Below are 69,327 nucleotides of genomic sequence, written 5' to 3'. Positions count from 1 at the left end.
GATCAGATATTCAGATGCCCATGTTTGAACGTGCCAATATCTCCATCTCGCTATTTCTCTTCTCCCCTTTGCTTGCGTGGACTCCCCTCCTTTAAAATCAGCAGCATCTCTTCTTTTCCGGGAAGGAACGGAATCTCCTATTCGGTTCACACATCGTTATCTTCCTCGTGGTATTTTCAACAGCGATGCGAAAAATTGACCTTGAACAATGCATGCAAGCAACAATTAGACAGACAGTTAACCACCACAAACTGTAGTAGTAAATGAGAGTCTTTCTCATGGATGGAAGGAACAATTAGACAGTCACCGCCGGACGTTACTAGCTTCGATTTGGCTAAGCACTTAGGCCAACGTTTTGTACCAGCTTCGGTCAAATTTTAAAACTTTGACTATCAATAATTTTTGAAATATTTAGTTTTAAAACTTAAAAATTATATATATGGATTTGTGTTCAATTTTTTTATAATATCATAAATATATTTTGATTAAATGAATATTATAAACCTGCATGTGACCCACACCGTTTCCAGTGACTAGGGCACTGAAAGTGGGTCCTGCATGGAGAAGACCTGACCTGGACAATTTACCCTTTTCCTTTTTGAGTATTTTCGAAGAAACTCAGGGCCACATGGTTCGTCATTTCTGATAGGACCCACTGTTCAGTGTGCCTAGACAGTTGATATGTTGTAGGTACAGTAGTGAGCATAGCACTTCAGTGGTTGCGAGTTAACTGCCCGTGAGAATTGACGCGCCGAAAAGGGGGCCAGGTCAATAACGCCTCCGGTGCGCAGCACCATCTGCGGCCTCAGATTTGACGGCTCATTTGGCTGTACGCGTCACAGTAGCAGGACTAGATGCCGTATGTGTCGCGTTGAATGTACTGTTTATACGACAAATGCTACCAAAGACTTCCTGTCGGAGAGAGATCTGATGCTGCTGGAGCATATTTAACGGGCAGAGCTGCACATTCTTGTGGTTTTGAACTTGTCATTTAAATGAATGAAAGCTTTACAACCTGGATTTTCGAGTTTCTAGGGGAGAGGGAGAGTGAAAAAAAGCACAGAAAACTACTCGATAACTCCCCAGGCTCCGAGCCCGGTGAACCCGAGAGCATGAGATCAGCGGCTGCGTGATGCAGGATCTCCCCAGTGGGCAATAGGTCATTGCGGTTAACCGACGTTCATTAACTACAGAATGGAGCGTACTTAGACAATTGTTGTCACTAACATATCAAATGGATGCCAAATTTCTACCTTGCGTTTGTTTCTGCTCTTCTTCTGAGCTCACACCACCCTGCGAACTTGCACATAAAGGGGATCTGAAACGCAGTCTGTCCAGAGCGTGATCTCTGTGACCATCTCGGACGGGCGGGCAAGTAGTGGCAGTGGCGCCATCGCCTGGTGCTGCAGGGCTACTGGTAGAGTACCAACCACGATAGTGCCAGTAGCACTATATAGTATGCTAAGATAATCTCACCTGCCGCCGATACGAGGAAAAGGGCTTTGATCATTTCTAACTATATTTTTTTATTTTCTTTCTCTTTCTGGTTTCTATTTCTGTTATTATTTTTTTATTTTCTCTCATCTCTAACATTTTTTTAAATAGATTTGTAAAAAAAAAATCTATTTTAAAGAGAATGTTCTTAAAAATCTCTTCCTAGAAACTGTAAATAAAAGAAAGAAAACAAAAAAACCGTGAGAGAATTCCTTTGAGAAACTCTAAACTCCACCGGTTCACCGAAAAAACGCAATAAACCCACCGGTCATAAATCAGAAGTTAGAAGAATCCCTCGACGCAACCAGAGCGCGAGACGACTGCCTCGCCGAGCCCGATCTACCGGAGCCAGAGCTCAGACGCAGCCAGTGCAGCTGTAGAATGGGCATGGCCGCGCCTATGGGTGAGCTCGGATTTTACTAGCAAAACGACCGGATTTCCGTCTACGTAACCCGTCTAAGGTCATCTCCAGCAGATACTTAAAAATTCATTTTTTATAACACTATTACAATATCCCCTAACACTATTACAGCATTTCATATTTTTTCATTTCCCGCAGCTACCATATTTACTATTTTACATTACTCTCCTACTCATTTAGACCCATAGTCATACTCCATATACAGTAATACGGACGCTCTTTCCATCCGCAGATTTGCCGTCTCTCTCCTCCCCGATTCTCTGCCGCATTCCTGTAGAAGTAGAAACGGAGTCCGCTGAAGTACGTTACGGGGCGAGCGGATCAGCAAAACGCGGCTACAGGAATGCGGCCGGTATTTACCGCTACCGCTGGAGACGGCCTAACACGCTGCCGAAATTAACTCCAACCTACGCGACCCAGCCCGTCCCAGCCGCCGCTCTGGGCTCCGACCCAGACTGCGCGCGGCGTGACCGCATGGTCCAGCCGGACCCGCGCGCTGCCAGGGCCCCCTGCACTGCAGCTCGCTCGCTCGCTCGCTCACATGGCCTGTGCGGCTGTGCGCTGTGACACATGGCCGCGCGGCGCTGCTGTATTTCTACCGCCGAGGCTACTGCCTCTGCCGCCTTTTCTCTATCGTGCAAGGCACCCGCCCTAGCCTCCTGCCCGCCGGCTCGCCCGACTGACTGAGTGCTCCTTGTCGGTTGGAAGTACTAGAACTGTGGGTGGGTGTGGGTGCCGTGGCCCATGGAATGCACGACGCATCGAAATCCGCGCACTGACGCATAGCCGGCTGATTACTCGAAGTAGTTCGAGTTTTTTTTAAAAAAAAATCTGCAACCCGCGTGTGTGAAATTACTATTGGTCGCATTTGTTGAAGCCCCAGATTTGTGTAATACTACTAGGAACGATTTGCAGGAACCTAATAATTATTACAGTGATACAGCAGCAAACGATCAGGCACGACCTTGCCGGTAAAGCTCACACGGTTGCACTACACCCAAGCAAGCAGACTGTAGCGAGGAGAGAGCTGGCACGGCAAGAGCAGGGCAAAACAGGTTACTGTCGCAGTAAAGTGCTACCAAACGCAGGCCGAGAAGCGCGGTGGAGAGGGACCAGGTACGTACCATCAAACAAACACACAACTCGGATCCGTGCTAAAATCGCAACGTCTATAGATTTAGAGCAGGTTTATTTCAGTTTTAGAGTATAGTTTTTAGTATTTACAATTATGTTGATGTAAAGAATAGGAGTTTTTTGTTTTTTTCCATACTAGCAAAGGTACGCTAGCAGTAGATATTATAAAAACTAACTTTGTCACCCACGTTTGACAGAGCTTGTACGATCAAACCTCTAATTGCGAAAGGAAACCCCTGGTCACAAGATAGATATTTAACTAACCAGACTAATCTCATTTAATACTATCTACTTAAGTGATTTCTTTTCTTACACACTTTCTTTCGACGAGCGAAGTCATGGCCAACATAATGGTGTTGTGGCCCGTCGGCCCTGCAAGTGGGAGCGACGGTCTCGCAAGTGGGCGTGACAATGTGCGGCTGATAGGACAGGACAAGCAAGACGACCAGGCAAACCGAGCATGCTCACTCTACGTAATGATGGCCTCATTGTAGGTGTTTTTAATATGAATGTGACTGTTATAGTTCTAATATATACTGTTTATATATATGTCTGTCCTCCTACTATATAAAGAAAGGATGACCTGACTCGTAAAGTATGAAACCCTATCTATACCCAGTTGAACCATATCATAAGAAAATACATAGGACGTAGAGTTGTTATCCCACAGGAGGTCTGAACCCGAATAATTCTTTGTGTTCTTGATTTCATCATCACACATACTCATAGAAAATGTTGATCACGCTCCCAACGATCGGTATACCCTAGACATATCGTCAAGGATTAACCCTTTACGCGCTAAGTAGAGGGCGTGTTTTCACATTTCGGTAAGTATCGATAACCTGAGTAGGCTACTCATGGTTGGATCCACGATGACCGTTGAGTCCCAATCTGAGGACCTAGATGCCGCGAGGTGTTTGTCAAGGAATATGACCTATATAAGCCTGGTGTGCTCTGTCACATCTCAAATTTGTAATCACGTAATTAAGTTTAACTATGTGTTATTAGTGTCATGATTAATTTCGGGATAATTTATTTAGACATACTAGAGCACTTTGTTTCAAGTCAATCGGATGAGAGAACAAAATTTGGGAGAGAAAAAATAGAATTCATAGCTAAAATAAATTGTTCTCTAACACATGAGCCCACTGGGTGGGCCAACCACCTCATCTCTCAAAGAGCAGCAGCCCACCTACTTCCCTCCCCCTCAGCTCACTCTCTCACTCACCCATGCTCCAACTGGCCAAAGAGAAGGAGTTCCCTCTCTCTCAAGCTCCCTCTCTTTCTCCCTCGAATCCACACTCTAGAAGCCGAATTGAGTTACGTATGTAGTACTCACGCGATCACTAGCTCATGAGTTACACATCCATTCAATTCATTTTCATTATCCTGAAAGATTCAAACTATTTTTGACTCGTTTTGGTGTTCTTAGTTAAAGAACGAGAAGCACCACAACCATGTGGCAAAACCACCGAGTCTTCTGCATCCCTAAGGGTGCATACGACTATTATCGATGTAAAGAATAGGAGGGTCCCCTATTTTTTGGCCCACACCAGTAAAGATCCGCTAGCAATAGATATTATCAAAAGCTGACTTCGGCACGCATGTCTGGCAGGGCTTGCGCGATTAGTCCCCTGATCATGGAAAGAAAGCCCACGACTAACCCGTAATGGTCGTAGAGCAGGTATTCACCTAACCAGTCTAATCTCATTTAATGTTATTCACTTAAGTGTTTTTCTTTCTTAAGCAACTCCTTTCTGCGAGCAAAATTGTGGCCAGTCCTGTACCAATTAATGCAACGAGACGACCCTGTAGGCAGGGGTGACGGTCTCAAAAGTGGGCATGATGGTGTGCGACTGATAGGATAAGACGCGCAAGACTACCAAATAGATCGAGCATGTCTACTCTCCGTAATGATGGTCTCATAGTAGGGGTTTTCAGCATGAATGAGACTGCTATAGTTTTAACATGTGTTGTTTGTATATACGTCTCTCCTATTACCATACAAAAGAGGTAGGATGAGGCTTATAAAAGGCACAACTCTTTAGGTACCTAGTTGATCATCATCATAAGAAAATACACAGAACGTAAGACTCTTTTCACATGAAAGATCAGAACCTTGATAATCCTTTATGTTTTTAAGTTCATCATCACACACACTCGTAGGAAACGTTGATCATACTTTCGTTGACCGGTATACCCCGGATACATTGTTTGTGATTAACGCTCGATAAATCCAAAGCTGAAATAAAAAGACAGCTTTTTACCATAGCTTTTTACAGTTTGCTGTTAGATTATGGGAATTAAAAAGCTAATTTTTCTCAGTTTTTCACATATTGTGAAAGTCTATTTTAATAGACTTCTTATCAATTTTTTAATCCATAGTTTTTTTTTACAATTTAGTTTTTTAAAATTATATTCTATAAATTGTTTTTCAAAATCCCTAACCAGAAGGAACATGTCAGTATTGACAGTGGCATTGAACTTAGGTACAAAATTCATCCGGTAATCTGAAAGATTTGAAAATTGTTTGGACAATGGATAAGGGCTCCGTGATTGTAACGTCAGGGCGCGGAGACTCGAGTAATCCCAGCAATTCTCTCGCAATCCTCCCCAACCAGGTTGTTGTGGAAAAGATCCGAGCAGAGATTAATGGAAAGAAATGAAAAAAGCGAAAAGAAGAGGAGGACCCACCGCACCAACACACGCATTGACACGGACACCTCAATCCCAACTGTCCCCACACGCCTCCCGACGCAGCGCAACCCGCCCCGCCCCGCCAAAATCCCACCCAGTCAAGAAACCCCTCCTCCGAAACCGCCACCCTTCGAGAATCCTCGAATCCCAGCGGCGGCAGATAATCACCCACCCTAATCCGCCGCTAATCACATTCCCCACCAACCTTAAAACACTCCTCTTCTTCCCCGACCCCCGCGCCTCCTCTCAATCTGAAATTCTCCACCCAACCCTAGCCGTCGAGGCATCCCGCCCTCCCGCCGTCATGGCCGATTCCGGCGACTCGTCCCCGCACTCCGCCGCGGCCACCGACGAGGCGCACCACGAGGGGTCGGAGGCGGCCGCGGCGGCGGCGCCGCCGCCGGCGAAGGTGCGGCTGATGGTGAGCTACGGAGGGCGCATCCAGCCGCGGCCCCACGACAACCAGCTCGCGTACGTCAACGGGGAGACGAAAATCCTGTCGCTCGAGAGGCCGCCCCGCTTCGCCGACTTCGCCGCCCGCCTCGCCGCGCTCGCGGCGAACCCGGCGGGCGTGCGCGTCAAGTACCAGCTCCCTGGGGAGGATCTCGACGCGCTCGTCTCCGTCACCAACGACGAGGATCTGGAGCACCTAGTCCTCGAGTACGACCGCCTTCACCTGCTCCGCCCCTCGCCGGGTTCCGGTGGCGGCTCCTCCCGCGGATCCACGCTCAGGTTGAGGGTCTTCCTCTTCCCCGTCCAGTCGCCGCCGCCGCCAGCAGGACTCCTCGAACCCAAGCCGGAGCGCCACTGGTTCGTGGAGGCTCTCAACAACGTTCCGCAGCCGAAGCAAGAGACGATGCCCGTGCACCAATCGCCGCCGCAGCAGAAGCAGGAGGCGGTGTTCGCGCAGCAGCCGTCGCCGCCGCAGGCGAAGCAGGAGACGGTGTTCGTGCAGCAGCCGCCACAGCCGACGGTGGTGCAGATGCCGGCTCCTCCGCCGCCCATGGGGCTAGCGCCGACTGGCCCCGACTACCTGTTCGGCCTCGACAACGGCTTCGTGCCTCCCCCGGCGGTGAAAGTGAAGGACCCGGCGGGCGACGTCGCAGTCTCCGTCGAGATACCAGCCAGAAATGACGACCGTCATCCCAACCCCTCAGGCGACCACGTCGCTGTCTCCCCTGTCGTCTCACCCGCCGAGTTTCAGCGCCAGATCCAGGAGCTCGAGAAGCTGCAAGTCGCCGAGAACGCCACCCACCAACCACAACTAGCGCCTGCCCCGGCCGCCGCCCTCCCAAGGAACGGCAGCGACGACTCCCTGACCCACGCCCACCCTCCCGCCAACGCCACCCCGACCGCCAACACGGAGTATTACCTTCCGAAGTTCCCGGAGAAGCCCCCTGTCCCGCCGCCATCATCCGCTCCGTCTGCGACGGCCTACCTGCCGATGCCGGGCAGGTATACATCCGTCGCTCCTGGTTCCGGTGTGGACCATGCCCCACTCTTCTTCATCCCGGCGCCCCATGGTTACTTCGCCGCCACCGCCTCCCCAGGTGCGACCTCCTTCCCCGCCGTCTACGCCGTCGCACCACCCAATGCCAACGCCAACGCCAACGGTTCCAACCCTTCACCCGGCGTGTCGGATGCTACGGCCTACGCCCCAGCCCGGCAGGTTGCGTATGACAGCAATGGCCGCGCCATCTACTACACCAGCGTGCTCCCCCATTATCCTTCTGCTGTCAATGGCATGTCAGCGGCAGGTACAGTACTCGGCGCAGAGCCCACGAAGCCGGTGGCTGTAAAGCCGACCGTCTCCTGATCACCTGCTTACCTCGCCTGCCTATGGTCAAAGGAGTTTTCCAATTTTTCTTTCGTCCGTCAATATGCGTTAGTATGGATTCGTTGTTGTCTCTAGTATTTGCCTATATTCTTTTCCTTTCCTTCTTTTGTTAATTGTCTAGAGTTTTGGTTTGGCGTTCAGGGTTCATGATATGCAACTATTGCTAGTTCTATGTGTGCTTAGATGTACATAGAGAGTCAGTATGTGGACATAATGGATATTTTGTATTAGCCTATTGGAGAGTTCAGTTCTTTAACAATCTTGAGGCGTTGCTGCTATTTGTTTCTCACTTCAGTTATAAATACATGTTTTGAAAAATATTCGATTAAATTTTTAAAATTTTGACTAATAATATATTTCAAAATATTTAGTTTAGAAACCTTAAAATCATATGTATAGTTGTCTTGAAAAATAATTTTATAACATTACAAATTTAATATATTTTATAAATATATTTTAATAGAAAATAATGGTCAAAGCTATGTATTAATAATCAAATATTAGAGTAAATTCTTTTGATCGCTGTATCGATAAATGTCAGCAGTTCAATACGGCCAAATTGGCTATGAGATCTCGGTATTCTTGCATTGCGCCCTATGAGAGTGCGTATCTTGTTCCTTGCTCCCTCGTGTGCAGCTACAGTAATTTCATGTGCTGGACACGGGAGACCGGCTTGGTGCATTTATGTCAGTATGTATGAGCCGAGGCAAGTGTTGGTTATCGCTGTAAAAGTTCAGCAAGTGCGGTGACGTGGTTGTGCGTGATGCTTGTTGAACGCATCAAATCTTTCGCCCAGGCCAAGTAATTAAGAGGTCCGGTCTTAACTTGTGCTGATTCATGCTCAAATATTGTCTGGATGAATTACGGTGCACGCTTTCTCTTAAATTTGGGTGAGACGGTGATGCAGCTACTGGTTTGATATGTCATCTTCAAGTACTGATGGATGTGTTCAATCTTTGGTATTGAGTTGGTCTGCCCATCAAACCGATGCATCAAATCTGTGCTGAACTGCGATAAATGAGCTCTGCAAGAAGCCCCATACTATATGTAAATTCTGTGGCTAAAACGCTGCTCGTAGGAGTATCATTTGTCATAATGGTTAAAAAATTCTTTGCATCACTGTCTTGTACTCTTTTATGCTCATTTCCATTTGATCCCCAATGCTCGAAAAGGTGTTCCCGCTCATTTTCACCTTCAGTTCCATCGCATCCCCAGAATTGCTGTGACAGCGGTGTCGTGCTTCCTCAGGAACGCGGGAGCATGCTGCTGCATAGAAGAGCTTGGATGCCTTGCATCGCGAAGAGGATCTTTCATTCTTTCGATGCCCATCAAGGTATCATACTCATGCCCCTTTGGGGCAAAGATGGGTTAGCTTCTGCTGCGACATGGCTTTTGACCAAAGTGTTGTTTCGTGCCCTTTTTCCTGTGCTGATTATTGCCGCTTTTACCACCTGACTGCCTGGCTTGGGCCATGATATCTTATTCTTGGTCTCGGTTCAGCACTCGAGTGTTGGCAGTGGCAGGAAACGTCTTCTTGCCAGGCAGTGGTAGCAAGTTGGCAGCTTCGGGTCTGAAGCCTCACCCACATCCCCATGTGCAGTCCTGCTTGCCTTGTGGGAGCAGCAGCTGCAGTGGAAGACGAGACGAACGCTGTTCCTCTTCAGCTGTTGTTGAGCCACTGGAGCTGTTGAGCTGAGCAGCATTCAGCAGGGGCTGCACTGCACTGCATCGCACCCGGGAAGGCAGCCATGGCTCCCCATCCCCTTCGCACCGATCGATCGGCTCCGGAGTTGAAGCTAGGTAGCTTTGAATGCGCGATCGTTTGGTTGCTGCAGGTTACGGGGCATTAATCCTGTTTGGTGATGGTGTTCATGTGCTTTATGTGAAACGGCAACTGATTGTGCGCGCGCGTGTTGAGATGGGTACAGCGGCAACTGCCGAGAAGCATGGGTGACATTATTAAGGTTCGGCGGTTGGGAAGGCCTAGTTGAGTAGTTGTGCGTATCTCGTGCAGTTCAGTGAGCTCACTCGCGTCGCCTGAAAGCGACGGTGTTGCCCTGCCATGGACTCGAGTGCTTGTGTTTTCTTCAGGGCTGATGCGAGATCGAGCTCTGTTGATTGTTCAGATAGTGTGTTGCGAATGTTCTGCAGAGGCGTCGAGACGAAGAACACCGTGCGAATGTTCAGTTGATTAGGGGGGCCTGAGCCCTCGGGAAGAAAGAAAAGGCTGGCTGCTTTCGAGCTGTTCGTGGTGGCTGCCCATCGTTGGCTCCGTATGATTGTTGCTCTGCGAGCTGTCGCGAACAATGAATCTCGCTGCATGGGTGTCTGAAAGTGCAAGCATGTCTAGCCTGGATTGGATTATTCTTTTCTTTTCATCTCTGGAGTGGATTATTCGATCAGCATTTAAATCCGATGCAATGCATAAAACGGATCGCTTTGGACACCATCACACCAGTGCAAACTGGGGTTGTCACACACTTAAGGTGGAACGATTATACCTGGACCGAGAGTCCGGTAAAGACCTCACTGCACGTCTGAGGATTGCGGTGTTCAGCGTTCTCCACAGTGGACTATTGCCATGTTCATACATTGCTTTTTTTTGCGAAGGGGAAGACGCTTCATTCATATAACGTGAAAATACATCCTCATTTACATTCTTCCCCTAACAACTGAAAATTGCAACCAAAGACAACTGGAAACTTCATCCTCTTCCTAATCTTCCGTGGTAACCCCCTCCGACAAGGCGGAGCCCACGACACCGGACACCGTTCTCCCTTCACCATCACCAGAGACGATGTAAGGACCCAAACTTTTATACATTGCATTTTAATAATGAAGCAATAAGTTACACTTTCATGTAGTAGCAAAAACTAATTGGCAGTGATCTTCCGCGTACTGAGACTCTGTTCGGCAGAGATTTAGTTTTCAGCTTAATGTCAGATTTTAAGGTTGTAGACTATAATAAAAATGGTTTAAATTATTATTTTTAGTCTAAGATAGAAACAAGATGGCTTATCTACCTACCTTCAATATACTTATAACTCCAACTCCATATAAATTTCTAAGGCCAGTAATACCTAACTTTAAAAAAAATTGAAGTTAGAGCTCTGCTCAACAGACCTAAGCATGATAATATAACATGAGGTTTTTTGTTGGACACCAATACTTCAATGCATACTGGGATTGTCACTCTGTCAGGTAGTGTCTAGAAATAGAACAATGATTAAGAACCTTTGTACGTCTGAATATTGCTACTTTTCTTTTGGATAAGAGGGGTTGAGGCCTCGGTTTTTATTAAAAGAACCATTATCACAGGTCTTACAACCGAAACAGACTGACAAAGGAAAGCCTTAAAGCAACCTACATAACTGAGGCATGGCTGCCCCACCCACCCTCATACTTGCCACACTCATAACTCAATTCAGAAATTACATGTTCTCTTACCAGATCAACTACTTGGAACTTAAACTCGCCACCGCCTCCAGACCATCATCCTACTACAGAATTAAACAGACTAAGATGAAAAACAAAAAAGCCCATAGGCCATATGGTAACAAAAGTGCAGTTACCTGCGTCTTGGGCCTTGGAGGCAGGCCGGGAATTAAAATTGGGCCAGAAAGATGATAGAGTGCGCGTGCCCCTGGGGACGGTTGGCTTCGGCTACCCGTGCAGCTTTACCCACCGCCGACTTGGCGCCCACAAGAAATGGCGCGGGCCGGTTGAGCAGCCCACTGGAGCGGTCATCTCATCTGTCTCGTCACTCGCGAGGAGGAACACGAGTTGCTCCTTGCCGCCTCTGCTCTGCCCACCGTGGGAGGCACACCTACCGCCGCAGCGAGACAAGAGAGACGTCAAGATGTTTCTCTCTCTCCAGGACGCTGCGTGTTCTCAAACCTGGGGCGCATCTGTATAATATTAGGTAGTGTTTGGTTGAGTGTACGAGTTTTTATATTAGATGGGGTTGTGTGAGATAAGATCTTATATATTTGTTTGATTGGTTGAATTAGCTATAATTTAAGATGGGATCTCATATATATTTTTTAAGATGCTGAATTAATCGGTACGCTCAAATTAATCTAACGACAATCTGTTCCGGACGAGTTCGTGCGTGAACAGTACTCGTTTTTTTGCACGCTCCACTTTCTTGCTAAAAAAATCAAAACGGTAGCATTCTATTATAAAAAATTATACAACTTTTTTACATATTAAATAATTTATGTACAATTCATTTTAATTAGATTTATATAAAAAATCTGTGTAAAATTAAAATTAAAATTCTCTAAAAAGTCTATTTTTATAACTTCTAACTTTCGTTAGGGACTCAAATAAATTATCAATAATCTGAAAAAATTATAAATATTCTTCTTATCTTATGAACTCATTTTTAAAATTATTTTTAATCCTAATATATATGTTGAAAAAGTAAGTTACTTTGTAATATTTTATTTTTATGTATTTTTATCATACTATACAGATCATCTAACATCAACTCATTCAGACAACTAAACAAAATATTATACCAAATCATCACATTCTATATAATCAACCAAACATATTTTCATATCATCTCATATATGCAATTAAATAAACTACGTGTAATACCATTTAAAACTACAACTCATTCAACTTCCTTCGACCAATTAAATTCCACCTAAAATACTACGCACGACCAGGTGACTTTAACTGGTCGTCGGCTCTACCCAGCCAGCCATGCCGCTTCCGTAATTTAATATATTGTCAGTACGCTGCAACTAGTTCACTTGTTTCAACAGCCGGGACTGGAGTCGTAGCGAATATTCTCCACGTTTTGGACTCCACGACGTGCCAGAGTTGAGTTCCTCTGCTGGCTCTGTTTGTTTGCTGCATTCGAGCATATATATATAGAGAGAGAGAGAGAAATTACATTAGCTTATATATTTATGTATAAAAATCTATCAATTGTCTGTATAATAGATATAACCTGTTTGAGTTATCATAATTATACGATATATTCAAATCGAACACCACTTATATTCATGTTAGAAGGATATAAGCTATACAAGCTAAGTATCAGTAGAACTTATTTGTATGTTAAAGTACGGCCAAGCCGTACAAGTTCTACAACCTGTTTGAGTTCTTGATATATTCAAACTAAATTTTACTTATATCTATGTTAAAGGAAGCACGCTATACAAGCTAGTATCAGTAGAATCTACTTATTATTATCAGGTTATAGAATTATTGCATCCACTAATATAAGCAATCAAATATCTTCACATATTCACTATATTTATCACTATATCCGCTTATACAGTTAAATAAACATTCTTCTTTAAAACTATACGGATTCAGCAACCTAGTTCCACTCGAATAGCCTATACAATACAATTTTTTTTTTCAACCTAACACGCTTGGTGATCCTTTCTCAACCAAACACACTTGGTGATCCTCTCTCCAGAGAACGGAATCTACGCATCTGCGCGCACTCACGCGGCTACGCCCCCGAATTGCCAAACCCGTCGGCTGCCCCCGCCGCAGAAGGAAAAGCAATGCTGTGTTTCGCCTCCCGAGGGAAGTTCAGTTGCGCCTCCCCCAAGCACGACCTCACTGCAGCGCGTAGCAGTGCTCCACGCCGGCTGTATAAATACCGTGCAAATCATACAGACCGAGAACACACAAGCTAAACTTGCTCGAGGAGTGACAAGAGCAGAGACAGACACCGGTCCATTCCATACACACTCCACTAGCGATTTGGCGTCGATACATCATCGCCATGTCGTCCTATCCCAAGGCCAAGGCCAACAACGGAGAGCAGCAGCAGCGCCTGGTCTGCGTGACCGGAGCAGGCGGTTTCATCGGGTCGTGGGTGGTGCGGGGGCTCCTCCTGCGCGGCTACCGTGTCAGGGGAACTGCAAGAGACCCTGGTGAGTGCATGATTTGCTCGCAGATTTGCACGTATCCCTGCATAAATAATGTTCTGAATTTTATCCGTGCGTACGTGCATGTATGCATGTATGTGAAGCGGACAGCAAGAACGCGCACTTGCTCGCGCTGGAGGGGGCCGAGGAGAGGCTCTCCCTGTGCCGCGCCGATGTCCTGGACTACGAGTCGCTCCGTGCCGCGTTCACCGGCTGCCACGGCGTCTTCCACATCGCCTCCCCGGTGTCCAACGCCCCTGTCAGTTTTCACAAACCTCTACTGCCAGCTCCGGCACATTTGCTGCTCATGTGCTAACTCAAATGAAGAAGCTATATGCTTACGCTGCTGCGTGTGATTAAATGCAGGAGCTCGTGCCGGTGGCTGTGGAGGGCACCAGGAACGTGATCAGCGCCGCGGCGGCCGAGGGCGTGCGCCGGGTGGTGTTCACCTCTTCGTACGGCGCGGTGCACATGGACCCCAACCGGAGCCCCGACGCCGTCCTGGACGAGACCTGCTGGAGCGACTACGAATTCTGCAAGCAAACAGATGTAAGATGTCAGCCTGTCCTATCTGACCCGCCATCTTGCTCACGAGTGCACACATCTCCATTCGTGCATGTACCTGACCTGAGTTTGTGTCCCCAAAAAATCTCGCGCGCAGAACTTGTACTGCTGTGCCAAGATGATGGCCGAGATCACGGCGACGGAGGAGGCGGCGAAGCGGGGGCTGCAGCTGGCGGTGGTGGTGCCGTGCGTGACCATGGGCCCGATGCTGCAGACGACGCTCAACTTCAGCAGCAAACACGTCGCCCGCTACCTCATGGGCACCAAGAAGTCCTACCCCAACGCCGTCGCCGCGTACGTCGACGTCCGCGACGTCGCGCGCGCGCACGTGCTGGCCTACGAGAGCCCCGACGCGCGCGGCCGCTACCTCTGCATCGGCACCGTGATGCACCGCGCGCAACTCATCGGCATGCTCAGGGAACTCTTCCCGCAGTACCCCATCACGGCCAAGTGAGCAGCGCAGCGCTGAATCTCTCTCTCTCTCGTCATCACCATGACACCAAGAACTCGATCCTGTTTGTTCCGATGTGTTGCTTGCTGACTCGTGAAGGTCTCGCGGTGTTCTTGACAGGTGTGAAGACGACGGCAAGCCAATGGCCAAGCCGTACAAGTTCTCCAGCCAGAGGGTCAAGGACTTGGGCTTGGAGTTCACTCCCTTGAGGAGAAGTTTGTACGAAGCAGTGACATGCATGCAACAGAAGGGGCACCTTCCTGTCATCGCACAACAGCGGCGTGCATACTTGTAAATCAAAGATACACAGCGGCCATCTCTTCTTCGAAAAAACATCGGATTCCCGAGACAGAATAAACAGAGATGACAGGAAAATAAGATGGCATATGGAGTTTGGAAATTCAGTGCGTAATGTTCCATCAAGTGCATGAAGCATCTTATTTTATATTATATGTACATGTAATACACTTATCTGATGAATAATAAAGTTCTTGCAAATCAATGGGAAAAAAAGACTGAAAATCTTAATTCCAAGGGCATATTGAAATTCAGGTGTTTCTATTGCTCGGAACGAAACTTCAGTGTATGCGTAAGGAATGTTCCAGAGGAGTGAAGAGTGCTAGAAATTCCCTCCTTGACCAGCAAAAAGAAAAAGAAAAAAAAAAGTCATAGACATCCTTCCATTGATCAGGTGAAAAATTGAAGATGCAAGGCAGCTTATTTTGGTGGGACCAATTAATATTGTATGATGAATAAAACATTATTCAGTCATTAAATTGGACCACAAATATTTTTTCGAGGACGCGCCTGAGCACTTTTTTTTATCAAGAGCAAGAAGCGCAAACGACCGTTCCACCGCGCCTAGGCCAGGAGGAGCATTGAGACAAAATGAAAGGATTACACGGTCACTACAAGACGCAACCCGAAGCTAGCTAGAAGAGTTGAGATCAACAACCGGCCTAAGGAGGCTGGAGAAGCAACAGAATCCAGACTGAATACAGCAGCATCCTTTATTCATAATTCTCTTGCTGAGAGCACCTGCCAAGGTAGAAGTACGATTAAAGACTTGTTCATTCCTCTCCCTCCAGATGAACCAGCAACCTAGCACAACAAGGGAATCGAAGCCACGCCTCAGATCCTTTGGGAGTTGCTTATGCGACGGAAGCCACCAGTCTACAAGTTCCATGTCCGCACATGGAGTCAGGCGATCGAGACCTGCCGGTCTTAGAAGATGGAACCAAACCTCTCGGCTATAGGCACAACCCAGGAGCAAGTGGTGAATAGTTTTTGAAGCCTAGGCACAAAGGGAGCACATACCATCATTTCTCAAATTGTGCCTTTGAAGCCGATCATTCGTCCAGCAACGACCATAGAGCGCCAACTAGAAGAAGAATTTGCACTTTGTCGGTGCCTTAGTCTTCTAGAGCTGTCTCGCACCAGGGAGCTCTGTCTGTCCATGAAAGAATGCCCTGTATGCCGATGAAGCGGAGTATTGTTGGTTTGCCGACCATCTCCAAATGAACTTGTCCGAGTCCTCTAATAGAGCAACCTACTCCATGGCGTCCCAGACGCGAAGGTAATCAATCAGGACCGCAACAGTGAGGGAACCCGTGATGTCGCGCATCCACAGACGGTTACACAGTGCGTGCTCGATCATTCTTGAACGTGAGATGCGTTTGCTGACCGCCTGGAAGAGATGTGATGCCATCTGTTGAATCGAATGGCCGACCAACCAATTGTCCGTCCAGAACAAGGTATTGGCACCATTACCGACCTCTACCCTAAAGGAAGCTTCGAATATGGAGCGGATGATGGACTCAGAAGATGATGGCAAGGAAGTCCAAGTTCTTGAGTCATCGACCCGACTGAGCCACTCCTAATGCAGGCGTAGGGCAAAACCAAAGTATGAGAGATTAAGAATGCCTAAACCGCCCATGGTGAGCGGTCGACAGACGCGCGGCCAAGCCACCAAGCAATGACCACCAGACACCATGTCTATTCCACGCAAAAGAAACGCACGGCAAAGTTTATCGATGGCCTCCAACGCCAAGGTGGCAAGCAGGTTGCAATGGACATGTAGATTGGGATCGCTGACAGGGTCACCTTGGTAAGGACAGTGCGACCGACGGTGATGAGCAGGTCTCGCAGCCACTGCATCCACGAGCGGTTAGACATCACACTTCCAGAGTTTCTTTAGAGATAAAGGAACCCCAAGGTATTTGACAGGAAAGACGGCCTCCAGGAAGGGAAAGAATTGTTGCATGGCTATCAAGTTGTCCCCCTCGCAACGAAACGAAGAGAAATGACACTTGTTTACATTAGTGCTGAGGCTGAATGCAGTAGCAAATGCATCGAGGATCACCTTAGCCAGCACCACATCCTGTTGACATGGTGAGATAAAAATGACCATGTCATTGGTAAAGAGTGAAGCTCTGTGTTTGAACCTGGCCACACCGAGGTCCCTAAATAACCGAAGCCTATCTGCACACAAGAACGAGGCGTTCAAAGCTTCCATCACAAGCACAAACAGCAACAACGACAATGGATTCCCTTGGCGAAGTCCGTGACCATGGCAGATCCGGCGACCAGCACATCCATTGAGAAGGATCTTTGTGCTTGTGGTGGACAGTAGAATAGCGATCCAGCTGATCCACCGACGCGAGAAGCTAAGGTGACGAAGCATATCAATGAGGAAAATCCAGGAGACAGAGTCAAAAGCCCGTGCAATGTCCACATTTAACAGGACGCTCGGTCTCTTTCTTTGGTGTAGGAGTCTCGCCCCCAACTGGACCGTTCAGAAGTTGTCATGAATATGTCGACCTTTGATGAAGGCAGATTGGTTCGGTTGTACAAGTTGGTGCATAAATGGAGCAAGACGAATGACAAGCGTTTTGGCGAGCAGCTTGCAGACACTGTGAGTTAAGCTGATAGGGCAGAAGTCCTTGATCTCTTGCGCCTCTCTCTTCTTCCACAGCAGGATCATTAGGGACTCATTAACTAGCTGAAAGCTCCTGCCATCAAGCGCCCAAAAAACATTGAAAGCACGTAAAATGTCCTGCTTGATCACTTGCCACGCCGTTTTGTAAAACGTTCCACTGAAGCTGTCAGGTCCTGGCGCTTTCTCCATCGAAATCGCCTGGATAGTGTTCTAAATCTCTTATTCAGAGAAGCAAACATCAAGCCTGGTGAGACCAAGAGATGGAATGCCCAACGAGCTTAATTCAGAGCTAGCGACCTTGACTCATGCGACCCGAGTACACCACTAAAATAACTCCCGCCTTCTATTCTTCAATCACAAGAGATAAGCCCTGAACTTGCAGCGATCTAATGAAGTTTTTTTTTGTCGATGGTTGTAAGACCCCAGATTACCGGGATCTCCTGTGCCTCCTGTATCAGTCCCTGGATTAAGTAGCTGATACATATAGTACAATAGTTGTAATATCATAGTCAAAACTTCGTATATAAATAACAAGATTCTGGGTACAAAAGACTTACAAACCATACTAAATATTACACACTTGGCTTAGAGGCCAGCAGAATACACAACGGAAGCAAAAACCCAAGCCACAAGCAGCGAGGGAGCGAACGCGACTTTAGAGACTATTCTTCATCCCCGGCTTCACCTCCAGCGAAGTCAGCATTGAGTTCGTCATCTGGATGATAGCAAGAGTGAGTACGGAAGTTACTCAGCAAGCCCTATACTACTTCAAGAAGGTTGATAGATGCATAATGGATTTATCCAAGGATAGGCTCTATGGTTTAGATTTAGGCGTAAACCAGTTTTATGCAGATTATCTATTGTATCGACTATGATTGACTTCTAGATATTTTAAATATTCCAAAAACGAGTGACGGGCAATGTCTGGGGTTTCTCGGTCCTGGGAGGGGCTACACCTCGCTCCGCAGTCCCTTTTTATCATTTCTGGTGTACCTCTAGTATCACACAGCTTCTGGTGGATTGAGCCAGGAACCTCATCATACGGACATCTAGTCCACACACTCATTCAAAACGCACGCACCCGAAGTCTAGTAAAAAATATTCTGCATTCGAATAGGTTTATACTCTGCAGAGGTTGTACAGCTTTACCCATACGATATGCTCAGCCTCTAACCGTTGCAAGCGAAGCAGCGAATCATACCGAGACTCTCCAAACACCTTTCCTGCCGGGCTTTTCCACGAGACACGCCAAGTTACAGAGCTGCATGTTCCGAAGGCCAGCCTCCCTTTTTAAGCCTAAGCAGGTCTCTGAAACCTCCAAGCAGCAGGACAGATAGACCCTTGGCTGCTCGTTGCTCTCAGCCTCCTGGTATGATGCCCAATTCAGTCTGGTGAAGGAAAAGTCAAGTCCTGCCAATTCAGGACCTATGGTTGCACGGGGGCGTTAAGGCATGTCGGCGAAATGACTTGGTCCTTAAGTGGTCAGGCTAGGCATCTTCATAGGCAATGGATACCATCATGTAACTCAAGCTCCCAAGAGCATCCTCCCCGGAGGACTACTCTACCTGCCCGCGCCAAAATAATTTTCACCTATTTTTACACATCACCAGCCAAGTCCCACATGGCATCAAGGATTTCACAACCATCACGGAATTCACAACCATCAAGGAGGCATGGTATATGAGTTATCATTGATAACAGTAAATCTTATCTCTGAGGAGAAGTGTTTTTAAAAGCGACGTCTCCAAGGAGACGTATTCCATCCTAAGCATACTAGATATCAAGGTGTCGTATATCGTTAATATATTTAACAATAAGTATTCATAGGGTGATATGTATTCTGAATGATGATATGTAAGGCACGACAGTGTTGATAGGTTTAGCTACTACAAGTAGTTTGAAGAAAACACAATATATAGCACATGCGATAATAAGTCCGGTTTTAGTTGATTATGTATATTATTCGAAAACATAGGTTCAATATGATCAAGAAAATAAGACTTGCCTTCTTCAGAATTTTCTTCGAAGTCTTGATTGTAATCGAAATCCTCCTCACTCTGGATACTTCCGGCGTAGCACTCGCAGAACTCGGGTTGTCCTGAAATCGCGACTACGATCAATAACGGCGATATTAAAGAAGAATCAATTAAACACCAAATGGAAAGCTAGATGAGTCCTAATGCACACTACAACATAAAAGATGAGTAGATCTCGATTTTAGATGAATTTCGGCGGAAGAATCGCCGAAATCGGAGTAAGGACGTAGAAGTTACTGCTCTCGGAAGTTTTAATCCAATTTTAAATCGAGGAATTAATAAATAGTATTGTTCACAAGTTGGACCAACATGAACAGTATGATTTGGGGCCAAATGGGCTTCGATGGGCTGGATACGGGCCTGGGCCGAGTTGCACAGTGTTGGGCTGTTTGGGTTTGGGATGCCTGGCTAACGGGCCGCGGAGGCAGGCCAACCTACCAAGCGGCCCATCTAGCGGCTGGGTCGGTGAGGCCGGCAGCTGGGCCGAGCCAGACGGAGCCACGACCCGTGGCTACTTTCCCCCGCGCGAGCGATGGCTCGTCTTTGCGCGTGCGTGAGCACGCGGCAGAGTAAGGGGGGAGTTTGGCCACCGGAAGGGTCGTCGGCACCGGTTTTCCGCCATAGCTTCACGATGACTTGCCGACGCCGGGCTTCTACACGGTATGGGGAACGCGAAGGAAGGCTTGCCGACAGCGGCCAGCGACGGAAGCAGTGCCAGATCACGGCCGAAGTAAGGGCAACGGCACGGAAAGAGTCGGGCAGCCTCCCTCTCACTGGGAGGTGCCAATTCGCTTTGAAGAAAGGCCCTACGGCTTCTAAACATCATGGTACGACGCCCGGTGACATGAATGGGGTTCTAACACACCGGTGGTGAGCTAAACGCGGTGGCTAAAGTCATATCGAAGGCGGCACACGGCTGTCGGAGGATTAGCTCCTGTCGCAGGGATCCCGAGAGACCCCTTTTAGAGATTCGGCCGGGGGGATGATCCTGAATAAGTTCGTCGGAGAAATAAATGGGAATGAACGCAACGGTCGGTGAGGGGGGGTGTCGACCTAGTGCAAGAAGAAGTAAATGCACCGGAATTTAGACAGGTTCGGGCCGCACGGGGGCATAATACCCTACTCCTGTATGGATGCTATAACTATCCTGAGGAAGTCCCTCAAGGATGTTGCTGGTTACAAAGATGTTGGCCTAACTATGAGCTTGAAGCTCCTTGTTCTTCGGCTTAAACTGTGCTCAACCTTGCTCACAGTGTCTCTCTTGCGCAGTGTTCTTCGTGTCTACTCCCGAACTCTTGTTGTTGATTTTCAGGATGGCTCTCCCTTTGCTTATGTGCCGCCGGCTGTTTTAAGTACCCGTCGGCCGAGACATGCCCCGAACGGGAAGGAGGGGGCACGAGTTCCAAGACGCCATAAATGAAAAGGGCGTCATCATTTCTTCCGGGTGAGGTGACCGGGGGTGAAAAATGCGTCGCACGCCCGGTCGCCCGTCACCATAAATGCCCTGGCAACGGGCGTTGTGGAGAGGGCCCACCGGGCAGCCGCAGAGCAACCCGGTGTGCCCGCCCTGTCTTATTCCCCTGCCACAGCAGTGCGGCAGACGGAACGCCTTGATCCTCACGACGTTATCCCGAGGCAAGCCGGATGGCACGGGACGGGACCTGTGCAATTAATGACCCCACGCCTCTCTGCCAAAATGTGGCAGGAACTGACGCTGAGCGCGGCGGGAGCAGTTAGAGGTGTCAGGCCATGCACGCTCATTAAATGCGGCCTCGGACCTCAGGCTGGTTGACACCTCATCGGCAGGCCCCTCAGGGGCCTTTCTGAGTCGTCGGGGTACCGAGTGCTCGAAGGTACTGTTCACCTCCCCGAGCACTCTCTCCCGAGCACTCTTGCACGAACCCTCGGGGAACCGAGTGCTCGGGGGCTACCACGTGCAGCCCCGAGCACTCTCTCCCGAGCACTCTTGTACGGATCTTCGGGGAACCGAGCGCTCAGGAGCTGCCGCACGCAGCCCCGAGCACTCTCTCTCAGAACTTAGCTCTTCTGATCGTCGGGGGACTAGGGTGCTCGGGGGTGACCGGGCACCTCCTCGAGCACTTTCTTTCCGGTACTCGGATTCCGTTGATCATCGGGGAACTGGGGTGCTCGGGGACCACTGACTGTGGCCCCGAGCACCTTCTCTCGGGACTTGAGCTTTTCTCATCCTATAGGAGAAACCTCGCGGGATGGCGCCATGTGGCGGATGGCTGGCCTGGCCTCGGGATTCGGGGACCCCTGGTTCCTGATACACCGAGAACGGTGATGAGCAAAAAGAGGGCTCAGGAGACGCCTACATCCTATGTAGGGGGGTGTTAGGGGGACTGAGAGGCTCACCGAGCTCAAGGACGACGAGAAGCGAGTTGGCAGCCGGCGATTTGTCGAAGAGGTGATGGCGGCGACGCTCAGCTATTGGCATAGACGAGCTCCTGTCGGGCTTTTGGTGAACAGGCAGCGGCACAGAGACGGTGAGGGTCCCCCGGTACCTCTTAGCAGCATGTTGCCGGTGAATGGGCGACGGCGAGGTCGCAGCGGCGGAAATGGCAGCGGCGGCAGAGCGGTCGCGCGGCGAATGAAGAAGAAGAGCGAGAGAAGGACTGGTCGTGCTATTTATAGACGGTGAGGGAGCACAGGGAGGCGGAGAGCGCGCGCTAGCGTCATGAGGACGTCGGTGGCAAGGTTGCAGCGGCGCCCACCTTTTTCCCCGGGGCATGGGTGTGCTCTGCGCCGGCCAAGCATGGGCGGTTGCAAAAGTCACGCGTGCAGGGCATAGGGGGAGAGAGGGTGCACCTGAGAGAGAAGAGAGAGAGCGGAGAAGCGAAGGCCAGTCGGGCGCGCGCAGAATATTTCCCCGGAGAGATGAGCCGGCGATCGGCGACGAGTGCGCGCTGGAGGGAAGAGAAAGGAGAAGGGCGCGACGCGCCGATTGACGACATGTGGATTTTGGACGGCCAAGCGGCGCACGGGGCGGGCGAGCGAGCTGGGCCATCAGTGTTGTTACGGGCCGATCGCGGCGCGCGCGGGAGGGAAGAAAAGGAGACGGCTGAACGGGCCACCGGCTGGACTGCGCGAGGAAAAAGAAAAGGGAAGGAGCTGGGTCGAAACAGAGAAGAGGGAGGAATTCGGCTCGTGAGAGGGAAAAAGAATAATTGGGAAAAGAGTAAAGTTTAAATTCAATTTGAGGTATTTGAATTTGGATTTGATTTTGAAATCAGATCAACTTTATTCATAATATTTGATATTTGGATCTCGAGACTTTTTGGGAGATGATTTGAATCCAAGAATTTGAATTTGAAATGGATTCGGGCTGAACAGAATCTATTAGTACGTTTGAATTTGAGAGACATTCAAGTTCAAACCTCCACATAAGAATAAAAAATCTCAAACTAATGCATATAAATCAACTTAAAGCAGAGACTATTTTAGAATTGACTCTAGAGCACTTCTAATCACCTAAGCAACTTATAGACATGATGTACATGTATACTAGTATATATACATCTAAGTACCTAATCTCTTAACCCATAGTTAGCCTAATTAACCCTAAAATTTTTTAATTTGGAGACAATTTTGTAACTTGTTAACATGCTCAAGTCAGGATGTTACAATGGTGGCAAGCCTGCGGGTGAAAAAACTTGGTGTTTTCATCACCCTCGGACAACCACATTATACGGGAGCACTGGCGTGCGATGGTGCACACCAAAGACGTGAGGCCCCGACATTTGCATTTCAACTACTTCTGCAGGACATGCTCTTCAGGCGAAAGCTGTCTTCTATTTGACGACAAATCGAACCTGTAGATGACCTCTTTGGCAATTGCAAGTTGTAGGCGCACATTGCAAACAAATTTTTGGCTCCACCATTTGAGCGCCTTTGCAGTGTTACACAATTTATAATCAAGAATGCGGAAGGCATCAGCGTCCTCAAAAGGGCACTACCAGGCCTCAGCAACTGTTTCCAAGTAACCCGGGAAACACGGCCAGATCGACTCAAACCAAAAAACATTTTTGAATGTGGACTTCATGTTAATATGGAGTAAGATTGGAGCATGGTTAAAGCAATACGATGAGAGGTTGCGCAGACGGTGATCAGGGAAGCTACCCTCCCAGCCCAAATTGACGAAAACACGATCGATGCATTCAAGCATCGGGTGCCCACGCTCGTTGCTCCAAGTATAGAGGCACCCATGTGAAATGACAATGATGTCGCATAGAGGGGGTTGAATAGGTGTTTTTGCAAAAATTCGTCCCCTTTTATCATTGGCCTAAACTTGCAGCGGAATATAAATTAACGGATTTTTCATAAGTGAAAAACCTAAATATGCTAGGCTCAACTAGTGCACAATCACTATAAATAAGTGTGGAAATTACAATCCTAAGGTGGCAAAAATTATTCAATTCTAGCAAAATATATGCAATAAAACTTAAATTGAAAAAGGCTGAAAACACAATTCACACGCCTGAAATCACTGTTCATCTGGAGTATCCTGTGTAGTCCGGATACTCCGGGTTGTATAGGTCCGGAATCTCCGGTAAAGTCCGGATTCTCCGGGTTCTGTACCGAACTGAGCCCGAAACTGAATATAAAGGATGTGTAGAGAGTTCTAGCTCAAACCAAGTGATGTCGTATGTTCCCAGTGAGGAATCCAAGTAGATCTACGGAGAACCTACACTCAAATATACACAAACAAGTAGATTGAGCAATATGCACAAAGATTTGAACAAGACCTCAAAAGTAGAGAAACAAAAGAGGAGACACAAAATTTATTTCCTGAAGATCGGATTCACCACCGTAAATCCTACATCTTCGCTGAGGAAGCTCCAACGAGCCGAGTCTCTTTCAACCGTTTTCCTCAATCCACTAGCTTTATCTCTTCCATTTCGGAGGCGAGATCGACCTTCACAAACTTTTTCGCGGCTCACCACACGCACGGAAGCTTACCGGGCAACACCTAGCCGGCTAGGAGGCTTCACCTCCAAGAGTAACAAACGCAATCGAACTTCTTGCCGATGAACTCGAGTGCTCAAGATTGGATTTGGCTTATTTGCACTCAATCTTCTAATCTCTAAACCCAACTCAATTTTCTTCTCAAAACACACACTAGAATGGAGTGGGAGGGAGTTCTTTTGGCTCTAAAAAGTGTTTCTTTCGTGCCCTTGCAGCAGCCCTAAAGGATGGGGGTGAGGGGATATAAATAGTCCACTTCAAAAAACTAGCCGTTACTTAACTTTTTTGGTCTTACCCGGAGTCTCCGGAGTACATCGGAGTGTCCGGGTCAACTGGAACAGCCCAAACCGAGAGCCTCTGGCGGAGACTCACCCGGAGTCTCCGGCCAGCCCGGAGTATCCGGGTTCAGCACAGCTGACCTCTGAAAAACGGCGATAACTTTTGATCCCGGAGTTTGATTTCGACGATTTTGTACTCTATGGAAAGCTTATTCAGAGGGCTACACATCCTAACTGAATTCATGACCTAAAACACATTAGATAAAATTAGGAACACTCCGAAACCCAATTCGAACACTTCCACACTTTCCACACCAGGATTTCTAAAAAGAAACTCTTACATGGGTTTGGTTAGAAACTCTTGAAAACTTTTGAGCACTGAGACATGACAATTAGCTTACGTTGCATCCCTTTTAATAGTGCCACATATCTATACTCAATTTCAAAGATAAAACTCGTTTGAACCACTTTGAGCACTTGAAAACTTTCAAGTACCGCTTCTTTCTATCAAACCTTGAGGGTTGCCAACTTTCATACATTCTTCACTCCATCTTTTCTTGATTCTTCATATGATTGATGTGAATCATCCATAGCTTCCCATGGCCTCACACAGTCTATCGGCGCAAAGCCTTCACTCGCTCTTCACCACCGCCTTGGTCCTTCGGTGCCAAGCCATTTGCTTGCCCTTCACCACGGATGGTCCATCGTAGCCGACTCTTGCTTGCCCTTCACCGTCTTGCCATAGAAAACCACTTTGTATTCGACATCTTCGAGGAATTCATTTTATCAAATATGGAGTCCACTCTTGTTCTTCACTCTTGGTATATATAGTTATGCTTTCTTATGGAACCTAACCCCAACTCACTCTTAAGCACAAAGCACATGGGTTAGTCCATAAATCTAAATGATAATATTTATACCTAAAGTTATTTGATCTCCACAAGTAACTTATTAGCCTTCATACATATTGTCAATCTTCATACAGAACATAACCTCACTCATTCTTAAACACATATCACACGGGTTAGTCCATAAAACTCTATTAACAAGTCATACCTTTAGTTACTTGATCTCCACAAGTAACTTAGCCTTCAAGCTTATTGCTAATCTTATTGAGCTTCTTCTTCTTATGAGCATCACTAAAATCTTAATGACTTTTGATGTAATTCTTCGAACTCATGGCATTTCTCAAAGAATCCATGCTTGATCATTTATGCATCTCCTATGGATTAACCTAATGGTAATTCTCAATATAATTGTTATTCCATAGGCATTATCGTCACTTACCCGAGCATCATCTAGAGCTCATTCATCTAGATGCATTTTCATTCTCCCCATTGACTTAGAGCTTATGCATATCTCTCATCCATGCATCACCTATGGAACAACATACTAACAAACTCAACATCATTGTTAGTACATAGTTATTGTCATTAATTACCAAAACCACACATAGGAGCTAGATGCACTTTCACCATGGAGATGGAGCTCTTTTAGGTCCAGATCATTAATGAAACTGCGGAAACGACCCATCGATCGTCGGTGCAAAGCGTTATTATTTTTATCCTCTGCTTTGTGAATCATGTTGAAGTCGTCACAAATCATACATGATCCGACACAGCCATGCCTCAAATCACAAAGCTCTTACAAGAAGATGACCTTGTCTTGCTCCTGATAAGGTCCGTAGACCGAAGTGAGCCACCAAGACGACCCGCTGGGCAGCGAAACTTTGATGGTAAGCGAATAAACTCTAGGCGTGATGTTTGTCACCGACCAAATGTCTGTGCGCCAGGCAATGAGAATGCCTCCACGAGATCCAGTAGCAGGCAAGAAGCAGTAGCTAAAACTAGCACCTAGCATCTCCAACATAGTGGCGTTATCAATTACATGAAGCTTAGTCTCCTGAAGATAAAGCATCGAGACACACTCTTGATCAACAGTTTCACGTACCACATCATGACGTGCCCGGGCGTTGAGGCCACAAACGTTCAAAACAAATATGTTTTCACAATCCATGAAGAAAAATGCACGACCAATCCACTACAACAATCAAGCGGTCGTCGCGGGCACTACGGGACCTGACGTATTCCTAGGAGCGCTTTTAGGGAACAGCTCCCTAATTGCCACCCAATGTGAAGCAGATAGAGGCGAGTCAAAAGTGTGTTCATATTCAACCATCAACGCCGCATCCGGTGGCTATGAGTCAGAAGTGGTGCTAAAGCTTCGCATCAAAACATTTTGAGTTTGGGTGATTGGGTTGGACACACGCGACCTCTGTGATGCCACCCGCTTGCTTCGTCGAGGCAAGGACACAATGACGTCGCCAGTTGCTGGTGAACACGCCTGCCTCTTGGGAGGTTACGAGAGCAGCATTGGCTGTGGAATTAGAGTGGAAACCGAGCTGATGAGGTCTGTGGCCATTTCTCTCACGACCAGATCAGTGGCTCCTCCTGGAAAGGCAAAGGAAGCCGCGGAGCATCAGGCGAAGTAGTCTGAGTTCGTAAATCCTGAACCACCGGCACCAGAGCCTCCTGCGACTAGGCAGATCTGGGAGCACCGTGGAAGGGGCGAACTCGAGCGTAGAAGTGACCCCCGCACAAGATGGGGGACTGCATGGGCCCGGTAGCTGTGCATATTTTGACTGTGTCCAAACGCCTGATGGGTCATGCTGAGACCAAGGCCCAGCCACCTGCTGGCCTAGGCTCGAAAGGGAGTCCTGCGGAATAGCTGTGTCCGTGATAAGTGACGCAACGACCAAATAAAACTCCTGGTCCGGCAGTGGGGGGCAAGGTTGTTGCCCAGAAATCTTGTCAACCATAGGGTCCTAGGGTAAAGGTGGCGGTAGGTTAGGCGCTCTGGACAAGCCAACCCACTCCTCCAAGACGACGTGTCGCAAGTGGGGTGGACGGGTAGAGTACTCCACACACATAGGGTCAAAACAATCTGTGGGAAGTGCACTATCAACCTCTGGAGCGGGGCAAAAAAAATCAGGAGCTCAACTTTTGTCTCGTTACCCGGTCAAAGCATTGACTCGTTTTGCTTTTGCAGGTGGTAGAGGAGGCGACCGACCTGCAGAGGTCCCCACTCCATTCAAACTGCCGAAGCAAAGAGGGCCCACTAGAGAGTAGACCAGGAATTCCACTAGTGAACGGACCACTCTTCTGTGTCCCGCCAGCGAACAGGAAGCGTCCCAATGAGAAGTGTCGTAGGGAACCAGGGAGGTAACGCGACCGTCGAGAGCTGGACCCATGAATGAACATGGACCACCAAAGTTACTTTCGTAAGTAGCACAACAGCCGCTGGAAACACGATTGCTAGACTAAGATGGAACGAAAGAGATGGAGAGAGGCGAGAGAGATTGAGTGGAGGGGTCGAATCGCAAGAAACGAATCGCAAGTTGCGCCACTTGCACTAGAACCATCGGCCATTAACGAGTCATCAAATCTTGTGCGCTTCGGCCAAGGCTTGGAGCGGCACCACTGATAAAAGCTGAGGTAGTCATTCTTGTCGATGTCCCATGTGTTCGGCGGGGTACCCCCATCACAGGAGTCCGAAGGCGCACACCAGTCATGAACCTCCATGATACGAATATTGATACGGTAGCGGAGGCAATGGAGTTTGGAATGAATGATTTCCTCCAGACGCAGAAAGAGGCCTTCTTTCACGTATTCTTGAATAGGCTCTGGCACGATGAGAGTCATCTCCGTCGGAATAAGGTCAGGGTCAACACACCATGCGACCACGCCGAAGCAGCTCATGTCGTCCTTAGAGACGCTCTCCAGCGTCACCTGCAGATCAAAATAGGAAGAGCCTAAGATGCACTCAACTGTGGACAGGCACCAAGCGTGTGCCAGAATCCCTATGGTCTCCAATAGAACGCGGAAGAGCATCGGGCTCGCGGATGCCATGGATTGCCGCTGCCATGGCATGAATATCAGCTGGAACGAAGATTCAACGGGCATAGGGGAACGAATCATGAAATCACGCACAGTCGTGTCGCGGAAAAGCACAAATAAGTCCTCGCGCACAGTGAAGGTCCCACTCTCAATACCGTAAGAGCACATCAGGAGGTACCGGACTTGCTCCAGGCTAACTGACATCCTAATACCGATGACAAGGGCGACCAGAGCAAGCGATAGCATGCTTTCTTCGAGGGCCAGGTCTCCAGAGCTAGGGATGACGCAGAACTCATGGAGCGGCCTGCGCTTAGGGGCACTGTGAACCGATGTGGCACGCAATGGTGGAGGGAGGGAATCCAGCGACGGTGGAGACTCAGTGGCATAGATGGAAGGCACCGAGAAGCTTCTCCCCGTGGACTGCGACGCCGTCAACGATGTTTGTGAGAGCGCTGGTGACCCCACTAGGCAGGCCCGTGATGATGACACGTTGGGGAAGGATGGCGCACGTGGCGAAGTGGGGGGCATGACACGACCGTGCAGGCAATGAGCGGTGAGGGACATGGAGATTATCGGAGCCTGAAAAGGTCCCCGGGGGAGAGCGAGGACGCCTAAAATGTTGTGCCTGGTGACCTTCACGCTGGCATCTTAAGCAACGCGACGGGTTGCGGCAAACTGCCGCAACATGCTCGGTGGAGAGACAATTGAAGCAGCGACCAACCAGGTTCGCCGACACTGGCCTGGAGGGTGGCGGAGGCACACTAGACACCCAAGGCCACTTTCTCTTCTTCTTCATGACCATATGCCAACCATACGAATCGGTGACCGAACGTGGCGGGCGTGAAGTGGCATGTTGTGAAGGCGACACATGACCTAACGCAACGCACGATGGCGGCGTAGCACGAGCCACCTGGTGAAGCCACGACTCCATGGTGTGGTCGTGCGGGGCTTCATTGCCAATGGCAGCGACGAAGAGTGATGGTGGCTGGGACAACAAAGGCAAATCGAAGGCTAGCATGAGGCGGATGAAGGAATGAAGAGCAACCGAATCAGGTCTGAAAGGGGGTGACATTAGGGTTGAGCGAGGACGGCGCGACTGGAGACACCAATGCTGGGGGGAGGGCTAGGCTGCAATGGAGGTAAGGAGGCGGCCGATGCCATCCCGAGGGGTGGACGTACGGACCGAGAGCCCTTCGCCATTCACCTCGCGCTGAGCTTTTGTCTATATAAGGGATATCAGACCACAAATATAATACAACTATACTTTTGCAGTGGTCAAATGTTTATATAGATAATACAACTATATTTTTAAACCTAGTTATCCGAAGACAATTTTGCTACTGCCTTCGTTTTCATTTACTTATCACAGCTTTTTTCTGTAATAATTTTGACCTTATATTTTTTTAAAGAAAAGTTTATAGATATCTAAAACTTTCGTATCATTATATTTGTCATAAAATGTACTTCATTAGTATTGTATATTTAAATATTTATAATTTTTTCATAGAAAAATATAAGATTAAAATTATTACAGTAAAAAACTGATGACAAGTAAATGGAAATATACGTAGTATTTTTTAAGGTGTGAAGGAACACCAGTCCCAAGTTGCAAGTGTGCAACCAACAAAAGTGTAAACTTGGGGCCCAAAAACAGGCCCCAAAATCCGTCAACTTGGGGCCCAAGGAAAACCGACTTGGAACGGAATACGCAGCACCTAGCCCAATTTAAAATAGAAGTGCTAGATCAAAAAGCGCCTTCAGAAAGCCCAAATCGCAGAAGCCCAACCACGCGCCACCCATCCGCAGTCCAGACTCGCCGAGCCACGGCGAAGACGACGGCGCGACTCGCCGCCCCTGACCTAAACCTCCGAACCCCTCTCCGCCGCCGCAGTCGCAGGAACCATGTCTCAGAAGAAGTCGCGCGGCGGAGGCGCCTCAGCCGACGACCCCGATGACCTCTCTCGCCCTCCCCCTCTCCAGGCCGTCCTCCTTGCCGACAGCTTCACTCTCAAATTCCGCCCCATCACCCTCGAGCGACCCAAGGTACTACCCGCCCCACCCCAAACCCTAAACCACTGCCTCGTCGTGGCCCTGAACGAACTCTGCTGCTTCCTTCTCGCAGGTGCTGTTGCCGCTGGTGAACATGCCGATGATCGAGTACACGCTCACGTGGCTGGAATCGGCGGGGGTGAACGAGGCCTTCGTCTTCTGCTGCGCGCACTCGCACCAGGTCAAGGAGTACCTGAAGAAGGCCGGGTGGACCGGGAGGACCGGGGGCATGGCGGTCACGGCCGTCGAGTCGCACGACGCGATCAGCGCCGGCGATGCGCTCCGTGCCATATACGACCGCGGCGTGGTGAGTTTCGAGCCTGCATCCTTAACGCGGATTATGAAGAGCTATTCGTGTTTGGTGTGATTGTGGATTGCAGCATTGGTGTTTGCCGTGGTTTCACACTTGAATTTCTCGTTGGGTTGAGTGTTGACTTGAACTGATAGTGAGGTCTGAGACTGAACCATAGGCATATTTCGGAGTGCTATTTCAGTTCGTTTAAGTAATTTGAGCAACAAAGGACTATCCCCTTTGTCAAGTACAGCGAATGGTCTTCCATGTTGGCTGCATAATTAGTGGTGACTTAGGAATGAATGAGTATTGGGGACTCAGGGATGAATGGCAGTCGCCAAGTGGCACTGACGAAAAGAGTTAATAGTACCTAGCATTTCTCCTAATCACAGGCTAGCATAGTAAGTTTTTTTCCTCCCTGAAGCTACTAAATGGAATTTACCACAGTTCTCCTGATCAGGTTTTGGCTAGTTTGCTAACATCCATCTTGAAACATGTTGGCACTAGTCCAGCTCAACTTAGAAAGTCAAGTACTAAATTATGTGATTAGATATCCATTACTAAGTATTAATATTACACAGATTTTGTTGTCGAAGCACTTGTAGCTTATGCTATTTTTTGCGAGACTCAGTGCATTACTGTGCTTATAATTTCAATTAGCTCCATTTGCAGTTTCAGTTGTTTCATGTACTTCATGTGTTTGTTGTAGATACTTGGAGATTTCATTCTCATCAGTGGTGATACAATCAGCAATATGAGCTTAAAGGATGCTCTCCAAGAACATAAGGACAGAAGGAAAAAAGACCCACTTGCTGTTATGACTATGATTATAAAGCATTCAAAACCTTCTATCCTGACGCACCAAACACGGCTGGGTAATGATGAAATTGTTATGGCGACAGATCCTGAGACAAAGGAGCTACTTTATTACGAGGACCGGGCAGATAGCTCACACTTGTATGTGACGATCGATAAGGATATACTGACCAACAATCCTACTCTCCAGCTGCATAATGACATGGAGGTTTGCTTCTGAACTCAATAATTTAACAGTTGACATCAATTTTTATCTAAGCTCTGTTTCTGCTAATATTGTTGCTGGATTATGCATAGTAGTCTTCAATACTTGATGTCTGTCTTTTTTTTAATCTTTTTTTTACTTCTTTTCTGGCAGGACTGCTATATTGATATATGCTCTCCAGACGTCCTAAGTCTTTTTACTGATAACTTTGACTATCAACATCTTCGGCGCCATTTCGTGAAGGGCTTACTAGTTGATGATGTAAGTCGATCCACTACTGTTTGACCTCAGTAAGCAAAGGAAATATGCTGTTAGTCTCTTATTCCCTTTTGTAACAAACAAACTGCCTACCAATCCTTTCAGATTATGGGGTACAAAATCTACACTCATGAAATACACTCGAGCTATGCTGCAAGGATTGATAATTTCAGGAGCTATGATACAGTGAGCAAAGATGTCATTCAAAGGTGGACATACCCGTTTGTGCCTGATGTGATATCCTTTGGTGATTGCCCAGAAAGTAGACTTCATAGGCAGGGAATATACAAGGCATCAGGTATACTCAGCGTAGAGAGAATTTGATGATAGGTTTATTTCTAGACCGTTGCTATTGACCTACTGCTCCTTGGTTCATGCTTCCAAAAAAGCAAGATATTTGAAAATCTAGAAATGTTTGTCATATGAAAATGTTTGATTTGAAATGGATATATTTTTTATTTTGTATATTCACATCAGCTATTTGATTAGTTTAAAGTATTTTAATAATGTAAATCTTCAGTTATTTCTTGCCTTAGGAAATATCTTATTTTTTTAGATATTGTGCTAAGTAATGCATGAAGTAGGTCAAATTACTTTGACTTACCTTTATATGGAAACTAAAAAAGTTTGCTTCTGGGTACATATGTTTGTTCTCCAAATGTCCACTGTATATGTGCTTAGCCAATGATGTTTAGTGTATACGCTGTCATTCATGTTAATACTTTTAGATGATTGTTGCTGTGGATACGCTGTTCAAAGTCTTGTAAGCAGAGATATATTAGAGATCTAGCTTAAAAAAGGATTTGTATTCTGCTGTTAAACTGTACTCCTGTTCTTTATCTCTTGGGCACTTCTTTTGCGTATCATTTAGGGCTGTGTGGATCTTCCCTCTATTATTCTCATAATTAAGTACAATATCCTCTCTACATATTAACTGTGCATATTTTTTTAACAGATGTAAAATTGTCACATTCTGCACAAATTGGTGCAAATTCTGTTGTTGGCAGTGCAACAAGCATTGGAGACCATTGCAAGGTATCAAATTCAGTTATTGGGGAGAGCTGCAAGATTGGGAAAAATGTTTTGATTAATGGCGCGTATATATGGGACAACGTCGTAATTGAAGATGGATGCAAAGTTAGTAACTCGTTAGTCTGTGATGGTGTTCATTTAAGAGCAGGTGCTATTGTTGAGCCTGGTAGCATACTGTCATTTAAGGTACGTTCCTACAGGATTGACATTACTCTACGCCACACGCTTTTCCTCCAGCAGCAACATAAACTAATTGTTTGTTTTATCCTGTACTCTTGCTACATTGAGTACATCCTGAACTTTTGTCCGTATTGTTGCAGGTTGAAATCGGAAAGAATGTTGTTGTTCCTGCCCACTCAAAAGTGTCCTTACTTCCTCAGCCTTCAAACGAAGATAGCGATGAGGAGCTTGAGTATGCTGACACCAACTCTGGAGTTACAGATAGTCCATGTTAGTCTGCAGACCCTAAAATTGTATTTGCCATTCATGTAATCATGTTAGACTATCATGTTCTTGTGATGATTTGGACCTATAACTGATATGTTTTACTTGGTGAACTGGGTTTCTTCCTTACAGCCTTTTCCAGTATGAGGAGTAACGGCGACCAAGCTACTGTTCCTTCTGAAGAAGATGACTCAGGGACATCTGAGGTATCCTTCTATTCTTAGCTGGTTTAGTGATTTAGTTTTGTGCATTCTTGGATTATGGTGCTGATTGTGGGGAACTATCTCCTGCTATAATGGTGGTACATTTTGTCATGGGTTATCTTATAATCGTTTGGGTTGTTCATGATGTCATCAACTAGACTGGGACCTGTGGTGTTGTCGGTTACATATGGACAAGCGGTGATACTGTTATTCAGGAAGAATGGAGACAATCAGTTGCTCCAATTCCTAAAGGAAAACTTGAAGAGTTGAAGCATGCTGTTCCTGTTCACGACAATGATGGATCAGAAGATGACTCGAACAATCCAACTGTATTAGATAAAGATCATGATTCTGAGAGCAGCGTGGTTGAGGATGATGATCATATTTCTAAGTTTGAGAAAGAGGTTATTTACGTATATTTGATTCTGAAATATGCACTATTTTTTCTGTTTCCATTTTTTGCTGATTGGTTTGCCCTGTTTAGGTGGAAGAGACGTTCCAACGAGCTCTGGATGATGGTGTTAAACAAGATAATTTGATACTAGAGATTAATGGCCTCAGGTGTAAGATCTTTCCTCTCCTACCTGACCCACATGGAAACTGGAAAACACTAAGGGCCTGTTTGGAAAGGCGGGATTGGAAATTTGGATTCGATCTGAATCCAAAATATTCCTTGAACAATCCTCCCTATCCAGGCCCTAAATATTGAAAATTATGATACATGGAAACAATCAATTGCTTTGTCCTGGGCATACTTTTGCCTACTGGTAGAAAATTTAATTTTTCATTTTTCTTTCTGTCAATGTAAGAAGATGAAAAGAGACTTTTATAGTAGAAACTAATTTAGGTAGTGTTTGGTTAGAGTGTGCAAACATAAATGTAAAGGGTATCGAAATACGCTGAGTCGTAAACGATTTAAGCGAATACACGTTTTGTTTGGTTCAACTTGGTAATGGAAATAGATTGAAGGAAAGAGAAGAACCAAAGGTAGTAAATAGAGATTCATCTCAATGTGGCATGGTGATGGTGTGGCTCTGATTCTGGACCAGAGTGAGGATCCCTGGCGGCGACTTCGGCAGTGTGAGCTGTTCCCTGGTCAAGGAACAACCGGGGTTTGCTCAAGCTCGATGGCGGCAGTGAGTGCCGAGCAGGAAAGGCTTTGTGGCAGAGAGGTGTTGCAACGGAGCAGCTGTGGTGGCGAGGCTCAAGGCCGGTGAAGGGCGGAGCTTCGACAGTGCAGGAAGGCTTGGGTGTGTGAGGCGGAATGGAGCGGCGGCGGCATGGATGGCAAGGGCGACTAGTTCAGGGCAGGAAATCAGGTTTGGCGCAGGCGCGGCCAGATGGCATGTTGGCCGGCTCCGGCAGAAACACGGCGATTGTTGAGCCCCTTCACTATCAAAGATACGCCGCACAAGACGTGATTAGTTGTTCGCGCCACTGCTCATGAATCGCAAGAGAAAGGGGGTGATCAGTGGCTGCTGAGTGCTGAGCAGAGATGACAGGTAGCGATATCCCATTACACTCAATTGAGACTGGTAACCAAGTGGTATCGGATTTATACGTCTCAGTATCTGATTACAGGGGACCCGATTGCAGCAGTGGGCGAAACAAACAAAATCTAATGTAATTAGTTGCCTCCGTAATTAGATTGCGTTACAATAACCCGAACCAAACACCACCATAGTTTATTGAAAACTAACATAATGTGCATTTCCAGGGTAAAATTCCATAAGCTTGTGTAAGTTAGATTAACATTCTGTTACCCACCTGAGAGCTTACTCATGTTGACTTGGAAAGTTTTATGGTCCATATTATTGGAATGAACTAATTTTGTTATTTTGGCTATACTGTACAAGGAACTAGTTCTCTTTGGTTTCAGTTCAGATGACTTGTCTATAATTTTGTAATGGTTACATTGATAGATGCAGCTTTTTTATTTTAATTTCATCTGTGCAAATTGAAAATCAACAATAGGTTATATTCATTCTGTAGTTTTTTTATTCTGTCATTATAGTAATCATGGTTGATTGCACTGACTCTGATACCATGCTTATTTTTCAGGTTAGCATATAGCCTTCAACATGCGGATTGTGCTGGAGCTGTGTTCTATTCTATCATGAAGAGTGCATTAGTGGCTGCTCAATCTGCTAATGGTAAGTTTTTTACACATGTTATGGAATATTATGAACCATGATGAATGTAAAGTTGGAATTCACCGATTGAGAGCTAGGAGATTTGGCTGTTTTACCTAAGAGAATTGGTCCAGTTTACAGAAGAGATTAGCCTGTATTCTTGGATTGGTGATTACCTAGCAAAAGTTAATTTCTTTGCTTCTTTAATTTGTATTTATGGCATTGTGATGCTAGCTGTGCTGCTACGCACAGATTAACTGTGCCAAATCACCACATATAGGATAGGTAGCTGCCTAACTAGCCAGAACCAACTCCTGCTCTATCTTTCCACTTTTGCGTATACAGGTATGCAACACCACACACAAGTGGTCAAGTCATGACTCATTACTCATAACCTAACCCTAGTAAACTCCATCACTAAGTTCACCGAGGACTTTGGACTATGGATCCATCTTTACATAATCGATGTCAACCTGGTTGGGTCTACTGTCCCTTCATCATTTCGAATGTTCTCAGAGGATCAGGTTCTTATCCAGTGCAGCTCTTTTTTTATGCTATTTGGTAATCCATGTTATGTTATTACTCTTTGTGTTGAATCTAAGCTGAGTCACAGTGCACTGTTAGGTTAAGAATCTAATCTAAGTACCTAACCTAATCATCCCCAAAATTCATTTGAACTCAAATGCTTTTATACTTTTAGCTAGGTTCAAAATTCATTTGAATCTAGGATTTTTTTCTTCACAACCAGATTTGTTTTATTTAGTCCATATCCAGTCATTAGAATATGCGAACAGATCTGTTCAATGAATTTTTGTGCTGTTCTAATCCGTGGTCTGCGTTCGAATATCATTATATCAATGCAGTGACACTGTCTAATATGTGAAAGTAAATGATTGGGTTAGGTCTTTCAGTTTTTAGCTAAAAATGTCTGGTTTTCTGGCACTTAATTTTTTTTCGGTGGCTGGTTTTCATATTTCAGATATAAAGTAGAAGCAGTTTTTAGTGGAACTGTACCACTTCTGTCTTTTTTGTGTTATAGTTGTTAGATCTGATAATGGTTAACCAAAGCTTATTTGCTCTGATTTCCCCTTCTCTTTTCAGATCCTCTTCTAAAGACAACAGCAGAAGCACTTGGCAATTGGAAGGATCTTTTGCGCAATTACACCAAGACAGTTGATGAAGAGGTATGGTTCAATAATACTACTCACTAAATACTTTGAATCATGAATGAGTAATATTTGCTGAAACTTCGAACATTATTCTGCATAACTGCATATGTATGACTGTCATGTCTAAGTACCAGCATAATTAATCATTAAATGCTGTTTCCTACTACTTACTTTTAATTGTTGATTAGCCCGGTAGCACTACATGCTTTTGCACATGCAATGTGTCTCTTCATTCGTTGCGTTTGTCATAGAACATGAAAAATAACATCATAATATCATCTCTTACGTTATTTTGATTTACAGCGCTGCTAGAATTGCTTGGTTCACCTCTCCAGTGGCACATAGGTTTCTAATTATGATATCTGGTTCATATCTGTAATGTAGGCAAGAAATGAGCTTTTAGATAACTAAAATCAATGCAGGTTGCTTTATCATCTATTTTTAAGAACACACTAGTTTGTAATTGGAATCATCTTCGGGTCAAACAAGTAAAAAAGCGAATAATCTGTTCCTGTTTGATCTGATGGTATGTTGATCTGCATAATGTGCGTATTGTTTGGTGGGTGTGGTCATCATGATACCAAATTGTGCTATGTTGTATGATGGCTCTGGGAAAGGCCTCTCCTGCAACTTTAAAATTTCATGGGCCTGTTTGAAAGAAATTCCTGTCTAATTTAATTTGTAACTTATTGGGGTATATTTCTCTTTTGATTCTTGTTGTGAGCTAAATAGATTATTTCTTGGGTACTGTTATAGATGGAGATACTACTGAAGTTTGAGGAAATGTGTCAAGAGACCACAAAAGAATTTTATCCTCTGTTTTCGAAGGTAACACCTATTTCACTGAGACAGGTTCCACAACATTTTAATGCACCATGAATAGATATTGTTTAGTTTATACTGCTGGGCAAATACTGCACTTAAACCTTTGTGTTTTTTTGTTTTGTTTTGATAATCTGCTATTGAACACAGATCTTGCCATTCCTCTATGATAAGGAGGTAGTAAGTGAGGATGCAATTTTGAGATGGGCGGAAGAGAAAGAGCATGCTGATGAGTCTGATAAAGTCTTTGTTAAACAGTCGGAGGCTTTTATTCAGGTATATGTGCTGCACTGAAGTTGGCTTACCATCCTGTTTCTGTGCATGGTTTCTCAGAACCAGTAGAAGTTTGTCTCTTTTGATCTGTTGCCTTAGTTTGTTTCTCTTACGGCAAAACTTCAATTGTAGGTACTGTTATACTATGGCTCTTGAATTGTTGCACCTGACCATGCGCATGCTACAGATTTAAATTTAACTCGCTTGTATGGAATCATCTGTCTTGGTGACACGAGTATTTTCTCTGCCGGACTTGTGTCGTCTATAGGGCAGACGTGTGCACACGAACACGACGATATTACTTGCCACAATCAATTTCTTACGAGCTTCTCACCAGCCTTAGTGTAACTAATCTTCTGCAATTTGTTACCATACTCAGTGGCTCAAGGAAGCTGAAGAGGAGGACGAAGAAGAGGAATAACCCTGGAGATAGTACTTGATTCTTTTGCACGCGTGGTGAATGCAGAATCTGATTTGAGTTGTCTCTCGGTGAGTTTGCAATCGGCAAGTTTTGTAACATGTAATTGTTTGTACATCAATACAATACAATTTTGTTTCTAACAGATTGGAAAAGAAGAGGAACAATTTGCCGATGAGTCATGAATCAAATGGTTCCAGAGTGTAGATGTGGTGAAGTTTTCGACTCATTTGTTTAACTGTCCATCTGTTTCTTTGCACCCAACACTTGCTCAAATCTTTAATAAAAGCTTGGTTAGATATGGCTCCTTTCCCCCTCTTCTTTCTGCTGAGAAATGTAGTGGGAAGGAAAGCAATGGAGGCTTCTCGCCCAAAAGGCGCCAATGGATCATGTGGGTCGCGTAGATCCGGCACTAATCTTACCTCAAAAGGGGCAGTCTGTTTAAAGTACGTTCTTTGCCCCGAAGCCTTCTAAGTTTTTTTTTCCTATACTCCTGATCGCCTTCTCTGTTTTGTGATGCAACTGAACAAGAGGCAGCAAAATAAAGGTCCATAGAAAGAGTTTAAAAAACGAAACGACCTTGGGGCCAAAAGAGGAAAAGCCAGTAGGAATGAGTAGCGTGGTTGCACTGCTGCACTAAGCAATCTCTCTTCTGTGCTTTGCCCATCTTCTATAGCATGTGCTGTTTTAATCTATTCTGTTCTTTTATACGGCTTCCTTTTCTCCGTATATGTCGTGATTAGTCATGCTGGATATGCATTGTTTAATGTTTCGGATGATTTTACTTTGACCATAAGAAAGTTCGAATGATACCACTCTTTGTTATGTTTTATCACCTGACCTAATATTGTTTGGACTTGGGAGCACAAGGGATCGATGAATTGTGAATTTCTTCTGCGTGCGGTTTCCACCGCTGACTTTGCGGTCCGACAAACGTTTGGTCTGCAGAGTTGCTGATCTGAAACCTTCATCCTGAAGCCAATGGCGATCACCACTAAACATATAACAGTGCATTTTGCATTGCATTGTATTACTGGATAAGGTTAGACCCTGTTTTTTTTTATATATATATTTTGATTACGGATTCTATCATAAAAACAAAAGCAAAAATAAACCGTTACAAAGGTTGATTCTCATAATATACGAGTCAAGTAGTAATGTAAAATCTCATAATCTGATGAAAAATAGTTTTCATAAATTTTACAAACTAAATTAGATTCTTACGATTTAGAGATTATAAACGCTGCAAGCGACTGGATTGATTACCAACCCATGGACCAAAGTCCCGAAACAGAAACACGCACGCGCGGGTAAATTTGGGATTTTAGGCAACAGACACCATCATATTTGAGAAAATAGACAACATGTTGACGTATTTACAAATTTAGCATCCGTATTCGGAACCTCAAACGCCGAAAACTGACATTCTGTAACTCAGAATCCGAAAACAGTCCGGTCCCACAATTTTCGGCAACTCAGTTGCCGAATACGACACTGTTCACCGTATTCGGCAACTCAGTTGCCGAAAACACTGTAAACAGTGCCGTATTCGGCGCTAGCAAGGTGTATAAAAGTGCATGTTTTTTTATTTAATTCACGATTTTTTTTAAAATACAAAAATAGTCCAAAAATTCTAAATATTTTCATGATCAAACTAGAGATCACCAGCAACCCATTTTAATTAGTTTGGTCCAAAAAGTCTGAGCCAATATTTAATTAGAATTCTCCAAATAAATCAACTTTTATAAATTCTAGCAATATTTATTGCCTCAAATAATTTCTAAAAAATCTAGAAAAATTCACTAATATTGTTATAATGTGATATACTAATTTATAAAAATATTTTCATCCCTATGTTATTTGGTGTAAAAGTGAGTTTTTTTGTAATACTTCGTTTATATGCATTTTTATCATTTCATGTGATATTCTCTTTTTAATTCAATTTGAATAAAAATAATGCAACATGCACAAAATTTTGGTTCTCATATTAATATTAAGCCTTTGTAATGCTCCATGTATATATATTTTTTTATCATTTCATGCCATATTATTCAAATTGAATTAAAAAGATAATATGGCATGAAATGATAAAAAATATATATACATGGAGCATTACAAATGCTTAATATTAATATGAGAACCAAAATTTTGTGTATGTTGCATTACTTTTATTCAAATTGAATTGAAAAGAGAATATCACATGAAATGATAAAAATGCATATAAACGAAGCATTACAAAGGAACTCACTTTTACACCAAATAACATAGGGATGGAAATATTTTTATAAATTAGTATATCACATTATAACAATATTAGTGAATTTTTCTAGATTTTTTAGAAATTATTTTAGGCATTAAATATTGCTAGAATTTATAAAAGTTGATTTATTTGGAGAATTCTAATTAAATATTGGCTCAGACTTTTTGGACCAAACTAATTAAAATGGGTTGCTGGTGATCTCTAGTTTGATCATGAAAATATTTAGAATTTTTGGACTATTTTTGTATTTTCAAAAAAATCATGAATTAAATAAAAAAACATACACTTTTATACACTTTTGCTTGCTAGCTTCTTTCCTGTACCTTCCGGGCGCCGACGCATGCAGAGGCCGTATTCGGCAACTCAGTTGCCGAATAGGCCGAATACGGTAAACAGTGCCGTATTCGGCAACTGAGTTGTCGAAAATTGTGGAGCCGGGCTGTTTCCGGATTCTGAGTTACCGAAAGTCAGTTTTCGGCGTTTGAGGTTTCGAATACGGATGCTAAATTTGTAAATACGTTAGTATGTTGTCTATTTTCTCAAATAGGGCAGGCAGATGAGATGATCTCAGGCCGGAAAGAAAAGAAGCTCCCATTTACGTTTTAACAAACCTCGATCCGAGTCAGCACAGCGAAGCCCCGACCCATCTTCAGTTCGTGAGCCTTAGCCCTTAAGCTTCTCGTCCCTCCCTTCCCGCTCCCCCACCCCGCCCACCCTTATAATAAGAATGCGCGGCCGTCACTCCCGACGTGATCACTACGTGTTTCCAACGCGATCACGTACGTACGGCTTTGCACGACTAGCGCGTACGCGGCAGCAAGCAAGGAAGGGTGCGTGCGCGCATGGACCGGGCGGGCGCGGAGATCTACCGGCTGCCGGAGGAGTGCGTGGCGTACGCCATCTCGCTGACGACGCCCGCCGACGCGTGCCACTCGTCCGCCGTGTCCCCGACCTTCAAGGCCGCCGCGGACTCCGACGCCGTCTGGTCCCGGTTCCTTCCGCACGACCACGCGGCGGTTTTGGCCCGCTCCGACGAGCCGGTGGATTGCGAGTCCAAGAAGGAGCTCTTCTCGCGCCTCTGCAACCGCCCGGTCCTCCTCGACGACGCCACCATGGTATGGTGCCCTTGCTAGCTTCTCTCACCTTCCACATTGTTGTTGTAGCTAGCTACAATTGATCCATCAACAAGCATGCATGCAGTTCGTTGATTGATTAATGGAGTGCCGTTGTGTGCTGCAGAGCTTTGGGTTGGATAGACGGAGCGGGGCCAAATGCTTCATGCTGTCGGCCAGAGCGCTGAGCATTGTCTGGGGAGACGATCCTGCGTGCTGGATATGGACCACTAGCGTACCAGGATCAAGGTGAGTGCCACACACGTTTTTTTCTTCCGGATTTGCTAAAATTCACTCGATTTTCCTTCGAATTTCTTGATTATTCCATTGTTGTACTGGTGCATTTAGCGAATCAAAATGGGGTACACAGTGTTACTAACGCCATGGATTCATAAGAAATTTATGCGCAAATACTACTGCTGCGCTTACAATTCCAAACGAATTACTTCGTCAAAGTTTTGTTGGCCGAATAATTTAGAGAATCCTACTTCAACTGCTGATGGCATATTAAAATGGTCGTTTAATCAGTAGCAGAGAAAATGGCATTTCTTCTTGTTATGATCGATGCATGACTTCGCACGCATAGTTCTGTATTCTACTAGCTAGTTCTGTTCGATATAACACGGCAGGTCTCACGAAACGGCGTTTAAATTGTGGCAGATGCAAGCTTGGCTAGTTTATTGAGATGGCTCCACTTTTACGCACACAACACACACGTGTCGCCATGCATGCCTGCACACCCGTTCAATGCATGCACGCACGTACTTGAAAGGTCCCGACAAGCATGCAAGCGCAGCGCAGCGCACCGTTTGCCTCGTAAAGCTTAGACATGGACAAGTACAAGATAGCTTAGTCCTTGGTCGATAGAGCTACGCTGATGTAAATTCTCTTAAAAAATATATTTTTAAGAAAAATAATTATATAATTGAAAGTAATTTTTAGATTAAATTTATAAAGATGATGATTATATAAGGTAAGTAAATACGTATAAACTAGTTTTTTCAGCTTTTAATATCTAGTTTATTTCAATAAATCTCTCACACGGAATTATTATAAAACTAAAGACTATAAATTATTATTTTAACCAGAGCTCTCACTAATTCTATTTAAAAATTACTTAGAAACTCTAGTAAATAAACCCTAGCTTACACTCTATGCATGCATGCATCACAATAGATCTTACGGGCCAGACTAAAATTTCCATGCCCATTGTGATCAGGTTTCCGGAGGTCGTCGAGCTCGTCAACGTGTGCTGGCTGGAGATCACCGGGAAGCTTAGCCTCTCCCTGCTTTCTCCCGGGACGACCTACGCCGCATACCTCGTCTTCGCCCTCGCCGACGACTCCTACGGACTCGAGTGCAACGTCGGCATCCTGCCTCCCAAGGCCACGGTCACCGTCGTCTCCGGGAGGAAGGCGATGGCGACGACGACGTCGACCGAGCACACCATCTGTCTGCAGCACATGCAGGGGGAGGAGGAGATGGTCATGCACCGGCGGAAGCAGCAGTACATGCGCCTCCGCAAGGACTACGGGCGGAAGCTGCTGACGAGGGAGGCCGACCCCGACATCAAGTGCCCACGGCGGAGGGGGGACGGGTGGGTGGAAGTTGAGATGGGCGAGTTCGCCGTGGCGGGCGACGCCGCCAGCGGTGAGGACGGGGTGGTGGAGGTGAGCCTGAAGGAGGTGGATTGCCGGCGGTGGAAGAGAGGTCTCATCGTGCAAGGCATTGATATAAGGCCCAGGCACACAAGCTAGCTAGCTTCTTGGTTGGTTATTTTTTCATCAACAGCTAGCGGATTTATTCTACAGCAAAACAAACTGCCGATTAATAAGGCCCGGAAAGGAACAGGCAGCTCAAGCTGGTCCTTTTCTATGGGCAAATAACACTGCTTTAAAATGAGCGTCAATTGGCCTGGTCTAAATACTTTTGAGCGGGATTAAGCCTTTTCTTTTTGTGTGGTGCAGTGTGGGCAGGGTTTGTGCCTCTGCGGTGAGGTAATGTACTTAGGGGACATGCATGCAATGGCATGACGACGCATATATAAGATCGATGATAACCACAATGGCCTATAAATAATCGTAAGTGCATTTGATCGGGGCGGGCGTTAGTCGATCTTGTTTGTACCTACTAATCTATGTACTTACGTGTCCAGCAGTCTCGCTCAGGGCCAACATGAGATTGCAAGTGTACCATTTCTTGTAATAGTGTTGTAATGTTAAATCCACGTATTTTAATGTGGCTGTTTCTTGTTCCATCGATCTGTAACTTTTCGTGCATGTAAAATTTTATTGATTTGCAATTAATTATCTGGCACATTTTTATAATCTGCCTTGAATGATTTCTTCGGTTCATTTAATCACTTTTGAGTACAAGAAGCCTATAGCAAAATCAACACAGGTCATTCTTCTTGGTGTCGTCGTCGATCGTCGTTGTTAGCGCGCGGACTCGGCCATGCATTCTCGACGATGACAGAGACAGTGACAGTTCTAAATCTCTCCTACTTAAAACGTTTGTTAAATCCTTCCGTCGTACGTGGTCTGCCCCTTCGTTTCCCTCCCGCGCGCGCCGTCCTGGGCCCGCGTCTGCACCGCGCCGCGCTCGCACCCCTCTATCTGCCGCTCCGACCCCACCTATTATACAACCTCCCGCAATCCCCTCCCTTCTTCTCTCCGCCAGCGCCCGAACTCGAATCCCGTCGATTCCGCCGCCGCCGCTCCACCCACCTACCTCTGCTCCCTATCCCACGATCTCCCAACCGCTGCTGTTTTGACACCTCTCTCGCCGTCGACGAGTCAGGGCGGCGGACGGGACCCCCGGCCGCTTACCACCATGCACGAGCCCACCACCAAACCCCCCTCCCCACGCCCCCGGCCGCCGCAGCCTTTGCCTCGGCACCGCGCTCCTCGTCCTCGTCGTCTCCGCGCTCGTCCACCTCGTCTCCCCGACACCGCGTTGCCCCCCCCCCCCCCCCGCAACCTCCGCCGCGCGCTTCTCTGTCATCATAGACAGCGGCGGCACTGGCACCCAGGCCCATGTCTTCGCCGCGGGGCCCGACGGGCGCCCGGATCTGGCCGTGGCCCTCTCCTCCTCCTCTTCCTCGCCCCGAACGCTATCGCCTCGCGTCCCTTACGCCATCAGCAGCGGCGGCAGCAGTAACCTCCCGCCTCTCCTCCCGCTCTACGCTCTCACCTCGCCGTCCCGCGCCAGCGAGAAAGGTCCGGGGAGCGGCGCCCGGCGAGGCATGAGCTTCTGCGCCCGCGCGGTCGACGTCGGGGATGAGGCGCCCTCCAGCTCCGACCTCTCCGCGCCTTTACCTCTCCGTCCGCATCCGGTGCCGCAGGCAGGACGCTATCAGTATCTCACTCTCTCTCCGCACTCCTTGGCCACTTCGATTCCTTCACCTACCGCGAGTAGTTTGACACATTTTCTTCATGTGACATCGCCAACCAGGAAGTGCTCTTCGAGGCACTCCTGTGCTTCGGTGCTAGCTCTGTGACTGTTGATGACATTGCCGATGCTGGAAATCTCGATGAAGTGAGTGAGTCCTTTTTTGCGTGCATTTTGCGATTCCCATGACTACTCTGCTGTCAATTGATTTCCTAATTCTAGCCGATGCAAAATGTTAATTCTGCAGATCTCCATAACCTCCATATATGCCGATGGGGAGGACGTGGTCTCGAGCGTTTCAAATGCGGCAAGCTCAGCTGGTCTGGACTACACCCAGGTGCATGAAACCTCTGTGGGGAAGCAGTGCGATTGGGTGGCAACTGTGCAGGTTAGGACCTGGATGCTGTACCCTTTTCCTGTTCATGGCATGTGAAAGTACAATGTTGTTCTTTTTGTTGCCAAATTTGTCACACACAGTCAGGAGAAAAGATCTATTCAGTCATCAGTTATTCTTAAAAGATGGATTCGTATTTCGGTGAGTGGAATAAAACTGGGTCAAAATGCAGAAACATCCCGGGAAACTGGGGTAGGAATACTATTTACGGGATTTATTTTGTTTAAACTTCGAATAGGGTGCACGGTTTTTGCTTGTCAAATACTTGAAAAGATTACTCTTGTGGTGTCTGCAGGAAACATACGAGTCCACTGAAGTGGCTGATGGTCTTTGGGTTGTTCCTAAATGGAGGATTCCCCCTGTATGTCTTCACAGCTATTTTCATTCAGTTTTTTTAATAGGAATCTTAAGGAGATTGCTTGATTTTTTTTCCCTATTCATACGCTGATAATTTAGTTCAATTGAGAATCTTTCTCCTATTGTTTCTTATCATCCTTTTCCATCCACAGGATCCACAGGCCACAAATATTATCATCAATCCAGGTTTGGCTTTTGGGACGGGGGAACATCCGACAAGTAAGTTGTGCCTTCTACTTCTACGAGAAGTTATTAAAGGGGGTGAACATTTCTTGGACTACTGAACAGGCACTGGAGTTTTGGGGATTGCAGCTCTGAAGGTGTCATGTCTTTGTGTGTTTATCGTTCTGCTGGCAAGGGTCATGACAGCAAGGCAGTGTTACCTCATTTCATACACTCACTGTTGACTTTTGAATGCAGATGGGTGCTGCTCTATCTATTGGGATAGACATAGACCGTCAAGCAGTAACTGATGTTTCTGAAAACTTGTTGCTGAATGGCTTACGTTCCGATCAAATGCCTGTTTATTTGGTAACAACGAGTGCCTACCCTTCATGCTTTCCAAATACCATCAACAAATCCGAAGGGGACAAAGGTAACATTCATTTGCAGTCCTCAAGAGGTTCATACGACATAGTTGCAGCAAATATACTTCTGAATCCCTTACTAGAGCTGGTTGAGGACATTGTTGGTTATACAAAACCTGGTGGAATAGTTGCTGTTTCTGGAATTTTAGAGGAGCTGGTAAAGGAATCGATTCAAATTTTCTAAAAATTTCATGCCGCTCGGAGGGGTTTTTTTTTTTTTGGCTTATTTGTATGCTTTTCCTTTCTGGTATTTTTTGTCTCATCAAATTCAGGTGCCGAAAGTCGAAGAAGTTTACTCCATGTATTTGGACAGCATATTGGTATCTGCAATGGATGGATGGGCCTGTCTTCAGGGAACCAGGAGAGTGTAGCTGCAAATTTTTTCCCGACACATCCAAGAAGCGTCTTGACCATACATTTTTCTAACCATTAGAGAATTTTTCCTCTACAAACGAGAAATTTATCTTAACTTCTTGACACTGTTTGGTAAGATTACTTTGATACCACAGAACAAATGTTTTGGACTACAACAGGGTGTCGAGCGTATGTCCAATGTACCGGATTAAATATTGTTTGAAACTACATAATTCTGTTGTATTGTCTCTTGTACACTGTTGTATGCGGCAACTAATGTAGCATATTTTGTTATCTCGGACCAGTTCTGATGTTATGACTATGATTCTCAAATCAGTTTTGGTATAATGTTATACTGCCTCTCATCTTGATGCTCGCCTTGTAATTTTTTTTTAACTCTCGTTGCAACGCACGGGTGATTAACTAGTCTATATTTATATTTTTATAAAATACATGAGTTACGATAGATTTTATATTTTTATAAAATACACGAGTTACGATAGATCTGATCAATTTTTATAATTCACTCGAGTTGATTAAATAATCATCGTGTAAAGTTGGATCCTGTTTCTCCTTTCAAAAATATATTTAATCTCCTATTTTTTGACTTTCTCATCTAGACGTTTAATATTTACCTTCTATAAATTTCAAAAATACATTCAATCTTCTATTATCTACCTTATATTTCTAGATATCTAATATTTATCTTTAATATATTCATCATCAATTTTCTCCAAAAGGTACGTCTCCTCTCGCACTTTGACTACAACGTCGGGTTTCTCTGGTGGGTGTGATGTCTCACGCACTTCGCCTATAGCGCTGGCTTTCTGGAGAAAGTGCGCCATCACTCGCATGTCGTCTTTACCATGGAGATCGCCTCCATCGCACTATCTTTATACCAATGTACTACGTGAATTATTTTCATTCCCTCACAAATAGATCACCCTTTTAATACTCCTCGTAGCGTTGCTATGGATGATTAACTCTGGACAATACGGTCCCCTACAACTTTATATCTAGGTATTTGCCATTCTTATTCCTCCTAAAATTATATAATCATGTTGTGAATTCTATGTATGCAAATATATATTTTGCTATGATATATTCTTTAGAGTTAATTACAAATTTGCTACTGCTTTGAACCGTTATTGTAAACTTGTCATTAAAAAATTAAAAAATATCACCAGAACTATTATTCGAGGGGCATTCTTGTGAAAAATAAAAAACAGTGACAAATTTGCAAATGACCTTATTCTTTACTTTTTCCAATTGCTATATCCTAAATTGTGTATGAAACACGTGCGCACAGTTGCTAGTTTCTAATGGTTGATGAGTTGATCCGGACGCGGGCGAATCCAATGCACTCGTCGATCGAGCACAAGGGCTTCCAGGGCGGGGCAGCCCGCGAGCACGCCGTGAAGGGTGCCTTCCGAGATGCTGACGCCGCATAAAGACAGCAGCTCAAGGTGCGGGAAACGTAGCGTCCCGACGGCGGAGGGGAAGATTCAAGAACCGATCCTGAGAGTGCGCAACGTGCGAGCGAAGGCGGCAGCGGCAGCGACGATGTAGTCCTCCAGTCCAAGCAGGGTTGCCCTGGCTGGATCTCTAGCACTTGGAGACCATCGAGGGCGCGGAGTGGCCGGCAAAATAGACGCTCCCGAGGCTGAGGCGGCGAGCGGGGCCAGGGTGTGGGCCACGAGGACGTGGGAAAGGAGGCAAAAGATGTGGATGCGGGTGTCTCTGCCGCTGAGGAATCGGTCGTCGTCGAGGTTGAGCGGGGCGCGCGTAGCGCCACCGGGGAGAGGGGTCGTGATGCGGATGGGGAGGCGGGTGACTATCTCGCCGAGGACGCTGATCAGGTCCTCGCCGACCGTCGCCGTCGCGGCCCGTGACTGGTCTTCGCCTCCATCTGCATGCGATATAGCAAGTGCTGTGCCGCTACGAGAAGGAAATTATTTGGGCCTCGTCGGGCCGCGAGAGCCGTACGGGCCCAACTCCGTTGATCGGCCCGTTCCAGCCAAGCTTTTTATTTGCATGCCCTAATATAATAATCTAAATTTTAGTTGGTAATCTCGAAATCGTAGAGCGGAGGAATCGATGGAGGCGGCGGGCACCTGCGAGATCGCGCGCCTGCCGGAGGAGCTCCTCTCGGTGGCGCTCTCCCTCACCACGCCGCCGGACGCCTGCCGCGCCGCTGCGGTGTCCCGGGCCTTCCGCGCCGCAGCCGACTCGGACGCCGTCTGGTCGCGCTTCCTGCCCCGCGACCTCCCGCCGCTTGCCGCCGGGGAGTTCTCCCCCGCGGCGTCAAAGAAGGAGATGTTCCTGTGCCTCTCCGACGGCCCCACCCTCCTCGCCGACGGCCTCAGGGTACGGTTCAGACACACACACACACACACACACACACACACACACACACACACACACACACACACACACACACAAAAGCGTCCTTTTTTCTTGCTACATACTAGTAGTGCAAGGTTTCTCGATTGATGATCGGTTGGATGATCTGCTGTTGCATCCAGATCATTTGGTTGGACAGGAGGACCGCCGGCAAGTGCCACATGCTGTCGGCGAGGGCGCTGAAGAGTTGCCTGGGGCAATACGCCAGTGCACTGTCTCTGGATCCCTCTTACTGACTCCGTATATATCTCCCCTGGCACCTGTGCTGAGGATGACTCGGCCGCGTGCCGGACGTGCTACTGCAACGAACAGAAGAATCCGCGACCAGATCGATGTTATTTGTTTCTATCTCTAGCGTAACAACCATGCATGTAATCATCTTTGGTTTTCCTTTTCGGCTGTTAGTCTCGCTTACTTCTCCATGTAAGCCATGTTCGGCTAATCAATCGATCATCGAGTGATTTTGCTCGTCTTATTACGCTTTCGGATCGAACTGCTGCATGTTCGTCGGCTGGATGCCACTGCGTATTTCCCCCCTTTTCTAAAACGTGGATGTCACCACGTCAGGGAGAACGAGCAAGGCGCTCCCCTGCAACGAACTCTGCCTGCTGGTGCTGCTTATCTTGCGTTCATCAGCGCTGCAGGAAGCCGCCGATTCCGAGCACCAGATCGCCGATGGGTTCCACCGGCGAAGCTTGACGCGGGTAGCCTGCCAGGCAAGAAGCAACGCCTCATGGCTCCCGCGAAAAGGCAAGACAGTTGGGTCCCCCGCGCGCGGCGCAGCAGCCTCTGTCGCGCGAGCTGAGTCCGGTGATGAGAGAGGATCGATCGGGCCCAAACAGATGCTCGAAATGTACGTGGGGCGAGTAAACGTGCACGGCGAAACCACTCCGACATGACGGATTTCCCGTGAACCTTGATCTCTAGTGATCTCAATCTGCTCCCAGTAATCTTCCTTTCACGGAACATGTGGCGGAGGTTGATAAAAAAAAAACATGTGGCAGATGAATTGATCGAAGAGGATAACGGACCCTGCGCCTGCGGATGAGCTCCTCGCGGCGACTTTCTCCCTCACAGCGGGCACGGCAGGGAGGCCTTGAGCCTGACAAGCCGCCTACACATGCGAACATGCCTGCTCTATTTTTCCCTCTAGCTTGAGGCAACGCTCGGTTCTACCCCACGGTTCATTTATATTAAGATTTATATTATATCATACATAAAATAATTATAAAATATGTAAGAAAATTAATAAAGGGATAAATATCAAAGTAATACATTGCACAAGAACTGCGCCAAGTGCTGCCAAACACAAATTGCAAAATCTGGTTTCCTTGTTTCTGTACTGCAAGATGCAAAGCACATTTGCTAGAAGCTCCTCAGCCTTATTTCTTAGCTCCAATTTCAATTCCCTGCACAATGAGACCTTTCTTGCAATTCCCTCCTTTTGTTTCGGATAGGCTGATGGACACCTCACCATCATCACCTTCCTCATTGTAGAAGATGTGTCACGCGTCGTCGCAGTAGTGCTATACCACCTAGAGATAGGATGAGCGTGGAACGATATATGGATCCACGCTAGTATAATTTAATTAGCTAACTAGTCATTTTAGTCTAGTTAAATGACTAATTAATTAAGTTATACTAGTGTGGATCTACGGATATCAATTGTTGCTTCACGTCCATCCATAAGCTCTGCGTTGTCCGTGGATCGCACGGAGATTTGCACAGCACACGCGGTCTAGAGACTAGAAGGGTCATCGTGGTGAGCCCAAACAACCATTCAACTACTTAGTAGTCGCATACTTTCGATGGTAAAATTATATTCTTTCTTACTCTCCGATCAAATATGTTTTTCTTCTCGATTAGAGAGTCGGGAGCTAAATAGTAATACCATATTTAATCAATAAGGACATATTTTTTGAAAAAGTTTATCTGTCTTTACGTCGGCTGATTCGAATAGAATCAACAGAGACATATGTTGGGTTGATGATAGACAACTATACAAATAACATAAAAGATTGTCAGACATCTCGCACCTAACGGCTAACAGGATTTTGAAGTTCTAGTTGATTCTATATGGGTTCTCTATCGAGTTCGTGTTCGCACGCTGGTCAAAGCATAAGTCGATGGAAATTTGCAAAAGATTGTCATGCTATTCTTGTTTCTAGTTTTATTATAGTCTTTTCTTTATTATTATGGCTGTTTCGAGTGGTTACTCTAAGGCCAACATATTTAATCATCTTTCTAAGTTTAGTTTGCAGGCATCAATGGATAACTATTCGGCAAGTCTCGAGGATGGGCTTAACGTGTGCTAATTAGTTTTGCATCTGCTTATGCTAACATTATTTCATTGATATGGGAGTATCGTCAAGCATATTAGACAAGCAAAATAATAGTAATATTTATAGTCATCCCTAAATTACTGATCAAGATTTAAATGTTTTGAGTCAAGATTGATTAGAAGGGCTACCCTCGCTTTCATCGTCAAACAGGCTAATCCTCATGGACTCAATGAAAGCATGTATCAGTGTCTCAAAGCTCTTCATAATTTCTGCTCCCTCTTCTTTTGAGTATCTGAATCCCTCCGCCACCACCGAGGTGTTAAGATCGGGGTCGTAGCTCTTGAGGAGACCAAGCATCGTCTTGGTGCTGATGGAGGTCGACCGATTCATGCGATCGAGAGTTTGTTCCCTCAGCTCTTGAAGCACTGAAGTTGCAGCGTCTTGATCGACCTCTACTTTCTTTAAAGCCTCAGTTGCAGTTCGAATCATATACTAGTGACCTTCGGGTAAAACTGACCTTCAGTCTTCTTTTGTTGAGTGGCTAGATCGCCATCCTTCTCCTCGAGAGTTTTCTGGTAGCTCATGGGGTCGATGGCCAGAAGTTAGGCCTTGGCAGCTGTTGCTTGGGTGCAAATAACAAACGTAATCACGAATGGGAAGGGAAGCCGCAAGTCAAAACAAATATTCAAATCTAACCTTTTGTTGACCGAGATAAGTGCACTGACTTTTGACTTCTGTCTCTTGATTATTCTCTTCCTTATCATACCAACGGTGGGGTTCGGTTCTGCTGGAAGGATGGCCAGGAGATCTGATGAAGCTAAGGTCGCCGTTGCCTGTAAGAAACTAACCCATAATAATTTATTATCATTCTGGACTCACCAAGCTAATGGTCAGAAGAATGACTGATGTGTGGAGGGTAACTCGTAAAGGTTATCTTTTTTACCGAGTCATCGAACATGTCGTTTACTCAAGGAGGTGATCGAGAAGTGGCTCTGGTTATCTCCTGTAGAAAAGCCACCCATACATACCAAGTGTCAATGTGTAAGTACGCGATAATTAACCTAACAACTCGATGTTAGTATCAGTTGGCTTATTTTTCATGAGCGCTTGAGGGGCACCAAATTAATGTCAAGCTGCTACCTTAGTAATTTCAAGTTAAACATATAGCTTCAACAGTAATCAACATGCTGCATATTCATGAGCTAGGGATACAACATCAACTACTGAGGCTCCGTGATCATTGTGGGTGCAGGTGAAAGCACTAGATCATTCGCATCGTCCTGAGGCCGACGGGAAAACAAGTTGCTCAACCACAAAGTGTATTAAAAGTAAGATCAAAATCTCAACTCCAGTTTGATCTATATATCTTTACAGTTGCTGTGTTCCATTGATATTAGTCAGAATTACTATCTAATTCGCCTCATATGTGTCTAGGCATTAAGAAGGGGGCGAAATAATTGCTCTTTACATATGGAATAAGTTCTCCTGCATCTTTGATTCATGTAAATATTTTCGAACAAATGCCGCAGAAAGGTGCTTTGATAAAAGAAATTGAAATTGATCTAGCATAAAGGAAGAGTAGCAACCTCTGATAACTGATGTGTCTCTTGAGTTGTATATGGACACTGTTGTAACCTTCGGATAGCAACACAATCCTGAACAAAAATGATACACAGTCCTGGACAAAAATGCCAGGCTCCTCATACACAGTTGAGCTATAACTGCTAGCAATAGCTCCTCAGGTTTTTGCACAATTTCATGCAATAAGTGAACTGTTTACATGATCCTAATGAAGTTTGATGCACCTCTGTGCATACATTTTCCAAACATAATAATTTGAACCCCAAATTAATCGAAAGAAGGAACAAATTTACAGTTTCCAGCACAGATCATTACCAAAATTCAGAGAGAATCGGATCGGGGTAGTGATTCGAAGTCGGAAATATTGGCCATACCTCATCCTGAACCTAGTGTAAATGGGATACATAATATGACTCCCAGACTGAAGTAATTGAAAACATTTATTGAGAAGCTGACAATCTGAAAAACTATAACCTTCCTTTCAGGGGTCGAGATTTTTATATACCATATGAAAACCCATCAGTTCAGTTGTGTGCTCTTGTTATTAACCTTTACGCATACATGAGAATGATGGTTCGACGTACGCTTCGGTATAGAAATGCCAAGTATGTTTGTAATAATTGGATCTCTAGGCTACAATTTGGTTATATCTAGCATTTGGTTTACCAAATACGGAGTACATACCATTGCCCATTGCCGACTACCACTGCGTACCATAATGCTATTCTAAGCTTCATAAGGACAGGATGCCATGTTAAGCATCAGATTTCAAAATGTTAAGAGAGTTGACAAATGGGAACTGATAGTCTTTGTTAAATGCATTTAAATGATTAACATAACAGTAAAACGCTTTTTCTTCATAATGGACGGTTCATTCCTGTCAACAGTAAGAGATTCACATAAAGTTAAAGACCGGTGCAATGTAATATGCTATTTTAAGAGGAAAAAGGATGGAAAATAATATGATAAAAAATTAAATATGCTGAAATTTGATAAGAGATTAAATTTGTTGATCGAAGAAATGAAGGGTTGGATAAGAAAGCAACCGATCGAGCTAAACAAAGCTCTACCACTGTACTGTGCAACATGCGCATTCACTGGCCTCTCCACGCACACTATTCACGCCGCCGTCTTACTAGTGGCGGACATAATGAAGCCATAGAGAAAACCCTTTTTTTTAACGACGCTTTTCCACAACATGATCTTGGTTGAAGAACTGGAGGGTGCGGGACGGAGGCTTGAATTCCTATCGGCTCGGCTCTATCCAAAAGCGTTGCTACCGAGTTCTATGCTTGTCCGCAAAAACTAAATTTTTTCATCCTCTTCTTCCACCATCTTATCTCCCTCTTTTTCTCTCTTTATTTTTTCTTTTGATAAAGAAGATCTGCCGCTGAGCCTTACATCTAACCTGCATGCAGCTCATTAGCGGCTATGAAATCTCCCTTGCTGAAAAAATCCAGCTGTGAAATCTCGGATGTTCAACAGAGAACATTGCAAATTGGGTGATTCCAACTCAAAACGATTCGTATCCATTGGCTTCAATTCCAGTGTGGTTTTCTGAGTTCATATCGCCAATCTCTGACGAAGCTGTTAACCCTGCGGTGGACAAATCAAATATCAGACACAACGAGCTGAGCAGCACGAACTGAAGCATCACGTCCACAAGAGATCCCGGGGACGTCACCGGTGATGTAAGATTGCACACAGGCTGCACCTGTGTGTCGACGTGGCACAATTAGAGCCGTCTGATTGCCAACGTATGATGGATGAGGAATGGAAGACCAACAGGGCGGGTTCTATTGTTCTAACACATAAGTGCTTCTAGTTCTCACTAATCTGCACCTTCTCCTTCAGTTCCACTACTGATTAGATTACCTGTCTGACCAAGTACGATTATTATGACTAATAATCAATGCACATCAGACCAGTTGTGTTGCTAATGCCTTAGTGATAGTAAAACTATTTAGCATCAGCACTTGCGAGGGAAAAAATTTGCCAGATACAGATACTATGATGTGATATTCGGTTGTCTCTGTATAAAAAAATAAATTGATGATTTATCACTGAAAAAATTAATCATTTGATTATAATATCACATATATCAATGATATATGAGACTACCTGAGTATAAAAATAAATGAAACCACTCCTTCGACGGTGTCAAAAAATATCAATTGACAAGTATAAAAATGACACTAGATGAAGTAGACTCTAAAGAGATTAAAGTAGAGGGGCTTTTGTGTAGAAAACCGAGAACAGTTAGAAAATGGAGCGCCAAGCTTTAAACTCAAGAGGCCACGGACGAGAAAGAGGAGCTTCCGATTCTTCCCTCCGTTCAGATCCATCTGATCCAATCGCAGGTATGGATTTTGTAAGATTGCCGGTGAAATTTCGAGTCATTCATTTCCTCCCACTGCTTGGGGGCCGGATTTCGGCTGCTGTGTTCTGTTCTGCCTTGCTGGGGAGCGGAAATTGAATTGCGCCCTAGGGTTTTGTTTTGCAGTTCCCATGGCGAGGAAGATGCTCATCGACGGGGAGGTGGCCGTCGCCGATGGCGAGAAGTACGACTACGATCTCTTTGTCATCGGAGCCGGCAGCGGCGGCGTCCGTGGCTCTCGCATCGCCTCCTCCTTCGGAGCTAAGGTTTTTTTTTAGTTATTCCTTCGTGATTGAGCGCGCGCATTGCCTCTTCCCCGTGAACCCAAAGCCCATCCGCCGCCGCCCCCTGTCGCCGTCGATTTCCCTCCAGCGCCACTCCCATAGTCGGCGGCGACACCCTCCTGCCGCTGTCCAGTCAAATAGAGAATTCGTTGGCTGCCATCATCCGACCCGCCCCAGTCGTTGCCTTGCCCATCGGATTCCATGGCAGTATGTTGTGTCGATTGAGTTCCAACGGACCAACTACCAATGAGTGGCAACAACGGAATCTCCTTTAATCCTTTAATGGCGAAGACGATAACAACATCTCAGAATGAAGTGAGTGAGTGTTCACTGGGTTTGTGTTTGGTGGGCGTTGCATTTTGCCTGACCGTAAAAATCCTTCCCACAACATGGTTTGTCTCAACGTGCATGTTTGGCGTATGAGTGTTGGGTTTACTGCCTGTGGTTTGATCGGTTGTGAGATTTGTTTCAGGTTGCGATTTGTGAGCTCCCGTTCCACCCGATCAGCTCGGATTGGCTAGGAGGCCATGGTGGGACGTAAGCATCTCCCAATTATTTTTGTGCATTTCTGGTTCTATTTCTGTTTGAGATGTTTGTACACTCTAAACCTATATGCTCACTGTGATCTGGCTACTGTCCTAGGTGTGTGATACGTGGTTGTGTCCCTAAAAAAATACTGGTATATGGGGCATCTTTCCGGGGAGAGTTCGAGGTAAGTGGTCTTACTGTCTTATGCAAGCCAATTGTTGTTGTTGCCAAAATAACTGGTTTAATTTAGAAGCATCACCGCCATACAAATTTCATTGTCTTGCTAATTAGCATTGTTCAAAAAAATGTGTTGCTAATTAGTGTTTATTATTCTTTTTTACCTGTTTACTGTACAATTTTATCTGTATCCATTATTGTAGCTGCCAATGTCGAACCTAAGAATCTACTAGCTTCAAAAGCTTGCCTATGCCTTGACAAAAATGTGATGGTTTATGTATTTTAACTCTATCTCTGTTGAGAATGCAGGATTCGAAGAATTTTGGGTGGGAAATAAATGGGGATATTGACTTCAATTGGAAAAAGCTGTTGGAAAATAAGGTTTGGCCAAAACCTCAATCTTGATTCTCGAGCATGTTGTCCACAAGTGCCGGACACTTCTTAAGTGTTCTACTGCTCAAGATCCTAAAATCTTCCTTTTGTGCAGACTAATGAAATTGTTAGATTAAATGGAGTATACCAAAGAATGCTTACGAATGCTGGTGTGACAATGATTGAAGGGGCAGGCAGTTTAGTTGACGCTCACACAGTTGAAGTTAGCCAGCCAAATGGCTCAAAGCAAAGGTATACGGCAAAGCACATTTTGATAGCGACTGGAAGCCGTGCTCAACGTGTCAACATACCTGGAAAGGTCAGTTAAATTCTCAACCAGATTTTGGAGCCTTATTTCTTGTCCTAGGTGATAGCAGTGATGCTTATTTGGTAGCTCCACATTCTTTGACATGCTTGTCTGAAACCTTTGGATTGATCTTGAGATGTTGAATTCTCCACTGTCCACCATACTTGTTGTGATAAGTCTTAATCCGGAAGTTGGCATTTCCAAAAAGGTATTTGGCATCACATGTTTGAAAATGCATTAGTTTGGCACCTTGCTTCTTTCTTGAGCTGTTTTGAGAGAGGGAACACCACCTTTTTTATCCTAGCACAGCATAATTAGCTATCTTGTGTGTTGCTTTGCATTTTTCGTTTCATTTTCAGTTTGCCCTTAATTGACTTGGTGGATTGTTGTTATTAACACCAGTGGAAATCCACTTCTGCAGGAGTTGGCTATTACTTCAGATGAGGCCTTGAGTTTGGAGGAGTTTCCAAAGCGTGTTGTAATCCTTGGTGGCGGGTATTGTGCTATGCTGTTACAGAATTAAGTACAATTGATCATGTAGCTGTTACCAATTTTCTGACATATGTCCATGTGGCGGGTATGTTGCAGATATATTGCTGTTGAATTTGCTTCTATATGGAGAGGGATGGGTGCCGAAGTGGACTTGTTTTATCGAAAAGACCTACCTCTAAGGTATGCTATTTAACATTGGAAACTAAAAAATAATTCAGTTTCTTTACCCAAACAATACAGAGATCACTTTCAGAAGAGTATTCATGTAGCTTCTGCAATTGTTACTTGTTTCCACTTCTTCGTGCATATAGATTCAAACCATGTGCAACTTTAGTTCTTACATTTCGGTAGTTTATTGTCAATACTGGCAGTGAATTCAACTGTACAAGTTAATATGTCCCTTTTATACATTGACGTAATTTTGAACATTCCACATTAGTGGTTTAGAATAATGTGAAAGGTCAGACCATTTTTTGTGCTTAGCAAAATTGAGAATGCTTAAGAACCGATTCAGTATTGCATTATGATGGACTCTGCTACTGAGTCATTGCAGAGAATTTCATGGCATAGCAATACAAAAACCTTCCCGTTTCCTTGATCATTATTATGTTACACATGCCCATGAAAAAAGTCCACCATGAATAGTTTACAGTGTGGTTTTACACGATACAGAATTATTGATTGTGTGCTTTTTTCCAACTAAATAGTGCATATTATTGGTCATGTTTCTGGAGCTTGGGCATATGAGTGCTATTTGACCATAACACGTCTACCTAGCTACATTGCTCTCTATGACATTTGTTATCGAACTTCTAAGGTTGTGGGATACTTTCGACTCAAGGGGAAAAAAATAGACCGTTCCTTTGAGGGAAGATGATCGTACATTACATTGAGAAACTGAATACTTGCAGAGGCTTCGATGACGAGATGAGAGCAGTTGTTGCAAGTAACCTTGAGGGAAGGGGGATCAGATTGCATCCTGGGACAAATCTATCTGAGGTGAATAAGCCAAAATCCAAAAGTGCAATTTTTTTCTTCATGTCCACTCTATGCTTCATCAATTTCGTTTCATGTAAATCAGTTGAGTAAAACAGCCGATGGCATAAAAGTTGTGGCTGATAAAGGAGAGGAGCTCATTGCAGATGTTGTTCTATTTGCTACAGGTATTTATAATATTTTCCTTGTCAAAACTTATCTTGTTTGTTGTATTTAAACATTTATTCCTGTATACGAGATCAATTTGGGATAGCATGATCTTCCTTGGCGGTGTATTTGTTTGGAACAAAAAATTTGATGTATCTTGCAGAACTTCTAATTTATTAGTGACATAACCAAAAGGAAATGTTTATAGCTAACTAGCAATCTGCTTTTTTTGCTCATGCATCAAAGATTTGAGATTGTTACTCTGTGGAATCTATTATTTCTGGTTCACTATATGTCTTACCTAAATTCGATTTGCTTTGATTAACATTTTTATACTATGAGTAAATTCCTTCTATGCCACTAAAACTTATACTTTTCCGTTTCGTGCATCGGAAAAATTGACTTACCTTAGTGCCACTAGTTAAAATTTTCCATCCCCTCGTTGCCACTTCTGTCAACTTTCTGTTAGCCCTAAGAATCTTGTCAGATTTTTTGGCAAATGACCAAACTACCCTCAATCTACTTCTTTGTATTCCCTTCCCCGTTCTTCCTCCCGCTCACGGACAGCTCACCAATACTCTCTCTCTCTCTCTCTCTCTCTCTCTCTCTCTCTCTCTCTCCCCTATTTTTTTCTTCTCTCTCCCCCTCCTACTGCTGGCTAGATCTGACTATGGAAGCTAGGAGCGGGCGCAGAGGCCAGGCACGCTTGGCGGCTAACGGGCATGAGCGCTAGCTTGGGCAGGCGGTGAATGGACCAAATCCAATGGCCGACGACCAGATTCCAGGGGAGGGGGGCGGTTTGGGAGGAAGGATTTGGGGGGAGTCGTGGGCGGGGAACGTTGATGCCGGCAGGATTAGAGGGCGGTTGGAGGAACTCAGGAGTGCTGGAGTGCAGCGTGGCGTCAGTCTCGTGGCATCCTCTCTCATCTTCTCGCAGTTGAGAGAGAGAGAGAGAGAGAGAGAGAGAGAGAGAGAGAGAGAAGCGGCATCGAAGAAGAAAAGAAAGGAATCCATGGTGTCTGCACGAGTGAGCGTCGTTGCTGGCCCCTCTCCCGCTTCCTCTCCGAGAATCACCAGTAGCAGCAGCAGCTTCCTCTTGTCAGGAGCATTCCATTTTCCATGCCTAAGAACCACCCCATCGCCATATTGCCACCATCCCATCTCCATGCTTGAACCTTAGAAGTTTCTGCTCTGTACAGACTACAGGCTAGAGAAAGAAGGCCCAAGGGGCACAAATGTCTTTTCCACCACAACTTCACGGTGTCCTCATGGCCAAGTGATGGAAATGGCACCGAGGGGATGGAAAAAATGAATCAGTGGCAAAGAAGGGAAGTCAATTTTTTTGATGGCATGTGAGGGAAAGGTATAAGTTTCGGTGGCATGGAAGGAATTCTCTTATACTATACCCATGCCTGGTATTTGATTGATTTCAGGTCGCGCACCAAACTCCCAGAGGCTGAACTTGCAAGCTGCTGGTGTCGAGGTTGATCAAATCGGAGCCATCAAGGTTGATTTTTCTTTCTTTGCTAATTGTTTATTTTCCTGTTTGATTGTGAGATACATTTGCACCTTGAATTTACTTTGATTTCTTGTAAACCACCCATGAACCTGGGTGAGATCGTATTGTGCAGTTGAATTTGCCACTAAGTTCTATTGTATATTTGAGTAATTTAATTTGGTTATTTTGATGTTTTCTCTGTTTAGGTTGACGAATATTCTCGTACATCTGCTCCAAGTGTATGGGCTGTGGGTGATGTAACAAACAGGATCAATCTAACACCTATTGCATTGATGGAGGCTACTTGCTTTTCTGTAAGTAGTTATGGTAGTTTATAATCCTCCAGCAAAATTGGTTAAGTTCTTTGTCTGTATCTGGCAACTGTTTACCTTTTCACATCTTCAACTGCAGAAAACAGTGTTTGGTGGACAGCCAACTAAGCCTGATTACAGAGATGTTCCTTCCGCTGTTTTCTCGTAAGTCACAACCTTGATTTCTTTTTGTTGGATGGTGCTGTTTCCAGTTATTCTTTTTACGAAGTAAGTTGCATGGCTACATATTTACATATATATACTTTACAGTTCCGCAACACAATCTTTGTAGTTTAGTTTTCTTGTATCTGCCACCAGAGATGTTTAATTGTTTCTGCCTCTCGCGCGGAGCTTAGTTTTGTAAATATTCCCTCTTTTCAGTACATGTTGCCGAAAAGTTGAACAATAACTGACAAGGTTTTATGTGGTTAAATTATGGAAAATGCAAGTGTGACTACAGCTGTTTTTAATTCTTTCAATTATTTTTTATTACGTCATTGAGCCACACAAGGTTCACATCTAGTTGATGTGCTTGTTAAAAAATGCATTATGTTTCAATTGATGCATTTTTTGGGTGCTGCTGTTTTCTTTGGTGTTTATGATTTTTTATGATTTTCCTCTTTATCATCCCTCATCTCATTATAACATGAGACTCTATTACGTTCAATAGCATTCCACCACTATCTGTAGTGGGCCTCAGCGAACAACAAGCTTTGGAGGAAGCCAAGGGTGATGTTCTTGTTTTCACTTCATCATTCAACCCCATGAAGAACAGCATATCCAAGTAAGTATCATAAATATCATGAGGTCACCTGTTAGATTTTTTTCCCTTCTTTGTTTAGCCTTTCAGGCCTTCACCCTGTGAGCTCTGACATATGTCTCCTATCACATTCTGGATCGGGTGTTCCATTGTTTTCATTTGCTATGCATTCTGCTTTTTAGTTTTTATCTCCTGCGGGAAGTTTGTAACTCGGTATATGTTTTCAGGCGACAGGAGAAGACTATCATGAAACTGGTAGTTGATGCTGAAACCGATAGAGTACTTGGTGCATCCATGTGTGGACAAGATGCACCTGAAATTATCCAGGTAAGCATACGTATAATTCTATTGTTACTTTTTCGGAGTTCGAGTTTTCCCCCTCGTTCCTTGTGTCTTATGTACTGAACTTGGGCAATATTTAGGGCATTGCTGTTGCGCTTAAATCTGGAGCCACCAAAGCGACCTTCGACAGCACTGTATGTGTAAAAAGATACCTCGCAGTGAAACATCTGTTAATAGCTTGCTCTTAATGGTGTATCCGTTGGCGTTTCAGGTTGGAATTCACCCTTCTGCCGCTGAAGAATTTGTGACAATGCGGACCTTAACCAGGCGCGTGAGCCCGTCATCCAAGCCAAAGACGAGCTTGTAACCAAGATTGGCGTTTTGGGCTACACATACGTCATCTGATTCTTTTATTGTGGAACCTTACTCTAGACACGGACTCTGGTTTCATTTTTGTAACTTCACGTCATTTGGATTGAACACTCTGTATTTGACAGGAATAAAACTCACATGACAGTCTGCACAAAAATAATTAGATTGTGAAGTTCCCTAATCCAAATAAGATTTCATAGGGCTGACCATTGGTCTGTCGTCTTAGCCCTTACTAACTTCTTCTGTTTATGGCTTTGCTGCGATCAGGCTGACTCAGGCCATATGTTACTCTTGCATAGAGCCTTGGGTGTCCTTTCTTTCTTGAAGATAAATACCGGCTCGGGATCAGGGAGTTTATTTTCCACCATCAGTTGTACCAATGTGATCTCGTTTTTTCTTTTTGGGCCAAGAGTAGGTGCAAGTAAACAGTATGGTCTGGAAACGTGTTTGTTATTCTTTTATTATTTCTTTTTGGGCCAAGAGTAGGTGCAAGTAAATAGTTTAATTTTCTTTTTACATCATTTAATAGCGAAATGTGTTTGTTTATTCATATCCACTGTTTTAGTTTAGTTTGGTAGATGCAAATATATGTTCTCATCCTAATTTGGAGTGAAGCTCGTTAAAGCTTCGTTCAGCAGCTTGTTGTCTGTCTTAGACAGATGAGTTTACTTATCAGTATTATACGATCATCCTTATATGAGTAACAAATCATAATCTTAACTCTTGTATCTGTTTATGCGATATTAGATTCAGTCAATTAAATAGAAATCTAGCTCAGTCTATTTAGACATATATAATCAACTAAATACTCTTTTTTTCAATATATATGATATACTCAGTCTGCTTTCTCTTAGTATGTTTATACGATGCAGTTCTATAAAACCTCATTCGCTCGTTTAGAAGAAAAATGCCAAGCTTAGCCTATCTCCTACTCTAAAAATTCATTCCCTAAAACATTATTACAATATCCTCTAATATTATTACAACATCTTTAATTTTTTTCTATCTCCAGCAACTACTCTATTTACTATTTTTCATTACTTTTTTTTCCTTCATTTAGACCTACAGTCATCCTCTATTAACAGGAGGAGGAGAGAGTATTCTATAAATTTGCCGATAGCCAGCGCTAGGCTGACTCCGTCCACATCCTTAGGCCATCTCTAACGGAGATGGCATTTTTGTTGTATCTCTGTTTAGCTGTACGTATACCAATCACATGCGCCTGCAAACAACTCCAACGGAATTGGCATTTTTGTTTTCCCCCGTGCTACAGGGAAGCGGGAGGAGGCATTGATCGGTAAGTTTGCCGATGGATACGGGAGCCGTATCACTGTTCCCTGAGTATGCTTATGGATCCGAGGGGAGGAGTAGAGTAACGGAAGGTAGGAAATATGTTAGCTGTTGGAGATGAAAAAAATAGAAGATACTGTAATAGTATTAGAGGATATTGTAATAGTGTTATAGGAGATAGATTTTTAAGTACCTGTTGGAGATGACTTTATAGCAGTCCAAATCGCTTCCGTTGGAGGTGTTTGCCACGTGCACCGATCGGAAAATATGTTGGTACAGTATTGCTGCTCGTTTTTACGGATGCTGCTGGAGCTGGCCTTACGTGGCATTCTACCCGTTGTGCAGATATCTGTTAACGTGGAGAGTATCTATGAGGCTTGACTTTTGGTCTCTTGACTGCGAGGTTGGGCATGGGGAAGGTGGATCATGAATGTCTGCCTCGTATTCAGCCTCGTCGGTAAACAAAGAACATGTGGATGTGCCAATCTTGTGCCTGCTGCACCGTACGCAATGCCGCTGCACACTGAAATTTCAGACGCGGTCTCTGTGTGGCTGCACTAGGAAGTGACGCAGACGTCCGTGCATCTCTTTACTAGGAGTATAAGTACTAGAATCCTGAACAACAGCATCTTGGCCTGTACAGTCTGTACTCTGTACCCAATATTATCAGCAGAAAAAGTTTGGTAAATTCTTACTGAATTTAGAGGGTGCGCATCAAGGAGTAGGTGAGGAGAGGTTACGCGAAGATTAGGATTGCTTTTCTGCATGTGGAGTCTTTACATTGTTCACCAACAACCACTTCTCTGACGCATCCTTGCTGGGAACGTCCTCCATGTGTACAGTCTATTTGCTGTATTTATACAAGCCACGGTGAAGGCTTTCCCATCGAATATATAGCCAGTCATAGCAAAGATTGAAACATGTCGCTAACAAGTTGGAGTAATATAAGTCTCTCTGATTGTACTTAATTTAGCAGATGAGATCTGATCAAGAACTGTCCGGAGATAAAAAAAGTCCAGGAATTAGTTTGCTCCGGCCTTGTAAATTGCAATAATCAATGCTTCACTGACTTTGTACAGAATTTCCCAGAACAGTCGTATACCTCAAAGAGAGTTGAGGTCCATGACAACCCGTAGTACTACTGATTACTTGAGCGCACACAGCTACAATTTGCTGGAGCTTCTGTACCATTGCTCTCTACAGTCATTGCTGAGACAGATCAGCTGCAACTAACATTGAGTAGGTCTAATTGCCTAGCAACTAGCTGTCTAATTGCCTAGCAACTAGCTATCTAAGCATGTACTGTACTACTAGAAGATAGAAACTTGGCTGATACTACTACTGTAATTGACAGTGATGCAGTATTTTTCATTGTGCCATCAGAGTTAAGCCAGAAGAAAACTAATGTGCTTAAACATCGATACACCATCTTTTATCCTCGTTCGATCTTCTGGGCTAAGTTTCGCGAACGAACGAGATGTGTCTCTAGTTGCGGTTATCATGAGAAGAATTAGGGACCGTGCGTGTTCAAGTGTACAACGTGAAGCAAGCAAGATATGGACATTAAACATGTAATTTCAGAAACCTTTGCGTCTTTCCCTTGCTGCTCGTGAACTCATCATCCCACGGTTCTCTAACGCCGGCGGAGCTGACGAGTGAGCCGTGGCAGATGGTGTTGGTGTCAGTCTGACCAGGCAGATCACGACGATCTGACGAGTGAGACCTGGCGACGGAGGCCCTGCACCGTACCATTGAAGCCTTTGCCGTGGATTGCGCACAGGCAGGTCAGAGGCAGCAGCTAGCCTTGGAAATGAAGTTTGCGCTGGGTTCGACCCCGCGAGGCCGCAGAGAAGCGTGGAATCCGATGTTGAATGCTACGACCACTCACCATGCATGTTGCATGTTGCTTGCATCAAGGTTACTTGATCATGCACCAATCCGTTTAATTGGGCAGGCATGCCAGTTTCTTCACTCTAACTAGCTATTTCTATAGTTTTTGCTAATTATGACAGCTCACATAAAAGGATTTTAATCATCCAACCTTCTATAGACAGATATAGATTGATAGATGGATACACACAAGTAGTCTCGCCCAACCAACCTTTTGCCATGCTGTTTGTTTCGTATCACTTTCCAGAACCAATGAATCATCCTAGCGATGGACGAAGCGAAGTCACAGAGTTCATCTTCCTCCTCCTCTATTCCGCCTTTTCTCCTTCTTTTGCAGAAAAAATAGAGGAGGGCTAAGGAAATAATAGCCGGTAGGAAAAGGCTTGAGCCCTCCCGTTCTGTCTAAAGATCCACCGCTGAACCATTCTACATATATTTTTCTAGGGGATTGCTATACCTCACTAGATTTTTTCTTCCCTCTCTCTCACTTTATTTTTTCTTCCCTCTCTTCTCTGATTCCGACGAGATCCGCTTCCGACTTCTCCATCTCCGACGAGATCAGCTCTAATCTACTCCCTCTTCAACGAGCTTCGATGAGGTAGAGAGGTTAGGGTTTTGGGGTATCGGGGCTGGTGTTTCACTGAAGTTAGGCGGGATTAGAGAGAAGGATGGTGGTGGTAGGTTGGTTTAGCGGTGGTGGCGGTCGTGTGGGCGGGGCGACGAGGACGCCGTCGGCCGCGGGAGGCGGAGGACCGCCGGTTGGACGGTGTTGGGGTGGGGGCATCACGACAACAACCCGACGGAGCCGGGTTAGTGCAACGGTGGTCAACAAAGGTGGATTCAGCGATGAGAGCAGGAGGGTAGGGCGGGGGCGTCACCGGCGAGACAAATTTGTGTCTGGAGGAGGAGGGCAGGGGTAGGCGAGAGGTAGAAGAAGGACGATGACCGTCGGATCCCAATATGAGGGCCATAAAATTCGAGTGAGGGAAGGCGATGATTTGCCCAAGTGAGTAGTAGACAACCTTTTTTTCTATGTTGTCACCATTTCACGATCGACTATGGACGAAAAAGCACCGATGATAAATATTTGATAGGTTGTTTATTTTTAAGCGTCTTATTTTACGATTATTTAACTATTTATCATTCTTATCATGTATCAATTTGATCTTTTATTGATATATAGTATTATCTAAGTCACTAACAGTATATCTGAATGACAAATCTGTTACAATTCAGCTGATATGAATGGCGAACATCTTAAGACGGCCGTCCTTGTCAGGACCCATGTTCGTGTACCGTCAAATCTGTTAAGTTTCTCTGATTGTCATTGCACGAACGACGACCAACAAGGCAATATTAATGGCTCGCATATGTGACGGCATACGTGCTACATAGCTGTTGTTGGTGGCACAGTAACTAACAGGGATGGGATGGACAGAAGACGGATGGTGTTTGCTTCATTCACCAGACCTCTTAAAGTTTTTTTTTATCCATAGTACACCGATAACACATACAATCCACGTATATTATATTTACATATCACTTATAAAATGGTACGCGTCAAAATCACACGTTAAAAATACATTGAAGGGCCTAGACCTTTAGTGTGCAAATACAAACATCTTACTTAACACGCACGCGTATACCTACCTCATATATGTTTAGGACCTGTCCCGGGAGTAACTAGGGATAAACCCATATTAATTAGACCCCAAGTTCCATCCTAGGGATTAAACCTAGGTGACAGCGCTTACAACCGAGCTATGGCTCATTCTCTAGGACATCTCAAAGCTGTAATATGTTTGACATCATAAACTGTCAGATGATGATCAAGTTGCTGCATGAAATAGATAGGATGATGAACTCTCTCTCGGCATGTGAATGATACAAAGCAAATAAGCAATGAATAAAATTAAAGGCAACAAAAACTTGAGACAAATACAGTTATATGTTTGGTTTCTTAGTATTAAAGGTTTGTTTGGTAGAGTTTTAACTTTAAGAATTTTTTAGAGCTAAATATTTCTAGCTCCATAAATTTATAGAGCTAAAACTACAGGTACACCAAAAGATATTTGGATGAGCTAATTTATTTTTATTTTAGTCTAAAAATAGAGTCTTAAATCATTTTATCTTAATATACAAACTTAAGAGCTGGCATGGAGCTTAGAGGTGAAGGGTTGCCAAACATGACCTAAATTAAATGACGCGCGGAGCTCTTGTGGGTTCTAAAAGAAAACTTTGTTTTATGCTCGATAAATTGATCAGCAGGTAAGTACATTTCGGAATTCGGAAGCCAGGCTTAAGAAATAATTTAGGTGTATATATATGTTCCTGTAAAGGTTAAAATCCACATATACACATACATAAAAACGCTCCCTGCAACCTTGTATCTATTTTCGTGGGCACCTTGTTACACATTAATTCCTTCTTCCAGGGCATACATGTAAAAGAAGAGGTTTACAAGGTAGAACACATACATACATGCACGCGACCAAACATTTACAAGTATAAAACATATATCAGACAAAAAAGAATAATAACCCCATCGTATTCGCAATTTGCATGTATACGTACACGCCCTTCCTTGTGGATTAATTTATCAATCTTAGTTTAGTTTTGCCTGTCCCAGTCAAGGATAATAAGGAATTTAATTAAGATTTAATTATGTACGTAATGCATGGATTATTTATTATTAAAAGACGAAGCCGCCTCCCTGCCCCTGGACGTCGTTGACCCAACCGAACATGTCCATGTAGGGGTTGACCAACGTCTCCGGCGGGTACTCGTCGATGCAGTCCTCCCAGGCGCCGGCGTCCGCGAGGTCCCTGCTCACCTCCCAGTAGCAGCTGTTGCACTTGAACCCGGACCCGAAGGTCACCATGAGCACCCTGTCCCCGCGCTTCAGCCTCCGCTTCGCCTCCATGTACGACAGCACGTACCACAGGCTGCTCGCCGACGTGTTGCCCCACCGGTGCAGAGTCATCCTTGCCGGCTCCACGTCGTGGATGCTCAGCCCCAGGCTCTTCCTCACCGCCTCGATCACCGCCGTCCCGCCGGGATGGAGGCAGAAGTGGTCCACGCCGGTCTTGAAGTTGATCTTAGGGCCCTCGACTTTGACCTTGCGCCGGAGGAGGTTACGGAGGAGGCGGCGGGCCGCGAACCGCGCGAGCTCGCGGACGGGGAGGATGCGCGGGGCCAGGCGCTGGAGGTTCTTGGTGAAGGCACGCACGGCGGCCTTGGGGAGCGCCTTGCTGAGGCTGACGCCGAGGCGGCCGTCGGCGTCCTCGCGGTGCACGGCTGCCGCGTGCGCGTCGTCGTGCGCGCCGATGTTGGCGCGCACGAGGCAGCGAAGCTCCATCTTGGCGCGACCGCAGAACGCTGGGTCGTTGGTGAGCAGCGCGGCGGCGCCGCCGCATCGGAAGAGGCAGTTCCCGAGCATCATGGACTTGTCGGTGCCCGTGTACCAGTTGGGAGCGCACGACTCGGAGGTGACGACAAGCGCCATGGTGCGCGGGCGCGTGAGCATGACGTTTCGGGCGAGGTCGACGGCGATGAGCCCCGCGCTGCACCCCATCCCGGAGAGGTTGTATGCCATGACGTCCTCCCGCATACCGAAGCGGCGCACGATCCTGGACACGAGCGAGGGCTCCGGGGAGAAGGAGCCAACGTTGAGTACGACCAGGTCGACGTCGCGCGGCTTTACGCCCGTCTTGGCGAGCACCGCTGCGACGGCGTCGTCGAAGAAGTCGTCCATCTCCTCGAGCGCGTCGTCGTGGGTG

At 45.4% G+C, this 69,327-nt stretch overlaps 7 protein-coding genes and 1 pseudogene across 10 annotated transcripts in view; 7 read left to right on the top strand and 1 right to left on the bottom strand.

The window, feature by feature from the left end:
* The first annotated feature begins 5,819 nt into the window (after positions 1–5,819).
* Positions 5,820–7,861, top strand: LOC133920955 (leucine-rich repeat extensin-like protein 3). Its single transcript, XM_062365618.1, has one exon. It carries the CDS (start codon positions 6,051–6,053, stop codon positions 7,560–7,562), a length of 1,512 nt encoding a protein of 503 aa, XP_062221602.1. The 5' UTR covers positions 5,820–6,050; the 3' UTR covers positions 7,563–7,861.
* A 5,261-nt stretch (positions 7,862–13,122) lies between these two features.
* Positions 13,123–15,165, top strand: LOC133920956 (cinnamoyl-CoA reductase 1-like). Its single transcript, XM_062365619.1, has 5 exons — positions 13,123–13,489; positions 13,588–13,742; positions 13,850–14,032; positions 14,145–14,497; positions 14,619–15,165. The coding sequence occupies exons 1-5, from the start codon at positions 13,339–13,341 to the stop codon at positions 14,791–14,793; spliced, it is 1,017 nt and encodes a 338-aa protein (XP_062221603.1). The 5' UTR covers positions 13,123–13,338; the 3' UTR covers positions 14,794–15,165.
* A 15,222-nt stretch (positions 15,166–30,387) lies between these two features.
* Positions 30,388–39,053, top strand: LOC133920954 (uncharacterized). Of its 2 annotated transcripts, XR_009910186.1 has the most exons (16): positions 30,388–30,675; positions 30,755–30,988; positions 31,683–31,997; positions 32,148–32,255; positions 32,358–32,550; positions 33,208–33,470; positions 33,605–33,734; positions 33,861–33,934; positions 34,090–34,335; positions 34,416–34,492; positions 35,993–36,084; positions 37,165–37,247; positions 37,989–38,060; positions 38,205–38,330; positions 38,707–38,816; positions 38,892–39,053. XR_009910186.1 is itself a non-coding variant. In XM_062365616.1 (15 exons), the coding sequence occupies exons 1-15, from the start codon at positions 30,535–30,537 to the stop codon at positions 38,746–38,748; spliced, it is 2,196 nt and encodes a 731-aa protein (XP_062221600.1). In that variant the 5' UTR covers positions 30,388–30,534; the 3' UTR covers positions 38,749–39,053. The 2 variants fall into 2 exon arrangements, 1 of the variants encoding a protein (XP_062221600.1); XM_062365616.1 differs by having other exon boundaries at positions 38,707–39,053.
* Positions 39,054–41,558: 2,505 nt separating this feature from the next.
* Positions 41,559–44,386, top strand: LOC133920326 (putative F-box protein PP2-B12). Its single transcript, XM_062364936.1, has 3 exons — positions 41,559–42,120; positions 42,245–42,366; positions 43,337–44,386. The coding sequence occupies exons 1-3, from the start codon at positions 41,848–41,850 to the stop codon at positions 43,872–43,874; spliced, it is 933 nt and encodes a 310-aa protein (XP_062220920.1). The 5' UTR covers positions 41,559–41,847; the 3' UTR covers positions 43,875–44,386.
* Positions 44,387–44,700: 314 nt separating this feature from the next.
* LOC133920953 (uncharacterized) lies at positions 44,701–47,493 on the top strand (annotated as a pseudogene).
* A 996-nt stretch (positions 47,494–48,489) lies between these two features.
* Positions 48,490–50,080, top strand: LOC133920325 (F-box protein SKIP3-like). The gene is made up of 3 exons (XM_062364934.1): positions 48,490–49,181; positions 49,284–49,566; positions 49,725–50,080. The coding sequence occupies exons 1-3, from the start codon at positions 48,922–48,924 to the stop codon at positions 49,836–49,838; spliced, it is 657 nt and encodes a 218-aa protein (XP_062220918.1). The 5' UTR covers positions 48,490–48,921; the 3' UTR covers positions 49,839–50,080.
* Positions 50,081–55,690: 5,610 nt separating this feature from the next.
* Positions 55,691–62,604, top strand: LOC133920952 (glutathione reductase, cytosolic-like). 3 transcript variants are annotated; one of them, XM_062365614.1, is made up of 17 exons: positions 55,691–55,825; positions 55,969–56,108; positions 56,599–56,663; positions 56,769–56,838; positions 57,141–57,212; positions 57,319–57,522; positions 57,932–58,005; positions 58,099–58,182; positions 58,914–59,001; positions 59,084–59,165; positions 60,579–60,652; positions 60,850–60,957; positions 61,055–61,119; positions 61,625–61,738; positions 61,942–62,041; positions 62,137–62,190; positions 62,268–62,604. In XM_062365614.1, the coding sequence occupies exons 1-17, from the start codon at positions 55,732–55,734 to the stop codon at positions 62,361–62,363; spliced, it is 1,584 nt and encodes a 527-aa protein (XP_062221598.1). In that variant the 5' UTR covers positions 55,691–55,731; the 3' UTR covers positions 62,364–62,604. The 3 variants fall into 3 exon arrangements, with proteins under 3 accessions (XP_062221598.1, XP_062221597.1, XP_062221599.1); XM_062365613.1 differs by having other exon boundaries at positions 55,731–55,825; positions 55,954–56,108; XM_062365615.1 differs by having other exon boundaries at positions 55,773–55,836.
* Positions 62,605–67,908: 5,304 nt separating this feature from the next.
* LOC133920324 (3-ketoacyl-CoA synthase 12-like) overlaps positions 67,909–69,327 on the bottom strand; it is a 1,791-nt gene continuing 372 nt past the window's right edge. Inside the window, exon 1 of the mRNA XM_062364933.1 lies at positions 67,909–69,327. This exon is cut by the window's right edge and continues 372 nt beyond it. Within this exon, the coding sequence (XP_062220917.1) occupies positions 68,241–69,327 (1,087 nt within the window). The 3' untranslated portion in view covers positions 67,909–68,240.

This window comes from Phragmites australis, chromosome 6 (genome assembly GCF_958298935.1).
Source record: "Phragmites australis chromosome 6, lpPhrAust1.1, whole genome shotgun sequence".
NCBI lineage: Eukaryota > Viridiplantae > Streptophyta > Magnoliopsida > Poales > Poaceae > Phragmites > Phragmites australis.
The sequence above is the reverse complement of the archived record's forward strand: the minus strand, read 5'-3'. Positions and strand labels throughout refer to the sequence as shown.

Excerpts from the sequence above, each read along its gene's own strand:
- LOC133920956 (XM_062365619.1), top strand. The coding sequence starts at position 13,339 with ATGTCGTCCTATCCCAAGGCCAAGGCCAACAACGGAGAGCAGCAGCAG. Across the intron at positions 13,490-13,587 it reads GGGAACTGCAAGAGACCCTG|CGGACAGCAAGAACGCGCAC; the intron begins GTGAGTGCATGA and ends ATGTATGTGAAG. Across the intron at positions 14,498-14,618 it reads CAGTACCCCATCACGGCCAA|GTGTGAAGACGACGGCAAGC; the intron begins GTGAGCAGCGCA and ends TGTTCTTGACAG.
- LOC133920954 (XM_062365616.1), top strand. The coding sequence starts at position 30,535 with ATGTCTCAGAAGAAGTCGCGCGGCGGAGGCGCCTCAGCCGACGACCCC. Across the intron at positions 31,998-32,147 it reads AGCTGCATAATGACATGGAG|GACTGCTATATTGATATATG; the intron begins GTTTGCTTCTGA and ends CTTTTCTGGCAG. Across the intron at positions 32,256-32,357 it reads AGGGCTTACTAGTTGATGAT|ATTATGGGGTACAAAATCTA; the intron begins GTAAGTCGATCC and ends CAATCCTTTCAG.
- LOC133920952 (XM_062365613.1), top strand. The coding sequence starts at position 55,732 with ATGGAGCGCCAAGCTTTAAACTCAAGAGGCCACGGACGAGAAAGAGGA. Across the intron at positions 56,839-57,140 it reads CTTTCCGGGGAGAGTTCGAG|GATTCGAAGAATTTTGGGTG; the intron begins GTAAGTGGTCTT and ends TTGAGAATGCAG. Across the intron at positions 62,042-62,136 it reads ATGCACCTGAAATTATCCAG|GGCATTGCTGTTGCGCTTAA; the intron begins GTAAGCATACGT and ends GGCAATATTTAG.
- LOC133920326 (XM_062364936.1), top strand. The coding sequence starts at position 41,848 with ATGGACCGGGCGGGCGCGGAGATCTACCGGCTGCCGGAGGAGTGCGTG. Across the intron at positions 42,121-42,244 it reads TCCTCGACGACGCCACCATG|AGCTTTGGGTTGGATAGACG; the intron begins GTATGGTGCCCT and ends TGTGTGCTGCAG. Across the intron at positions 42,367-43,336 it reads ACTAGCGTACCAGGATCAAG|GTTTCCGGAGGTCGTCGAGC; the intron begins GTGAGTGCCACA and ends CATTGTGATCAG.
- LOC133920955 (XM_062365618.1), top strand. The coding sequence starts at position 6,051 with ATGGCCGATTCCGGCGACTCGTCCCCGCACTCCGCCGCGGCCACCGAC.
- LOC133920325 (XM_062364934.1), top strand. The coding sequence starts at position 48,922 with ATGTGGATGCGGGTGTCTCTGCCGCTGAGGAATCGGTCGTCGTCGAGG. Across the intron at positions 49,182-49,283 it reads CTCGTCGGGCCGCGAGAGCC|AGCGGAGGAATCGATGGAGG; the intron begins GTACGGGCCCAA and ends TCGAAATCGTAG. Across the intron at positions 49,567-49,724 it reads TCCTCGCCGACGGCCTCAGG|ATCATTTGGTTGGACAGGAG; the intron begins GTACGGTTCAGA and ends TGTTGCATCCAG.